A 72,089-nucleotide genomic window follows, 5' to 3' on the forward strand; every position below is an offset into this window, starting at 1 on the left:
ACCCCCAAAAGTAAGAATCCTTTACTCCCAAACGTAAGAAAACTAACCCCCAAAAGTAAGAGTGCCTAACCCCCAAACGTAAGAATTACTAGCCCCAAAACGTAAGAAAACTAACCCCCAAACGTAAGAAAACTAACCTCCAAACGTAAGAATTACAAACCCCCAGACGTAAGAATCCTTAACCCCCAAACGTAAGAAAACTAACCCCCAAACTTAATAACTACTAACCCCAAAAAGTAAGAAAACTAACCTCCAAACGTAAGAATCCTTAACCCACAAACGTAAAAAAACAAACCGCCAAACGTAAGAATTACTAGCCCCCAAACGTAAGAAAACTAATCCTCAAACGTAAGAATCCTTAACCCCCAAACGTCAGAAAACTAACCCTCAAACGTAAGAATTACTAGCCCTCAAACGTAAGAAAACTAATCCCCGTACGTTAGAATCCTAAACCCCCAAACGTAAGAAAACTAACGTGCAAACGTAAGAATTACTAGCCCCTAAACGTAAGTAATTTAACCCCCAAACGTAACAATACTTAACCCCAAACGTAAGAAATACTAACCCCAACACGTACGAAAACTAACCCCCAAACGTAAGAATCCTTAACCCCCAAACGTAAGAAAACTAACCCCCAAACGTCTCAACCCTTAACCCCAAAAGGTAAGAAAACTAACCCCCAAACGTAACAAAACAAACCGCCAAACGTAAGAATTACTAGCCCCCAAACGTAATAAAACTAATCCTCAAACGTAAGAATCGTTATCCCCACACGTAAGAAAATTAACTGCCAAACTTAAGAATATAACTAAACCCCAAACGTAAGAAAATTAACCCCCAAACGTAATAACTACTAACCCCAAAAGGTAAGAAAATTTCACCCGCAAACGTAAGAATTCTTAACCCCCAAACGTAAGAAAACTAATCGCCAAACGTAAGAATTAGTAGCCACCAACCATAACAAAACTGTCCCCTTAACGTAAGAATCCTTAACCCCCAAACGTAAGAAAACTTATCCCCAAACGTAATAATTGCTAACCCCCAAACGTAAGAAAACTAAGCCCTTAACGTAAGAATCCTTGACCTTCAAACGTAAGAAAACTAACCCCCAAACGTAAGAATCCTTAACCTCCAAACGTAAAAAAACTAACCCCCAAACGTAAGAATCCTTAACCCTCAAACGTAAGTAAACTAACCCCCAAACGTAAAAAAATTAACCCCCAATCGTATAAATCCTTAAGCCCCAAACGTAAGAATTACTAGCCCCAAAACTTAAGAAAACTAACCCCTAAACGTAAGAAAACTAACCTCTAATCGTAAGAATTACTAACCCCCAAACGTAAGAATCCTTAACCCCTAAACGTAAAAAACAAACCGCAAAACGTAAGAATTACTAGCATTCAAACGTAAGAAAACTAATCCTGAAACGTAAGAATCCTTAACCCCATGACGTAAGAAAACTAACCCCCGAACGTAATAATAACTAACCCCTAAACGTAAGAAAACTAACTGCTAAACGTAAGAATCCTTAACCCCCAAATGTAAGAAAACTAACCCCCAGACGTAAGAATCCTTAAGCCCCAAACGTAAGAATTACTAGCCCCAAAACGTAAGAAAACTAACCTCCAAAGGTAAAAATTACTAACCCCCAAACGTAAGAATCCCTAACCTCTAAACGTAAAAAACAAACCGCCAAACGTAAGAATTACTAGCATCCAAACGTAAGAAAAGAATAACTAACCCCCAAACGTAAGAATCCTTAACCCCCTGACGTAAGAAAACTAACCCCCTAACGTAATAATAACTAACCCCTAAACGTAAGAAAACTAACCCCCAAACGTAAGAAAACTAACCTCCAAACGTAAGAGTTACTAACCCCCAGACGTAAGAATCCTTAACCCCCCAACGTAAGAAAACTAACCCACAAACTTAATAACTACTAACCCCAAAAAGTAAGAAAACTAACCCCCAAACGTAAGAACCCTTAACCCCCTAACGTAAGAAAACTAACCCCCAAACGTAATAATAACTAACCCTTAAACGTAAGAAAACTAACTGCCAAACGTAAGAATCCTTAACTCTCAAACGTCAGAAAACTAACCGCCAAACGTAAGAATTACTAGCCCCCAAACGTAAGAATACTTAACCCCCAAACGTAAGAAAACTAGCCCCCAAACGTAAGAAATACTAACCCCAACACGTAAGAAAACTAACCCCCAACACGTAAGAAAACTAACCCCCAAACGTAAGAAAACTAACCCCCAAACGTCTCAACCCTTAACCCCTAAACGTATTTTTAAAATTTTTTAAAAGGGTTATCCAGTGAGCAGCACTTCTGCGAACTACTTGTGTAGTAAAACTTTTTTATTTTCTCCTACGCGTTTCGTGTGACTAGCGCACACTTCATCAGGGAGTTTTTTTTTGTAACGTTTCATCTTGAATCATACGTACGTTGTAACAAATTGTTAAAGCCGATTATTTCAGAGATTCGGAGGTTTAAGATTTTTTGGCCTACATACCTGTGTGTTGTCGAGAATAAATAGTTTCACTAACTTGTTAGTTGACTTAATTAATTGTTTCAGAAAGAAATCTAAGGAAATGAAAAGCAAATATAAAGTGTATGTACAGTTTTGATTTACTTCGGTAGGACATACTGAACCAAAGTATTAATCCACTAAGCAAAAATGTAACTCCTCTCTGAATATATAACTGATGGTCCGTGACTTTTTTTATGCACATATAATATTTGAATAATTATACGGAGCACAAAATATTTTAAAACATGTCTCGAGCCACCGGTATTTTTTGGTTGTTGTCAACAATGTTCTTTTGGCCTCCTCCGTTTTGCATGGCAAGTACACATGTACCAGCATAAAATTAGCCTCTAACGTAGACATCGCGGGAATGCGTAACAAGCCCGAAGAAAGCCTGCGTGAAAGGCCACCATAAAATGTGCGCGATTAACGTCTAGCCAAGATAAAAAAAAATTTCCATAAGTTTCCGCTGCATCCGTGTTGCGAAAATGCAATGGAAACGTCCTTGTGCATTTCAGTCGAGAGAAAAATTTCTCCATAATAAGTTTCCGCCGCATCCGCATTGCAGAAATGCAATGGAAACGTCCTTGTACATTTCGGTCAAGAGAAAAAATATCTCCGTAATAAGTTTCCGCTGCATCCGCATTGCGGAAACACAATGGAAACATCCTTGTACATTTCAGCCAACGGAAACGTTGCGGAAACGCGCAACATCTCCAGCATTTTCCTCTTACAAGTTGCCGGTCGCATCCGTCTTGCGGAAACATAATGGAAACTCGAACTATCAAGTTTCCGTTACTTTTCCGTATTGCGGAAACACCTTATTTCACCCTGTGAGAAAACTAACCGCCAAACATGAGAATCCTTAACCCCCAAACGTATGAATTACTAATGCTAAAAAGTAAAAAAAACTAACAACTAAACGTAAGTATTCTTAACCGCCAAACGTAAGAAAACTAACTCCTAAACGTAGGAATCCTTAGCCCCCAAACATAAAAAAAATAACCCCTTAACGTAAGTTTTACTACCCCCCAAAAGTAAGTATAGTTAACCGCCAAACGTAAGAAAACTAATCCCCCAACGTAAGAATTCTTAACGCCTAAATGTAAGAATCCTCAACGCCCAAACGTAAGGAAACTTTCCCCAAAGGTAAGAATTACTAATCCCCAAACGTAAAAAAAAACTAACCCTAAAATATAAGAATCCGTAACCCCTGAACGTAAGAAAACTAACCCCTAAACGTAAGAATCCTTAACCCCTAAACTTAAGAAAGCTAACCCCCAAACATAAGAATCCTTAACCCCCAATCGTAAGAAAACTAATCCTTAATGGTAAGATATATTAACCCTCAAACTGAAGAAAACTTACTTCCAAAGGTTGGAATCCTTAACCCCTTTAAAGTAAGAAAACTATTCCCCAAACGTAACAAAACTAACCCACAAACGTAAGAATTACTGACCCCCAAACGTAAGAATCCTTAACCCCCAACCGTAAGACAACTAACCCCCAAACGTAAAATATTATCAGACCTCAAATGTAAGAACACTAACCCCCAAACGTAAGAATCTTTGACTCCCAACCATAATAAAACTAACCCCCAAACGTAAGAAATTACTAACTTCCAAACGTAGGAAAACTAACCCCCAAACGTAAGAAACCTAACCCTCAAACGTAAGAATTACTCACTCCTAAACATAAGAATGACTAACTTTTAAACTTAAGAAAGTTAACCCCCAGACGTAAGAATTAATAACTCCCAAACGTAAGAAAACTAACCCCCAAAAGTAAGAATTACTAACCCCCAAACGTAAGAAATCTAACCCTTAAACGTAAGAATGACAAACCCCCAAACGTAAGCAAACTAACCCTTAAACGTAAGAAATCTAATCTCGAAAGGTAAGAATTACTAACCCTAAAACGTAAGAAAACTAAGCCCTAAGCCTAAGAATTACTTACCCTCAAACGTTAGAAAACTAACCCACAAACGTCAAAATTATTACACCCCAAACGTAAGAAATCTAAACCCTAAACGTAAGAATTAGTAACTTCCAAACGTAAGAAAACTAACCCCAGACGTGAAAATTCCTAACTTCGAAAGGTAATAAAATTAACCCCCAAACGCAAGAATTACTAATCTTCAAACGTTAGAAAACTAACCCTCAAACGTAAGAAATCTAACCCCTAAACGTAAAAATTTGTAACTCCTAAACCTAAGAAATCTAATCCCCGAACGTGAGAATTTGTAACCCCCAAACGTAGGAAATCTAACTTTCGAACGTAGGGTTTTGTAACCCCCAAACGTAAGAAATCTAACTCGGTGGTTATAAATCCTTACGTTCGGGGGTTATAATTAATTACCTTTGGGAGTTGTAAATTCTTACGTTTGGGGGTTATCAATCCTTACGTTCGGGGGTTGTGTACCCTTACGTTTGGGGGTTGTATTTCTTACATTCAGGGGTTAGAATTCCTCACGTTGGGGGTTGTAGTTCTTATGTTCGGGGTTGCAACTTCTTACGTTTGGGAGTTATAAATCCTTACGTTGGGGGGGGGGGGGGGGTTGTATTTCTTACTTTTTGGGGTTATAAAACATTACGTTCGGACGTTGTATTTCTTGCGTTTGGGGGCTATAAATCCTTTCTTTCGGGCGTTGTATTTTTTACGTTTGGGGGTTATAAATCCTTACTTTGGGGGGTTATGTTTCTTACGTTTGGGGTAATAAATCCTTTCGTTCGGAAGTTGTATTTCTTACGTTCGTGGATTATAAATCCTTAAGGTTGGGTAGTTTGTGGGTGATAAATCCTTACGTTCGGGAGTTGTATTTCTTACGTTCTGGGGTTATAAATCCTTACGCTCGGGGGTTGTATTTTTTACATTCGATGGTTGTAAATCCTTACGTTTGGGGGTTATAAATCCTTAAGTTTCTGGGGTTATAAAACGTTACGTTCGATGGTAGTATTTCTTACGTTCGGTTATTGTAAATCTTTACGTTCTTGGGATGTATTTCTTACGTTCGGGGGTTGTATTTTGTTACGTTTGGGGGTTATAAATCCTTACCTTCGGGGTTTTTAAATCCTTACGTTTGTGGGTTATAAATCCTTACGTTCGAGGTTGTATTTCTTACGTTTGGGAGTTATAAATCCTTACTTTCGGGGGTTCTAAATCCTTACGTTTGGGGGTTATAAATCCTTACGTTCGGGGGTTGTATTTCTTACGTTTGGGGCTTATAAATTGTTACGTTCGGGGGTTATATAGACGGGCAAATGAAGTGAAGATTTTGGTGGGTCGCCCTTTCAATCACGAATGTTGCCTTTCGAAAGAGCATCCCAAAATTCTTGGCTGGGACACATTTTTGTAAGAAAGTGGCGACCATACCAGAAATTCACGTTTTTGGCGGGACTACCGGTTGCACAAAACCTATCCCAAAGTAGGTTTTCTTGCATGCTGATTCCATTTTCAATGGATCTACTTGACTCTGACGAAGGCATAGTCAAATACTCACCCCTGTATGGACGGGGAAGCAAAGTGACGATTTTGGTAGGTCAATCACGAAATTTGCCGTTTGAAAGAGCGTCCCAAAAAACTTGGTTGGGACTCATTTTTGTTCGAAATTGGCGACCTAACGAAAAGTTCTCTTTTTCGGCAGACCTGCCCTACCCCCTTCAGGGGTAGTTTCATGAAATTGTTCCGACGGGAGGCACAAAAACAATCCGAAAGTAGGTTTTGTTGCATGCTTGTTCCCTTTTCAATGTTTTTACTTTACTCCGACGAAGAAAAAGTCAAATACTGACCCCTAGTTTTGATCCCTTCGATGGCTTAGCAGAAGATATAGTGAACGAGAGAAAAATTATGACAACAGAATAGATAGATAAATCGCCACGTGGGACACGAAGATAGTTGCGAAGAAGGCAGTGTTCGATAAATCGACGCGTAAACAAAGAATCTGCTTCCCCGATCGTGATTTGCTGCTGCTTCACACGTAAGACAAAACACTAGGTGAACAACTGGGAGAGACTGGAAACAACATACTTTAATCCCATGAGGCATTTTGAGCAAAAAAATCAACATGGCCGACCATGTGAAGGCGAAAATCGCTCTCTGTGGTAGAAAATTTGTCCTCCATAAACACAGCTTCCACTCGAAAAAGAGGAGCGTATTCATCAAGGAAAGACAAAAGAAGTAATTGTCGAGATAGCCTAACCCTCGATGGGAAAAATACCAAGTATCGTAGAGTGCATATCGTAGCGAATCTGGAGTTAGCGAAAGGAACGTCAAACGTGGCCCTTATCAAGGAAAAGGAAGGGAACTGATCGCAGAACAGCAAGAAACTAGTGAATACTGTGAATTATGAGACATCAGACGCTTTCATAACCTTCATGCAACAAGATGTGGAACGATCGAAGCAGATCAGAACGAATGCAACACGTCAGACTTTTGCGTACGTGACAAGAATACTGATACAGCTGACTCGATCAAAACAATACAGTAAGCGAGAGCGACGTTGATTATGATTCAGACTCTTTCAATGACTCTGATTTGGATGGATATTGCAGAGACAGTCGCAACTAGCCGCTTGGAGCCGTTTCACCTCCGTTGTATCAGCTTCCTCCATCTCGTTCACCATACGTATACACTGCTCCGATTGCTAAGCTTTAAGACTGAACATTTGACAATGGATAATTTTTATATGCTATGCTCTTAAACACTGCTTAACTTATCAAGCTTTTCAAGATCTCCTCCGTTTGATTTCACTGCACTGTCCTCAGCCTTATTTTTGCGAGCTTTCTGTATTGAGGGTGAAAGCCTTATTTGTTGCCATAGAGGACAAGATCGTTTACGAACCATGACTAAGTCTGTGAGAGCTGTTTTCCGTTATTTCGGGAATCTGAAGTGGTGTGTCAGAATTGCATCAAAGAGGAAAACGGAGGAAAGACAAGGTATTCACAATTTATAGTCATGGCTATTCATTTTGATTTAGGGAGATTATCGTTTGTAAACAGTGTGATCCCAGTGATTGAATATACCATTATACAAACTTTGTTTATACCAGGTCTTTATGACTGCTATTTTATATTTTTACTGTTGCTTATGATAATTATCTACATTTTTTGCTAGTTTGAGACCAAGATTCCACTATGGGCTATTGCCCTTCTGCCGTAAACTACAATGCTGGTCAAAACAATTGAGGCATGTTCTGATTCAATCTCGTACCCAGAGTCTTCAGGCTTTTTGGTCAGCGGGGCAATGCCGGGAAGACTCTGGGGACATCAAAAAAATTCAATTTTTTTGATTGGCTGTTCCGTAACGGTTTCCATTGTTTCACCGCAGAAATCCTGCGGTAATAAAATTCGATGTCCCCAGAATCTTCCCGGCGTTGCCCCGCTGACCAAAAAGCCTGAAGACTCTGGGTACGAGATTGGTTCTGATTGTACTAATAAGTTGAATTTTATGACAATATACCCCCACCTCCTAATCACTCACCGTAATCAACATTGTGCTCCTCTGAAAAGTGTTGTGCAAGGTTTAATGGAACCTATAGCAAAATAGCAATTGCGTGAACTGATGTCACCATCCTTTGTTAAATTAATTAATTTTGATAAAAAATAGCTGCAAGTGCTAACTATTAAGTTAGCACTTGCAGTTTATATTTTATCATGTGGCATCCTTAGCTTGGAGACCCAGGGCCAGTCAGTCGGGTTGCGGGTGAAATGGCACGACAAAAGTTTTCAAGAACGGGTGTTCTCTACACCTTTCATTGCACCATTTCGCCTGCCCCTGACTGACTGGCCCTGGGTCTCTGATGATGACCATGTGGTGTATTGCCAACCAAACAGAATGTCTGTTTTCTTATCAAGGTTGAGGTATCAGGGCTCCAGGGAGGACCAAAAGTTGAAAAGGAGAAAGTGTTTCTTCATGTCAGTCCCTATTGAAGACCAACTCAAAACCATTATTTTTTAAAAGTATCACTGTTAAGTAAATTTTGTATTTGCAGCCAACTAACATCACCCACAGTTCTAAATTCTGTCAGGTTGAAATATTCCAATAATTTAGTTGTCCAATATAAATGACACTTATCCACACTACCTGTAAGTATCTCTTAGTGTCATTGTCTTTTGTGGATTGAGAGGTGTTTGTATTGGCTTATTACAATAAGCATCTAGGTACAGGTATGTCTTTACTGTTTGTACATCTATAATGCAGGTTTCCATTCTTGCCTTGTAACAAATACCGACAGGGAAGTGCAACCCTTGGCTGCACTTTACCCCACAGTAAGGCTTAGCCCTTGGAGCCAGGTCTGGAAAAAATATCCATTCCAGTGGTGTTGATCCTCGGTCCACCCTGATCTGTACTCCACTCAGGATTGCCCCCCTCCTGATTCGGGACTCACCCTACTGGAGACTGATCAGGACCTCTGATCTGTCCAAGGTGGCTACCCCAGGTACCACCTGATCTTGTCTCCTGCCAGGAGAGCTCTACACCTGGTTTCTCTTATCCTTAGATTAGTGTACTTCCCTGTCACCCATATTTTGTCCATTACTTCTGCATTATGTTCTTTGTGTGAAAATAGCTGCTAAGAGCTCACAATAGTTATTCTGGAGTTCATTAACAATTAAGCAAATTCTGGTATCTGACAAGATATAGGAAAACAAGTAAAGTACAAATCAATACTTAATCATGCATTAATGGGTCACAATTCAAGTTACTTTTTTCCGGAGCAGAGAATTGTGCAAACATGGCATTAAACCTGTATGCATGGAAATGCAAATCTGTAGAAAAGAGCCTCTAGATAGTTTCTAAATGTAGCCTTCATTTGGTGATCATGATGAGAAAACTTTTATGTCATATTTGCATTCACAAGTTGGCTCATAAGAGTCCTGATTAAACAAGCAAACTAAACGTATTAATTGCATATTTTTTTGGCACTCCTGAAGTCAGTTACTGTGCATGTATGTATAATTATTTTGATTTGTCACAGAGGAGGAAGTGTGGAATCATGTGGTGAACAAGTGGACAAGGCAACACCCTTCCAAAATATGTGACATTGTTGATGGATCATCTTACAGGGAACACTGTAAACTTGGATGATTTCTACATAACCTCAACAATTTCAGTTTGATATTCAACACTGATGGGATTCCAGTACCCAAAGTTCTGGTGTTGGAGTATGGCCAATTTATCTGGCAATTAATGAACTGCCTAAAAGTCAGAGGTATTTAATTCTATTTTAAAAATATTAATAAAACAAATCTTAGGTTGTTTTTCTTACTCAATATAAATAATTGACAAATTATTTCTCGTGTCAGCAGAATTCAGTAAGCCATTTCCGAGCTGCCTTGAACTTGCTGTTACAATGGGGCTATAAGTGCAAAGCCTTTCATATGAAAATTAGTTTTGTTTGCATGTGAATGACAACAAATTTTCACAATAAAAACTTTACACTTAGCCTGGCTTTCATAATGAGGTTCAAAGCAACTCGCAAATGGCCTATTGAGTCTTTAATTATTAAGTACTGATTGAGATGTTGGTATTTTTTTCTTTTATGGCAAGGATTTATTTTCAGGACAAATGCTTACAGTTTTTAAATTCTTTGCGACCTTTTTGTCAGGTTCTCAAAAAAGAACTTAGTTGTTTGGGGGCAAGGGAAGGCAAAACCTGCAATGATCACATTTCTAACTCCTTTTTTAGTGTCTGTACAGTCACTATGAAAAAAAAGGTGTGTTATTATTTTAATAGTTAAAATAATATTTTTCCCAAAAACAAAACAAAAAAACCCTCTTTATTTGTGTAAGTTTTTGCCCTTTATCATCTAAATCTTTTCTATTTTGAAAGGACTTGTTGTGAGTTTACCATCAGGAATGGTTGTGCATTCCAAAGGAGCTGTATGGGTTAGCAGTATGGATTTACAGGCTAAAGCTATAAACATCAATAATTATGCATCATCACAATGATGAATGTGGATGCAGCACTTGTGAGGCAAGAGGCCAGCATGTATGATCTGGAAAAGGGTGGGCCAGACATTATCCATACAATCCAAGTGAGAAAGAAAGAACTCGTCAGAGTATTATGGAAAATGCAGGTCATTACAGAAAGGTATGTGCAATGTACTTTATATGATTTATTTTTTTTGAATAAATTAGACAGAAAAGTCAAACATGTATAAGGAAAAATTTGGTGATGTTGGAAAAGTACAAAGCTCACAATAAGTGCAAAAACAAACAAACAAAAGAAAGAAGGAGAGGGATATCTAATATTTTCTGCTGTTGCTGTGTGGTAGATTCAGTGAATTTAATTTCCTTGAGAAGTAGAAAACATGTTCAGTCCATAATGCATTTGACCCAATGTTGTTCTCTATTTTCACTATGAATCTTATCAAGCATACAGCATGTTAAAGGAATACTGGGCTTCTCACCCTTCATCATCCTAGATGACCTTTTTGACCTGGCATTTCCTCCAGATTATATGCATGGAGTGTTACTCGGAGTGACAAAGGATTTGCTGTCACTTTGGCTTGATTCAAAGAACAAAGATCAGGATTTTTCAATGGCCATGTAGTTAGTTTTAAGTAGAAACTGATTGTTTGAGTAGTTAATAACAAGAAATGATAAAAACAGACTGCTTTGCATAATTTTTGTTGACCAAATATAAGTTAGACTCATTAAGGAGAGGGTAAAATGCAACATGCACATAACTTCAAAACAAACAAGGACCATCAATTCAAATGAATCAATGCATTGCTTTTGAAAAACCATGACACTCAGGGTTTTGTATCAACCTTTAAACAATGCCTAAAAATAATTTAAAGAAAACTGGAAAAAAAATCAAAATTTAAATTTGATTTTACATTCAGTGTTTTACATTCAGATAAGCTTTAAAGTATGTTTTCCTGTATAAGGTCACAATAAGGCTTCGGTTCATTCATAACAATAAGGTTTCTCTCCCACCCTCCCTTGTGATTGGAACCTTTGTCTTGCCCTTTAATCCACACTACCTGTAAGTATCTCTTAGTGTCACTGTCTTTTGTGGATTGAGAGGTGTTTGTATTGGTTTATTACAATTAGTATCTAACTACAGGCATGTCTTTACTGTTTGTATAATGTAGGTTTCCATTATTGCCTTGTAACAAATACCGACAGGGAAGTGCAACCCTTGGCTGCACTTTACTCCACAGTAAGGCTTAACCCTTGGAGCCAGGTCTGGAAAAATATCCATTCCAGGGTGTTGATCCCCGGTCCTCCCTGATCTGTACTCCACTCAGAATTGCCCCCCTCCTGATTCGGGACTCACCCTACTGGAGACTGATCAGGACCTCTGATCTGTCCAAGGTGGCTACCCCAGGTACCACCTGATCCTCTCTCCTGCCAGGAGAGCTCCACACCTGGTTTCCCTTATCCCTAGATTAGTGCACTTCCCTGTCACCCATATTTTGTCCATTACTTCTGCATTATGTTCTTTATGTGGAAATAGCTGCTAAGAGCTCACAATAGTTATTCTGGAGTTCATTAACAATTAAGCAAATTCTGGTATCTGACAAGATATAGGAAAACAAGTAAAGTACAAACCAATACTTAATCATGCATTAATGAGTCACAATTCAATTACTTTTTTCCAGAGCAGAAAATTGTGCAAACATGGCATTAAACCTGTATGCATGGAAATGCAAATCTGTAGAAAAGAGCCTCTAGATAGTTTCTAAATGTAGCCTTCATTTGGTGATCATGATGAGAAAACTTTTATGTCATATTTGCATTCACAAGTTGGCTCATAAGAGTCCTGATTAAACAAGCAAACTAAACTTATTAATTGCATATTTTTTGGCACTCCTGAAGCATGTATGTATAATTATTTTGATTTGTCACAGAGGAGGAGGTGTGGAATCACGTGGTGAACAAGTTGACAAGGCAACACCCTTCCAAAATATGTGACATTGTTGATGGATCATCTTTCAGAGAACACTGTAAACCTGGATGATTTCTACATAACCCCAACAATTTCAGTTTGATATTCAACACTGATGGGATTCCAGTACTCAAAGTTCTGGTGTTGGAGTATGGCCAATTTATCTGGCAATTAATGAACTGCCTAAAAGTCAGAGGTATTTAATTTTATTTTAAAAATATTAATAAAACAAATCTTAGGTTGTTTTTCTTACTCAATATAAATAATTGACAAATTATTTGTCATGTCAGCAGAATTCAGTAGGCCATTTCCGAGCTGCCTTGAACTTGTTGTTACAATGGGGCTATAAGTGCAAAGCCTTTCATATGAAAATTAGTTTTGTTTGCATGTGAATGACAACAAATTTTCACAATAAAAACTTTACACTTAGCTTGGCTTTCATAATGAGGTTCAAAGCAACTCGCAAATGGCCTATTGAGTCTTTAATTATTGAGTACTGATTGAGATGTTGGTATTTTTTTCTTTTATGGCAAGGATTTATTTTCAGGACAAATGCTTACAGTTTTTAAATTCTTTGTGCACTTTTTGTTAGGTTCTCAAAAAAGAACTTAGTTGTTTGGGGGCAAGGGAAGGCAAAACCTGCAATGATCACATTTATAACTCCTTTTTTAGTGTCTGTGCAGTCACTAAGAAGAAGAAAAAGGTGACTGTGTTATTATTTTATTAGTTACAAATAATATTATTCCCAAAAAGAAAAAAACCCTCTTTATTTGTGTAAGTTTTTGCCCTTTATCATCTAAATCTTTTCTATTTTGAAAGGACTTGCTGTGAGTATGCCATCAGGAATGGTTGTGCATTCCAAAGGAGCTGTATGGGTTAGCAGTATGGATTTACAGGCTAAAGCTAGAAACATCAATAATTTAATGCATCAGCAGAATGATGAATGCGGATGCAGCATTTGTGAGGCAAGAGGCCAGCATGTATGATCTGGAAAAGGGCGGGCTAGACATTATCCATACCATCCAAATGGGAAAGAAGCAACTCATCAGAGTATCATGGAAAATGCAGGTCATTGCAGAAAGGTGTGTGCAATGTACTTTACATAACTTTTTTACTGGCCATGTAGTTTGTTTTAAGTAGAAACTGATTGTCTAAGTAGTTAATAACAAGAAATGATTAAAACAGACAGCTTTGGATAACTTTTGTTGACCAAATATAAGACTCGTCAAGGAGAGGGTAAAATGCAACATATAACTTCAAAACAAACAAGGACCATCAAAATTAAAAACATGAAATGAATTAATGCATTGCCTTTGAAAAAGCATGATACTCAGGATTTTGAGTCAACCTTTAAACTATGCCAAAAAATAATTTAAAGAAAACTGGAAAAAATCAACATTTAAATTTGCTTTTACATTCAGTGCTGGAAATTTGAGATACAGTCTTATGGAGTAAGAAAAAGTAGATCTCACTTTTTTTCTCAGAATTATGGCAACATGTGTTGGATTGATGATTATTTGAAAATTATATTCCAAACTGCATTACAGTTCACTAGCTTATTAATGGTTTGTCCCCCTTTTTGATTAGATCTCTAAAGTAGATTCAAGACTGCCAAAAATGCGAAAACCTGATTTCATCAGGCTTTCGCCTCGAAGCCTGAAGTCAAATTGAGGTTACGTGGAAGGTAATTATAACCCTACTTTTTGGGAAACATTATTATCTCAAATGTTATATACTTTCATTTTGAAAGAACCAACCCCATTTAGAAACCACCTTGGTACTATAATTTGACAGCCCTACTATTTAATTATATGGCCTACACATGTATGTTAAGTTAAGTCAGCAACCAACTCTGTGACAAAGATGAAGTCCTGGCTAATCAAGGTTTAATAATGACTACAAGGGACAAGATATGTAAAAGGCTATCTTGAATTGAATGATAGTATACTGTGCGCTGTCCTGTCTAACTGGTAGGCTGGCTCAAATGACAGTCTGGTCCACCATTTTTTTGGTCTCAAACAACATCTCAGTCATGTCAATTAATAAAAACCGTACAGTTCATTTAATTTTTATGCCAGTTTACAGTTGTAAGTACTAGTACACTGTCATGACTAATTTGATCAGACAATTTGTGATGTAAATAGGTTCTAATTAAATAAATTACTTTCTCGCATTTTGGATTCAGCATCTGAATTGTTAAGCTGGCTTTTGTTTTATGCCTTGCCCTACCTTGATGGTAATTCCTGCCAGATATATATTTAGAGCACTTTGCCGTACTGGTGGAAGGCATACACATTCTTCTTGGGGACTCAATTTCAGAAAGTGATTTGGTGAAAGTGGAGCAGTGCTTGACCTTTTTTTTTGGCCAGTATGAACCTTTGTATGGTAAGCTACGATAATTATTTCTAATGGTTATACCTCATGAGCTTTAAACAGTGTTTCCAAACAAAGACCTTGTTGCCAACATGACCCCTTTTTGCTACTCAGGGAAGGAAATTACGATTTTTAAGATACACGTATGTATTTCAAAATACTGTTAATTCAGGCAAAATCCCAGTTACATAAAGTAATTATGACTTCACAACGAAAAATGTAAAATAATTTTTATATTTTTATTCTAGGTGAAGGCAGCTGCAGAATCAACCATCACAACTTTATGCACCTTAAGCTTGCAAAGTTTATGAAATGCTTGGGACCACTGTGGTCTTGTTTTGGTTTTGAAGTGATGAAAGGAAGCTTGACAGAGTTCATCCATGGGACAGGGATGATTGAAAAACAGGTACTCTTTATTAAAAAACAAAACTAATAATTTGACATGTGGTTCCTTTTTGAAGCTTCAGAAACATGTCTTGGATTGATGTTCCCTGTGACTAGGGGATATGGGACTCACCCTACTGGAGACTGATCAGGACCTCTGCTCTGTCCAAGGTGGCTACCCCCAGTACCACCTGAACTTGTCTTCTGCCAGGAGAGCTCCACACCTGGTTTCCCTTATCCCTAGATTAGTGTTCTTCCCTGCCACCCATATTCTGTCCATTACTTCTGCATTGTGTTCTTTATGTAGAAAAAGCTGCTAAGAGCTCACAATAATTATTCTGGAGTTCATTAACATAAGCAAACTCTGGTATCTGATAAAATATAGGAAAACAAGTAAATTGAACAAACCAACACTTAATCATGCATTTATGGATCACAATTCAAGTTACTATTTTCTGGTGCAAATATGGCATTAAACCTGTATGGAAATGTAAATCTGTATAAAAGAGCCGCTACATAGTTTCTTAATGGAGCCTTCATTTGGTGATCATGATGAGAAAAATTTTATGTCATATTTGCATCAACAACTTGGCTCATGAAAGTCCTGACAAGCAAACTAAAAGTATTAGTCGCATATTTTTTTGGCACTCAGTTCTTACTGTGCATGTATGTATAATTATTTTTGATTTGTCACAGACCAGGAAATGTGGAGTCACGTGGTGAACAAGTTTACAAGGCAACAACACCCTTCCAAAATATGTGACATTATTGATAGATCATATTACAGGGAACACTGCAAACCTGGATGATTCCTACACAACCCCAACAATTTCAGTTTGATATCAACACTGATGGGATTCCAATACCCAAAAATTCTGGTGTTGGAGTATGGCCAATTTATCTGGCAATTAATGAACTGCCTAAAAGTCAGAGGTAATTAATTTGATTTTGAAAATAGTAATATATCTTAGATTGTTTTTCTTACTTAATATCAATAATTGACAAATTATTTGTCATGTCAGCAGAATTCAGTAGGCCATTTCTGAGCTGCCTTGAACTTGTCATTAAAATGGGGCTAAGTGCAAAGCCTTTCATATGAAAATTAGTTTTGTTTGCATGTGAATCACAACAAATTTTCACAATAAAAACTTAGAACTAGACCTCGTTTTCATAATGAGGTTCAAAGCAACTCGCAAATGGCCTATTGGGTCTTTAGTTATTTTGTACTGATTCAGATGTTGGTATTTTTTTTTCTTTCATGCCAAATTAGATTTATTTTCAGGATAAATGCTTACATTTTTTTAAATTCCTTGTGCACTTTTTGTCAGGTTCTCAAAAAAGAACTTAGTTGTTTGGGGACTTTGGCAAGGGAAGGCAAAACCTGCAATGAGCACATTTCTAACTCCTTTTTTGGTGTCTGCGCTGTAACTATGAAAACAAAGGTGAGTGTTATTATTATTTATTGTCATAAACAATACCATTTAGTGAAGTAACAACTCACAGGTCTGGTTGTTTGAAGGCGAGATCCAATTCAACTAAAGACTGTCAGATTTCACAGTACTATAAGCAGATTATGAAGATTATGTAATTTAAATGTTATAAAGTCTGTAGTTATGTTTTCTTTTCTTTTTTAAAGAGCATTCATAGTGACTTTTTCCATTACAATCTGTGGAATTGGAGGCACTAGCTAACAACAATTATCCCAACTGCAAAGTTGAAAGAAGCTTTCAAGGAGTCAGGAGTTTCACTGGACATCTGTGCACCAGTTGAAACGTTTCAAAGGGCAGTGGTGGCTAACATGGTATTTTGCAGTAGGGAGTACACAAAACAACACTGCAGTGTGGTCTACTTTGACAACAAGTTTGGAACAATTCAGTACTTTGTGCCACTGCAACAAGTGGCGTATGCATGTGTTATAATAATAATAATAATAATAATAATAATAATAATAATAATAATGATAATAAAAATAATAATAATGATAATAATAATAATAATAATAATAATAATAATAATTAAAAACATTAATGGAATGATAACTTTATTATTTACAAGAATAAAATCTACTAGATACAGTTTGATTCTATTAAAACCTGAGTGATTCTACAGTTTGCTGTCATAAATACAGTATATATAATAGTAATAATAATAATAATAATAACAATAATAATAATAATAATAATAATAATAATAGTAAATATAAAAATCTTTATTAACATATTTCAAGCAAATTGCTATTCACAAGTTAAAAGTAGAAAAAAGAACTATTAAAAACTATTTACAATTTATTTCGATGAAAAAAGAGACAACTTTCAAGCCGATTTTTTTCTTATAAAGTTACTATGCTAATCTTATTAAAAAAATCAATAATATATACAAAGTTAAAAATTAAAAAAAAGGGGAATAAAAACCGACATCAAATGGAAGGCTACCAAGAAAAATTAGAAAGACTAAGAAATAGAATTATGTTCCCAATGTTTGTTACGAATGTTTGCATGTCCTTTCTCGATGTCAAAGTCAATGTCCGTCAATTCTAGATGGATCCTCCTTGTAGCTCGCGAACCTCTTCGCCCTTATAAATTCTGACCTCAGCAACGCAAAGGACACCCTTGCCCTGATCCATGACATAGTAGTCGCATAGCTTTCGCCCTTCTTTGTAGCAACTAACTCTGCCAGCCTACTATGGTATCGCTTGCATTCCACCGCCATTCCACCTGTCGTGCTAAAAACTAATGGCGTGAACTATACAATAATAACAATAATAATAATAATAATAATAATAATAATAATAATAATAATATTAATTTTTTTATAAAATTAATTAACAATAATAATCTTTATTAACATATTCCAAGCTATTTACAAGTAAAGGAAAAAACAAGTCATAAACTTACAAAAAGCTATTCTATTTGTAATAAAAAGTCATATTATTATTATTATTATTATTATTATTATTATTATTATTATTATTATTATTATTATTATTATTATAATTGCAGTTAAAACTTCTGGATGCCCAGATATCCTAAACAATGATTGGGCGGCCAGCCGTAGCCAATCAATGCAACGTCCAAAGTCGTTACAATTAAAATCCCAACTCCTAATCATAGAGATCCTAGTAATTAAATTCTAAAACTAATTACTATCCATAAAATCCTCAATCTAAATACTAAAACTTCTGTTCCTCGCGATGGAGACACACAATGATGGCATGAGCTTGTGAATCAGTTTTTTAGGATCTTTTTAATAATTTTTTTATCCACAATATTCGCTTGAGAGTTACCATACTATTTACAAGGCTAAAAAGTTAAGAAGATATTAAAACCCAAACGATTTCGACTAATCAAGTCATCTTCAGGGTAAAAAGACCGTCCGCTACATGCATATTTTATATGTTTTATGTGATTCCCGATGGGAACAGTTTTGCTACGTAAGAATGGACTTGTTTGTTCAGACTGGGGCTCCATTGTTGGATCATTAAGCCTTCAATGATCCTGCACTTGGGAAAAGTTTAGGCCGTACATTAGCCAACTAAAAGAATGGGTCGGATTCTCCCTTACGTGACGGACAGGCTCAGAGTCATTGGAGGAGTTTGAATGTTCATTGATTCGCACCTCCACATTTCTCCTGGTTTTCCCGATGTAATTAACACCGCAAGAACAGTCGCCTTTATAGACCAAATGTGATCTGCACTAATGGATTGATTTGCACAAAATTGGTGAAAAAAAGTCAGCAAAGTAAGCCAAAAACTGGATGCACTACATCGCTTGGACGCGAGACACCTCTGGAGACACCTTAAGACAGAGGCAAACTTACAGACGGACAGGAAGCAGTTAACAATTTAAAATCCAGTGACTGTCATGCTACTTCATCGGTTAGACTGGAATAAATCAATGAATTTAGGACAAGGCAGAGAAAATATACAAAACCTTATTTTGCTAACAATAGACAAACGATTGACTAACAGGCCCAAATGCAAAAATACAGTTTTACACCTTTCACAGCCAGTAACATCACTTCTTAGGTAACATTTTGACTTTGTTATTTAATCCATGACCTAATACCATCCAGCAATGACTCACAATTTATTTGATTGTAATGATGACCTGTGGAGGCTGTAGAAATATCATGTCACAACAAACAGTATTCCCAGATAATCAAAGTGTTGTACTTATAAATATTTTTCCGTTCTGCGAGGAGTAGTTGGCTTCATTTTAAATTTTCGTACATCTGATGTTTGCTTCATTAGGATGCAGTGCCAAATGTTGTTTGAAGGTCTTTACATTACTCTTGTAGTCAGTAGGTTGACTGTAGACCTGTCCATGTGACACAAATGTCATTTTATTGATTCCTTAGAAGCCGTCATTTGCAGGAGTAATTCATTTTCTCTAAGAGTAAATAATTTATGTTCAGTTCTTATTTGAAAGCACTGAAAAGTACTGTCTTTTTCAATTTATCTGAATGTATATTTGATTCCTATGATTTTCAATAATTTAATGGCAAAAACAGATGTTCTTGACAAGGTTTGTTGGATTTATTTATTGTAGAGAATGTTGAAATGACAATGGAACCCTGAATAGAGATACAATACAATATAATTTAATAGACAATAAAATTTAATAGTTTCTGACAGCATCAACAAGCACAAGCCCCTATGTTAACATTATTTATGTTAGTGTCATCTTTAAATATGTTTAAGTGTAGTGAAACCACTCAGGCATGCTGCCTCTGTACTTACGGTGCTGCACTTGAAATCTGGTGGTGGGTGATTCAAGTGACTGTCTGGCCACTTGCTCTGCATTCTGCCAGTTGGGAATTTAAATTGTTATGTTCTATTTGAATTATTTGCTTGCCAGTTATAATTCTTGGCCTCACTAGCACCCTGAGCAATAAATGCTTACCAATGGTAATTAGAGGTTATTATTATTATTATTATTATTATTATTATTATTATTATTATTATTGTTATTGTTGTTATTGTTATTATTATTATTGTTATTGTTATTGTTATTGTTATTGTTATTATTGTTATTGTTATTATTATTATTATTATTATTATTATTATTATTATTATTATTATTATTATTATTAAAGGCATGTCAAACTCAAGTGGGAAATGCAACCCGAACTCTTTAGAAAAGTGGTATGATTGGATGTTTTCTATATAACGTATTTCAATGTTTCATATGAGGACAAACCATACTGTAGTGGTTCATCAAGTATCAGTCATGATGGATGTAAGGATCACTACTTATAAAACAAGCGAGCAGAATACTTCTCTCGTGTAACTAGATCTTTGTTAGCATGATAATGTTCCCAAGGTTAATGAGACATTCATTCTCAACAGCTTCTTTGTCAATAGGGATGCAATAACTTCTACTGTAATTTGTAACTAATGTGCATTTGTATCAACTATTTAAGAAGCTTGCACACTACATTCTGCCCATTACCTCTTTACAAAGACTTTTATTCCCCTTAAAGAAGTGAAAACATTGTTTTGTAGAGGAAGAAAATGTTCTTTCATTGTCAGACTTACTTATACATACACAAAATTTATGATATATTTGCATGCTTAACTAGATAACAGGTAAGCCAGAACTGGAAAAACTTGAGCTTATGAGCTCAGGTTCCTGGCTTTACCTGGTTTAAAATATAACAAACAAAACGGCTTTCTTTCTGATGATTTCAATTCCAACTGTGCAATAAATTAGCAGTAAACATGTCATGCAGACATGCAAATGTCTGCAGAGTAAACATTTTACAGCCTTTACAGGCTATAGTGTTGTCATTCTAATTAAACAGGTGGAATGGAAGTCACCAGAGAGAACTGACTACTAGTTTTCCACACAGAACTGTCAATCTGGCAAAACTGCAGTCTACGCAGTGGGTTCATTTCCAATATAGATCTATATGAACTTTGTATTTTCCATTATGATTGTTAAGCAGGCACCCCAATGAAAGTGAATGCAGATTGATAAATGATTATAGTAGAGATAATCATAACAGCCATACTCTTTGTAAACATAATGGCAAACCTAGTCAATCGTAGTTTAAATAGGACAGGTTGTTTTAAAATTTAAAGAAATAGTTCCTTTATAAAAGGGCAAGCCCCTCTTTCCTTTCACACCTATGTGGCTGTGAACTGGAGATGTTGATGCCATCCAGTTGTGGTAGCTTTGCTGACTCAATTCTCCTCTGCAAATTTCTTACTATCACAACAGCAATATGAAGATTTGTAATTTAATTGGCTTAACAGGGTTATACCGAAAACTAAGCCAAGGTTGTCAATACTAGTTTTTCAAAAAAAATGCATGTTTGTTAGTTGTTTACCTTGGTGAAAGGCTGAAGGTAAGAATGGGCAGGTCAGGCCCGTTTTATACTGGAACTTCCTGTCTAAGTTTCTGGACGTGTAATTTGTTCTATTGCTCTTATTTTATTGGGTATTTTCTGTAATAAGAATAATATGGAATAGGCTTGAGTAATTTCAACTGTAATTTGATGATTCTTGTCAACATGGCCCGTAAAATGGAAAAGTGTAGACGTAATATATCAAACACGAGGAAGAATGTTTCATCCGATATCCAAACACTGAGAAGTAGGTTGAAAAAACGAGGGTTATAATTTAGACTCAAGGTTGTTGTGCATTTACAAAAAGCTAGTGTTAGCTAATTCCCAACCATTGTTATTTTGTTTGTGCCATTAATATTTTTAAAATTGACTTAATAAAGTTTTATTGTTGACAAAATGGAATTAAATTCTCGCTTCAAGCAATGTAGTGATGTGATAGTGTATGCTTATCCACGGCTAATGGGACACCAATGGGGTAAGTTCCATATTGCAAAAAATATGATGCATGGCACTCAATTGATAATATTTCCCATTTCTGCTTTAATTATTTAATGAATAGGTGTTTGTTTGTTTGTTTGTTTTTTATTGCTGCCATGTTGGTGTCCCCTTAAAAAAACATTTGGTTACACAAAAATTGAAGTGAACTCTCAGGAGAAAAAAATTGTTGTTCCTGTTACACCAACATGGCTGCCTTGACATCAAACTCAATCCATGAGTAGTCATTTTGGGCATTTAGTTTGCTTCATTATTGGTTTCATATATCATCCTTTGTCTCAAAGATGAAATTTCTGAGCTATAAATTTGAAGAACCAGTTTCACTCTCTAGAAAGTAGAACGTTTCTGTCCCATTACTATTAAAATCTCAAGAGAATACAGCTTGGGTGATCATATGCTAAATTCTCATCACCTCAAGAGTTGAATAAGCATTTACATTGCAAAGAGACATTTTATGCTGATCACTGCTAGGGCATAAAAGGTTAAGGTAAGTGTAAATTTTTCTGCAGTGTTTAATTTCTAGGAAATGGCAGACAGTGTTCCCTTGACATCCCTGGATTGCATTGCATTGCATTGAGAAATAGCGATGGAATTGAATGACAAATTCAATTGGTACTTTAAAAATTATATGCTTTGTTTTAATGTCTTTACTGTTATAGTACAGACCTACAAGCTAGATGTTAATGGTAACTTACTCGTTTGGAAATGTAAAGAAACAATGAATGAATCCATAAATTTCGTTCTCGTTGTGCAAGGATAAAAAGACGAGAGAAGCTGGGAAATAGTCATTTCGCACAGCATAGTGACATCCTTTGGCGGGAAGAAAAGCTTATGTTAATGAGCGTTCGCAATCTTGATGTTACATTCATGTGGCGTAGTTATTCTCGATATTTGAGCCGTCTGGTGGTTGACGGAAATCATTAAGTCCCGATACCCGCAAGTCACTGGCACCTTTCAAAGAAATGAGACGTGTCTTCCATCCTTCCATCGTTGAAAGCGCTTTTGGGCGCTATTGTTTTGGCGATGGCTGGTGGATCGATCCAGACGGAAAGTTTATCAGCAACTCTTCAATATTCCTGTCCACGGTGATCTTTAGTTTAGCCGGTATTTCCGTGAGTTGTGGCTCATTTGCCAACCTATGTCGTTATCGAAAAAGGGAAATGAAGAGTTGCTTTTAGACTTCTAATATTTTTCTCTAACCTCGGGACTGTGTGTTCCGCGTCAAGAAAGTCCGCCATTACCCACAATGCAATGGGAACATTCATTCTATACCACAGTCGACCCACCATGTACCCTAGTCCCATCAAATGAACTACATCTCGCCTAGGAATAAGTGATTTTCCTTTCGCTCCACCTCGATTTCAATGAAATTAGGCTTGTGTTTCACGCGTAAATATTGAAGACTGCAACGTTGTTCAGTCAAACTGAGACCCAATAGTAGTGTTAAAACAAAATGAAAGAAAACTTTTAACGGTGCATCTCCTGACTCACGCATCAAGAAAAGAAGGCAGCCAGCTGCAATAAGTACTGTTAATTGGAGAGTTCAGAGTATCATCCAACCTTTGAGGGCAAAATACGCTCTTAGGTTCTCCGAGGAGAAATTCCCCCATCTTCGGGCGAATTTCCGGCTCCAAGCCAATTCGGGCCATTCGGGTGGGATAATGGACTTGTGGTGATGTGAGCAAGGAGAGCGTCGCAGCAGCAGTCCACCCCCCGTGAAGAAATTGCACAGCCTACCCATCTTCGTACGAATTCCCGGCTCGAAACCAATTCGGGCCATTCGGGTGGAATAATGGGCTTGCGCTGATGTGGGCAAAGGAGAGCATCGCAGCAGGAGTCCATCCCCCGTAAAGGTATTGCACAGCCCACCCATCTTCGGGCGAATTTCCGGCTCCAAGCCAATTCGGGCCATTCGGGTGGGATAATGGACTTGTGGTGATGTGAGCAAGGAGAGCGTCGCAGCAGCAGTCCACCCCCCGTGAAGAAATTGCACAGCCTACCCATCTTCGTACGAATTCCCGGCTCGAAACCAATTCGGGCCATTCGGGTGGAATAATGGGCTTGCGCTGATGTGGGCAAAGGAGACCATCGCAGCAGGAGTCCACCCCCCGTAAAGGAATTGCACAGCCCACCCATCTTCGGGCGAATTTCCGGCTCCAAGCCAATTCGGGCCATTCGGGTGGGATAATGGACTTGTGGTGATGTGAGCAAGGAGAGCGTCGCAGCAGCAGTCCACCCCCCGTGAAGAAATTGCACAGCCTACCCATCTTCGTACGAATTCCCGGCTCGAAACCAATTCGGGCCATTCGGGTGGAATAATGGGCTTGCGCTGATGTGGGCAAAGGAGAGCATCGCAGCAGGAGTCCATCCCCCGTAAAGGTATTGCACAGCCCACCCATCTTCGGGCGAATTTCCGGCTCCAAGCCAATTCGGGCCATTCGGGTGGGATAATGGACTTGTGGTGATGTGAGCAAGGAGAGCGTCGCAGCAGCAGTCCACCCCCCGTGAAGAAATTGCACAGCCTACCCATCTTCGTACGAATTCCCGGCTCGAAACCAATTCGGGCCATTCGGGTGGAATAATGGGCTTGCGCTGATGTGGGCAAAGGAGACCATCGCAGCAGGAGTCCACCCCCCGTAAAGGAATTGCACAGCCCACCCATCTTCGGGCGAATTTCCGGCTCCAAGCCAATTCGGGCCATTCGGGTGGGATAATGGACTTGTGGTGATGTGAGCAAGGAGAGCGTCGCAGCAGCAGTCCACCCCCCGTGAAGAAATTGCACAGCCTACCCATCTTCGTACGAATTCCCGGCTCGAAACCAATTCGGGCCATTCGGGTGGAATAATGGGCTTGCGCTGATGTGGGCAAAGGAGAGCATCGCAGCAGGAGTCCACCCCCCGTAAAGGAATTGCACAGCCCACCCATCTTCGGGCGAATTTCCGGCTCCAAGCCAATTCGGGCCATTCGGGTGGGATAATGGACTTGTGGTGATGTGAGCAAGGAGAGCGTCGCAGCAGCAGTCCACCCCCCGTGAAGAAATTGCACAGCCTACCCATCTTCGTACGAATTCCCGGCTCGAAACCAATTCGGGCCATTCGGGTGGAATAATGGGCTTGCGCTGATGTGGGCAAAGGAGAGCATCGCAGCAGGAGTCCACCCCCCGTAAAGGAATTGCACAGCCCACCCATCTTCGGGCGAATTTCCGGCTCCAAGCCAATTCGGGCCATTCGGGTGGGATAATGGACTTGTGGTGATGTGAGCAAGGAGAGCGTCGCAGCAGCAGTCCACCCCCCGTGAAGAAATTGCACAGCCTACCCATCTTCGTACGAATTCCCGGCTCGAAACCAATTCGGGCCATTCGGGTGGAATAATGGGCTTGCGCTGATGTGGGCAAAGGAGAGCATCGCAGCAGGAGTCCATCCCCCGTAAAGGTATTGCACAGCCCACCCATCTTCGGGCGAATTTCCGGCTCCAAGCCAATTCGGGCCATTCGGGTGGGATAATGGACTTGTGGTGATGTGAGCAAGGAGAGCGTCGCAGCAGCAGTCCACCCCCCGTGAAGAAATTGCACAGCCTACCCATCTTCGTACGAATTCCCGGCTCGAAACCAATTCGGGCCATTCGGGTGGAATAATGGGCTTGCGCTGATGTGGGCAAAGGAGACCATCGCAGCAGGAGTCCACCCCCCGTAAAGGAATTGCACAGCCCACCCATCTTCGGGCGAATTTCCGGCTCCAAGCCAATTCGGGCCATTCGGGTGGGATAATGGACTTGTGGTGATGTGAGCAAGGAGAGCGTCGCAGCAGCAGTCCACCCCCCGTGAAGAAATTGCACAGCCTACCCATCTTCGTACGAATTCCCGGCTCGAAACCAATTCGGGCCATTCGGGTGGAATAATGGGCTTGCGCTGATGTGGGCAAAGGAGAGCATCGCAGCAGGAGTCCACCCCCCGTAAAGGAATTGCACAGCCCACCCATCTTCGGGCGAATTTCCGGCTCCAAGCCAATTCGGGCCATTCGGGTGGGATAATGGACTTGTGGTGATGTGAGCAAGGAGAGCGTCGCAGCAGCAGTCCACCCCCCGTGAAGAAATTGCACAGCCTACCCATCTTCGTACGAATTCCCGGCTCGAAACCAATTCGGGCCATTCGGGTGGAATAATGGGCTTGCGCTGATGTGGGCAAAGGAGAGCATCGCAGCAGGAGTCCATCCCCCGTAAAGGTATTGCACAGCCCACCCATCTTCGGGCGAATTTCCGGCTCCAAGCCAATTCGGGCCATTCGGGTGGGATAATGGACTTGTGGTGATGTGAGCAAGGAGAGCGTCGCAGCAGCAGTCCACCCCCCGTGAAGAAATTGCACAGCCTACCCATCTTCGTACGAATTCCCGGCTCGAAACCAATTCGGGCCATTCGGGTGGAATAATGGGCTTGCGCTGATGTGGGCAAAGGAGAGCATCGCAGCAGGAGTCCACCCCCCGTAAAGGAATTGCACAGCCCACCCATCTTCGGGCGAATTTCCGGCTCCAAGCCAATTCGGGCCATTCGGGTGGGATAATGGACTTGTGGTGATGTGAGCAAGGAGAGCGTCGCAGCAGCAGTCCACCCCCCGTGAAGAAATTGCACAGCCTACCCATCTTCGTACGAATTCCCGGCTCGAAACCAATTCGGGCCATTCGGGTGGAATAATGGGCTTGCGCTGATGTGGGCAAAGGAGACCATCGCAGCAGGAGTCCACCCCCCGTAAAGGAATTGCACAGCCCACCCATCTTCGGGCGAATTTCCGGCTCCAAGCCAATTCGGGCCATTCGGGTGGGATAATGGACTTGTGGTGATGTGAGCAAGGAGAGCGTCGCAGCAGCAGTCCACCCCCCGTGAAGAAATTGCACAGCCTACCCATCTTCGTACGAATTCCCGGCTCGAAACCAATTCGGGCCATTCGGGTGGAATAATGGGCTTGCGCTGATGTGGGCAAAGGAGAGCATCGCAGCAGGAGTCCACCCCCCGTAAAGGAATTGCACAGCCCACCCATCTTCGGGCGAATTTCCGGCTCCAAGCCAATTCGGGCCATTCGGGTGGGATAATGGACTTGTGGTGATGTGAGCAAGGAGAGCGTCGCAGCAGCAGTCCACCCCCCGTGAAGAAATTGCACAGCCTACCCATCTTCGTACGAATTCCCGGCTCGAAACCAATTCGGGCCATTCGGGTGGAATAATGGGCTTGCGCTGATGTGGGCAAAGGAGAGCATCGCAGCAGGAGTCCATCCCCCGTAAAGGTATTGCACAGCCCACCCATCTTCGGGCGAATTTCCGGCTCCAAGCCAATTCGGGCCATTCGGGTGGGATAATGGACTTGTGGTGATGTGAGCAAGGAGAGCGTCGCAGCAGCAGTCCACCCCCCGTGAAGAAATTGCACAGCCTACCCATCTTCGTACGAATTCCCGGCTCGAAACCAATTCGGGCCATTCGGGTGGAATAATGGGCTTGCGCTGATGTGGGCAAAGGAGACCATCGCAGCAGGAGTCCACCCCCCGTAAAGGAATTGCACAGCCCACCCATCTTCGGGCGAATTTCCGGCTCCAAGCCAATTCGGGCCATTCGGGTGGGATAATGGACTTGTGGTGATGTGAGCAAGGAGAGCGTCGCAGCAGCAGTCCACCCCCCGTGAAGAAATTGCACAGCCTACCCATCTTCGTACGAATTCCCGGCTCGAAACCAATTCGGGCCATTCGGGTGGAATAATGGGCTTGCGCTGATGTGGGCAAAGGAGAGCATTGCAGCAGGAGTCCATCCCCCGTAAAGGTATTGCACAGCCCACCCATCTTCGGGCGAATTTCCGGCTCCAAGCCAATTCGGGCCATTCGGGTGGGATAATGGACTTGTGGTGATGTGAGCAAGGAGAGCGTCGCAGCAGCAGTCCACCCCCCGTGAAGAAATTGCACAGCCTACCCATCTTCGTACGAATTCCCGGCTCGAAACCAATTCGGGCCATTCGGGTGGAATAATGGGCTTGCGCTGATGTGGGCAAAGGAGAGCATCGCAGCAGGAGTCCATCCCCCGTAAAGGTATTGCACAGCCCACCCATCTTCGGGCGAATTTCCGGCTCCAAGCCAATTCGGGCCATTCGGGTGGGATAATGGACTTGTGGTGATGTGAGCAAGGAGAGCGTCGCAGCAGCAGTCCACCCCCCGTGAAGAAATTGCACAGCCTACCCATCTTCGTACGAATTCCCGGCTCGAAACCAATTCGGGCCATTCGGGTGGAATAATGGGCTTGCGCTGATGTGGGCAAAGGAGACCATCGCAGCAGGAGTCCACCCCCCGTAAAGGAATTGCACAGCCCACCCATCTTCGGGCGAATTTCCGGCTCCAAGCCAATTCGGGCCATTCGGGTGGGATAATGGACTTGTGGTGATGTGAGCAAGGAGAGCGTCGCAGCAGCAGTCCACCCCCCGTGAAGAAATTGCACAGCCTACCCATCTTCGTACGAATTCCCGGCTCGAAACCAATTCGGGCCATTCGGGTGGAATAATGGGCTTGCGCTGATGTGGGCAAAGGAGAGCATCGCAGCAGGAGTCCATCCCCCGTAAAGGTATTGCACAGCCCACCCATCTTCGGGCGAATTTCCGGCTCCAAGCCAATTCGGGCCATTCGGGTGGGATAATGGACTTGTGGTGATGTGAGCAAGGAGAGCGTCGCAGCAGCAGTCCACCCCCCGTGAAGAAATTGCACAGCCTACCCATCTTCGTACGAATTCCCGGCTCGAAACCAATTCGGGCCATTCGGGTGGAATAATGGGCTTGCGCTGATGTGGGCAAAGGAGAGCATCGCAGCAGGAGTCCACCCCCCGTAAAGGAATTGCACAGCCCACCCATCTTCGGGCGAATTTCCGGCTCCAAGCCAATTCGGGCCATTCGGGTGGGATAATGGACTTGTGGTGATGTGAGCAAGGAGAGCGTCGCAGCAGCAGTCCACCCCCCGTGAAGAAATTGCACAGCCTACCCATCTTCGTACGAATTCCCGGCTCGAAACCAATTCGGGCCATTCGGGTGGAATAATGGGCTTGCGCTGATGTGGGCAAAGGAGAGCATCGCAGCAGGAGTCCACCCCCCGTAAAGGAATTGCACAGCCCACCCATCTTCGGGCGAATTTCCGGCTCCAAGCCAATTCGGGCCATTCGGGTGGGATAATGGACTTGTGGTGATGTGAGCAAGGAGAGCGTCGCAGCAGCAGTCCACCCCCCGTGAAGAAATTGCACAGCCTACCCATCTTCGTACGAATTCCCGGCTCGAAACCAATTCGGGCCATTCGGGTGGAATAATGGGCTTGCGCTGATGTGGGCAAAGGAGAGCATCGCAGCAGGAGTCCACCCCCTGTAAAGGAATTGCACAGCCCACCCATCTTCGGGCGAATTTCCGGCTCCAAGCCAATTCGGGCCATTCGGGTGGGATAATGGACTTGTGGTGATGTGAGCAAGGAGAGCGTCGCAGCAGCAGTCCACCCCCCGTGAAGAAATTGCACAGCCTACCCATCTTCGTACGAATTCCCGGCTCGAAACCAATTCGGGCCATTCGGGTGGAATAATGGGCTTGCGCTGATGTGGGCAAAGGAGAGCATCGCAGCAGGAGTCCATCCCCCGTAAAGGTATTGCACAGCCCACCCATCTTCGGGCGAATTTCCGGCTCCAAGCCAATTCGGGCCATTCGGGTGGGATAATGGACTTGTGGTGATGTGAGCAAGGAGAGCGTCGCAGCAGCAGTCCACCCCCCGTGAAGAAATTGCACAGCCTACCCATCTTCGTACGAATTCCCGGCTCGAAACCAATTCGGGCCATTCGGGTGGAATAATGGGCTTGCGCTGATGTGGGCAAAGGAGACCATCGCAGCAGGAGTCCACCCCCCGTAAAGGAATTGCACAGCCCACCCATCTTCGGGCGAATTTCCGGCTCCAAGCCAATTCGGGCCATTCGGGTGGGATAATGGACTTGTGGTGATGTGAGCAAGGAGAGCGTCGCAGCAGCAGTCCACCCCCCGTGAAGAAATTGCACAGCCTACCCATCTTCGTACGAATTCCCGGCTCGAAACCAATTCGGGCCATTCGGGTGGAATAATGGGCTTGCGCTGATGTGGGCAAAGGAGAGCATCGCAGCAGGAGTCCACCCCCCGTAAAGGAATTGCACAGCCCACCCATCTTCGGGCGAATTTCCGGCTCCAAGCCAATTCGGGCCATTCGGGTGGGATAATGGACTTGTGGTGATGTGAGCAAGGAGAGCGTCGCAGCAGCAGTCCACCCCCCGTGAAGAAATTGCACAGCCTACCCATCTTCGTACGAATTCCCGGCTCGAAACCAATTCGGGCCATTCGGGTGGAATAATGGGCTTGCGCTGATGTGGGCAAAGGAGAGCATCGCAGCAGGAGTCCATCCCCCGTAAAGGTATTGCACAGCCCACCCATCTTCGGGCGAATTTCCGGCTCCAAGCCAATTCGGGCCATTCGGGTGGGATAATGGACTTGTGGTGATGTGAGCAAGGAGAGCGTCGCAGCAGCAGTCCACCCCCCGTGAAGAAATTGCACAGCCTACCCATCTTCGTACGAATTCCCGGCTCGAAACCAATTCGGGCCATTCGGGTGGAATAATGGGCTTGCGCTGATGTGGGCAAAGGAGAGCATCGCAGCAGGAGTCCACCCCCCGTAAAGGAATTGCACAGCCCACCCATCTTCGGGCGAATTTCCGGCTCCAAGCCAATTCGGGCCATTCGGGTGGGATAATGGACTTGTGGTGATGTGAGCAAGGAGAGCGTCGCAGCAGCAGTCCACCCCCCGTGAAGAAATTGCACAGCCTACCCATCTTCGTACGAATTCCCGGCTCGAAACCAATTCGGGCCATTCGGGTGGAATAATGGGCTTGCGCTGATGTGGGCAAAGGAGACCATCGCAGCAGGAGTCCACCCCCCGTAAAGGAATTGCACAGCCCACCCATCTTCGGGCGAATTTCCGGCTCCAAGCCAATTCGGGCCATTCGGGTGGGATAATGGACTTGTGGTGATGTGAGCAAGGAGAGCGTCGCAGCAGCAGTCCACCCCCCGTGAAGAAATTGCACAGCCTACCCATCTTCGTACGAATTCCCGGCTCGAAACCAATTCGGGCCATTCGGGTGGAATAATGGGCTTGCGCTGATGTGGGCAAAGGAGAGCATCGCAGCAGGAGTCCACCCCCCGTAAAGGAATTGCACAGCCCACCCATCTTCGGGCGAATTTCCGGCTCCAAGCCAATTCGGGCCATTCGGGTGGGATAATGGACTTGTGGTGATGTGAGCAAGGAGAGCGTCGCAGCAGCAGTCCACCCCCCGTGAAGAAATTGCACAGCCTACCCATCTTCGTACGAATTCCCGGCTCGAAACCAATTCGGGCCATTCGGGTGGAATAATGGGCTTGCGCTGATGTGGGCAAAGGAGAGCATCGCAGCAGGAGTCCATCCCCCGTAAAGGTATTGCACAGCCCACCCATCTTCGGGCGAATTTCCGGCTCCAAGCCAATTCGGGCCATTCGGGTGGGATAATGGACTTGTGGTGATGTGAGCAAGGAGAGCGTCGCAGCAGCAGTCCACCCCCCGTGAAGAAATTGCACAGCCTACCCATCTTCGTACGAATTCCCGGCTCGAAACCAATTCGGGCCATTCGGGTGGAATAATGGGCTTGCGCTGATGTGGGCAAAGGAGACCATCGCAGCAGGAGTCCACCCCCCGTAAAGGAATTGCACAGCCCACCCATCTTCGGGCGAATTTCCGGCTCCAAGCCAATTCGGGCCATTCGGGTGGGATAATGGACTTGTGGTGATGTGAGCAAGGAGAGCGTCGCAGCAGCAGTCCACCCCCCGTGAAGAAATTGCACAGCCTACCCATCTTCGTACGAATTCCCGGCTCGAAACCAATTCGGGCCATTCGGGTGGAATAATGGGCTTGCGCTGATGTGGGCAAAGGAGAGCATTGCAGCAGGAGTCCATCCCCCGTAAAGGTATTGCACAGCCCACCCATCTTCGGGCGAATTTCCGGCTCCAAGCCAATTCGGGCCATTCGGGTGGGATAATGGACTTGTGGTGATGTGAGCAAGGAGAGCGTCGCAGCAGCAGTCCACCCCCCGTGAAGAAATTGCACAGCCTACCCATCTTCGTACGAATTCCCGGCTCGAAACCAATTCGGGCCATTCGGGTGGAATAATGGGCTTGCGCTGATGTGGGCAAAGGAGACCATCGCAGCAGGAGTCCACCCCGAGGTTAGGGTTAGGGTTAGGGTTAGGGTTAGGGTTAGGGTTTAGGGTTAGGGTTAGGTTAGGTTAGGGTTAGGGTTAGGGTTAGGGAGAGGACCCGTCCGGCCGAATTCATTTCTTTTTTAAAGGAATCTAAGGAAGGATCCTTCTTTGGGTGTGTTAGTCTGCGTGTATTCTTAAGTTGCTTTCTTGCTTTTTTCTCTTTTGCAGCAAGATTGATTGGTTCATGTAATAATTTTCAAGTATATAAAGACTGGTAAGGAGGCCTTTCTCAGATTGTCAACGAAACAGATTGCCGGCTACGTGGACAGGAGTCAATATAATTTTTTTTTGCATGTTATAGTTTAGCTTGCTATTTTGGGTGGAACTTTGATTGGCGAAATGGCTGTTCAGTTTGGCAATCTCAATGCAATAAGACGAGGAAAAGAATTGTTTTACTGTTTTTCCGAGGTCAAAAGCAAACTGTTTTTTAGTGTAGCGGAAGATCATTTATGTAATACACTGAATTTTCTGCAAATACAGACTTTAGTCTGTACAGAAGACGAGAACCGTTTTTTCTCCAGTCACCTTCCACCTCAAAATGGCCCTTTTAGATTAATAAGTGAACACAATTTATTACGTCTTCAAAGTAGCTATAGATTTCTATCGCATTTTTTGCAAACCTTTGAACCCCAAGTTCCTACTGTAACGGGCGACGTTTCAACAGGTTTTTCTCCGATAAAATCTCAAATACCTTGGAATTTTCAAAGTGAATTTGATCATACGCAAAATAACTGTTTAGACGACCAACCAGGGCCTTCCTCCAAAAATGACGATCTTGAAAGCGATGGCAGACACCTTGTGAATGTGGGTAGTAAACTGATTGGTTCTTCCGTAGAACCCGTCAGTGATGATGTAGTAACACAAGAAGCCTCTGACTCCTCTTGCAATGAAAGCAAAAAAGTTGCTTCCCTAAGTAGCGAGGAAATGTCACCCGAGCTCCTTTCAGACATCAAAGAAATACGAAGGTTTTATTCTTGCGAACTCAATTGTGACCGTGAAGGCAGTGCGTTGCAAAATGTGACTATTGACAAAATGATTGAAAGACTTTCTCGATTCATGTGGTATTTAAAAAACGTGAAAAAAGTCGATCCAAAATTTTCTTACTGTGCCGATGCGCAGATAATACAACAATTCTCAAATTACATGATGGATTCGCGTTCTGTAAAGGCAATAACTTGCAGTCGTTATATTTCCGCCTTCCTTAACGTGTTGAAAGTGCCATCAGTATCTAGTCAGATCAAAGATTGGACTGATTCAGTAGACAAAGTGAGGGCCATACAGAGACAGCTAGAACGCCTAGCACGGCGAGATAAAGTAGACGATTTGGCAAAAAAGCCTGCACTGGAAAAAGTGGTTTATAGCGAACTTTTAGAACTTTGCCGTGAATTAAAATGGGAAGTAAGCGAGAAAACTGGGTTGGACCAGGCAAGAAGTTGCATGAACTTATGTCTCCTACTGCTTTACTGTTCAGCTAACCCCGGGCGAGTTAAAGAATACATATCTTTGCGCATTTATGGCGGCCAAAACAGCGATGAGTGTAAGAATCAAAATTTTCTTTGCTTTAATCAAGACGGAACCACCATCTTGTATGAGGATGCTTACAAAACAAGACTCACTTATGGACCGAACAGAACAGATCTAACACCATTGACTTTTCTCACTAATTATTTGAAGATTTACTCCACTAAAATGAGAAACTTGCTTTTGGGGGGTAAAGAACATGATTTTTTGTTCGTCAATTCAAGAGGCGACCCCTTCACTCATGCTTCGTATACAAATTACGTGTCTTCGCTTTTCGAAAAATATTTTTCAATGAAGTTAACCACGGTCGATTTAAGAAAAGCAGTCGTAAATCATTTTTTGACTTTGCCCGGAAGTAACGATCCTGCGCTGAGAGAATCGTTTGCAACTTTAATGAAGCATTCCGTAAGGACGCAAAAGCGATTTTACGACGAACGTCCCTTGGCTCAGAAGAAAAGTAAGGCGCTAGATATGTTAAGCTCGACGGTTTCTCGAAGCCTTGACGAAGACGGTGTACTTATCTTGAGCGATGAAGACGAGGAAGGAAACATAGAATATCTTCCCATACCTGGCGATTTTGTTGCTTTAGTAGCGTCGAATTCTACTGAAAAATGTCCTGAAGTGTTCATTGGCAAAGTTTTAAGGTTATCGGAAGACCACAAAACAGCCTATCTAGCTGAGTATTCGGAGACTGAACCAGCAAAATTTAAACTCAATGCCGGTAAGAGTTTTAAAGAAGCTGTAAATGCATTGATTTATCCTATCGACCTCGTATACTTGCACTCTAACGGAATCTACGAGCTAAGAACACCGAAAATTGACATACATCGCCAAGTTCATAAGCAGTAAATGTTTTACAATGACTGAATAAGTTGAATAGTTTCTTGTGAGCGAAGTGTAAAGTACCTTTTTTGAATGTGGCAGGTAATCTATACCAAACAAGTTCATGGCTGAGATGACATATTGCGGCGAAGACCAAATGCTGTCACAAGTACTTAAAGAAATTGACCTCATCCCACAACTGTTCTTCGCGTTCATCGTCAGCAATGACAGAACAGTAATTTCCTTGAGTTCCGAAAGCTATTCTCGTTCAATTTCAACGAATTACTTGTCCTTCGCTAGTGATTTTTTCTCCGCGTTTCTTCGCAATAGCACTACATTTCGCATATGTAGCGTTTGCTTAAAACCGCACGGCCAAAATCAACTTTGTCTACCGAACAACTTCGATAAAGATTCTTTAGATTTACTTTTCAATATTTTGCAGTGGAATGTATGTGGCCCCCTATCTTTTTCTGAAAGTGACCTCGTATCTCTCGTACGGTTATGCGGTTTTTTACTTATAAGAACTGACATACTACACGCGTTTCTAGTTCAGTTGTTACCAGTCCGCGAAGTGAAGTTCTCAGAAAGTGGGCCAATATTTGTATATGAACTCTACAGAAACGGCTTTATGAAAATAGCCAAATTTTATTCGCAAGGTGTTTACCATCCAGACTTTTATAGCGTTTTACAAACCTGCACCAGTTATCGACAAGTCAAACGCAAGCTCCACAGCTTTCAACGCTTCGACAAGTTTGCGCGAAGGGACAAATTTCCGTCGGGAAGGTTCAGATTTTCGATTTGGGATGATAGCGACATTTAATATCCGTTCAAGCTGATATAAAGTGCTACTCAGCTAATATAAAGTTCAGCAAGGCAAAGTAAATAGCTTTATTGTGTCTTTTCGGGCGAGGGAAAGTTTTCCGAGTATTCTGTTTTGGCCTAAACCTTTTTGTAGGAAGTTTGTTTGGAAAACTTTTCGCCGCTCTTACATTTTCTCCTATTAGCAAGATGAAGTTTTTCGATTGTTACCGAGATGTTTTGGTATCCGTCCTGTAGCGTTGGAAACTTCAGCTTGAAAATAATGTATGTATGGCTAAATGAAAAGCGCCTGTGTAATTTCCTCTTCTTTTACTGCCGGATTATCATGGCCCGCCTCGATTAGCACTGCTATCTGCGGAGCCAGGGGATTAAGGATTTATTGACAAATAATAAAATATCGTTGTTGTTGCGCGATATATCTGCCTTTGACACTTATTTGTGTTGGTTTGTTCAGTGTTGCAAACAAAGCGTGATAGGTTTTCCGTTGTTCGTTTGGTCTACAAAGATTTTCTAGGTGTTCTGTTAATTTGTTGTAGACAGATTGTTTGAAAAATATTTAGCCACCTTAGTATAATCTTTCCTACTAGCAAGGTGAATTTTCCAATTGTTACAGGGATGTTTGTTACCCGTCCTGTGCGGTCGGAAACTTCAGCTTACTTTTAAGCATAGTATGATTTGATTTGTTGGAATGGGAAATGTTAACGTTCAACAGACGTGTTGCATAATTTGAAAGGTATAAGCATGTGAACAACTCAAGTTTCATTAAACGTTACTGTTTTGGTATATTTGATTGTTTTTTTTAATTTGATTGACCAATCCCCCCTTGGGGCTTTTCAGGGTCAATGTAGCCGCCTCTCACCCCACCCACCCAGACCAATGACGGCTTTAATCAGATAGACCATGACACCGAAATCCACGCCCTACTCTTTACGAACAGTGCCAAGGGTTCTTTAACTTCCCACAGATTATTATTAGGAACAAGTGTTGTGAGACGGGACGTACGGTTTACCGTCCTTATCCGAGAAGACTAGAAAGTCTAACAATTTGCAGATGTCATTACAAAGGCAACACTTTCCCCTCAGTCATTTAAGGACCCTGAGTGTTGGTCCAGCCGGGGTTTGAACCCAAGGCATACGTTCTGCGCATCGCGAGATACTCAGGTTTCCTATGGGTGGTGCCTACTAATGCAGGAATATTTTTGCGCGGTTTAAAAGTATACGGATAAAGCAGAACTTACCAAATGCTTTTGGTATCTCAAAATATAAAAAAAAAAGGGGGGGGGGGGGGGGTTAATCATGCATTTCTCAGAGATAATGAAGCTTCAATTTAGAAAAGAATCCCATACATAGGTTATTTTGGTTTAAGCCTATCTCCACCCAGTAGGCGACAGCTATCGAGCAAACACGAAAAAGAGAGAAGTGAGTGAGAGAAGCACAAGTTTGTGTATTGTAGAACAAACAGCGGCTTAACGTTTTTCCGTTAGCCGTAAACGCGAAGCTGAATCTCTCTATTAATGCTCAAATATCTCTGAAAAATGCGTGGTTACCCACAATTTTCTTTTTGGATCCCAATAGCCCTTGATAAGATCTGCTTTTCCCGCGAAGTCATAAACTGCACAAAAATACTTCGGTATTAGTAGGCATCGTCCTTAAACTATATTATTTACCATTGTCTTTAATATCCTTTTAATAAAACCTTGACAACCTCTCCCTCTATCTTTTGTCGTGTTAGGTGGGTGAGTGGGTGGATGGCGGGGGGGGGGGGGGAGGGAGGGGCTGTTTGTGCCAAGTTTTTTCTCAACCAGCTTAATCGAATTGTGTTTTAAAAAATCGGCCATCGGTAAGAGAGTTTATTTGTTTTAAAAATGCTGATTAAATGTCTCACTACCAAAAAGCATGATGTCATTTAAAAATAAAGAAGTTCATCGCAGGGCACCCAACGAGGGTTTGCTCCTAAATACATTGAAAACACTTTTTATCCAGAGTACTTTTAGATAACTAGAATTGCATTCTCAGCATCTGTTCCGGAATTCTAGGGGAACTTACGTCTTTTCGAAATTAAGAGAGATTCAGTACTCTTTTCCCGAAAATTTTAGAACACTTTCCTAACATTTTTAGCCGTCTTCAAGTAATAGAAAATTGGAGACATATATTTTGAACAGATATTTTGCAGAAGACAGTGGTTGGGTGCCCCTGTAGACTGTGAAAAGAAAGCTCGAAGATTTTCAAGCTTGTAATAAGGATTTAGAACCCTTGACATACTGAGATACTCCGAGTATCTGTGAAATTATGTATTGTTTACTCGAAAGACTAGCTGTTTCCTTTACAAATTAACAATTGAAATAGCTTAGAAAAAAAAAAAATGAAAAGGAACCAGGCAGTATTTACTTTATTCAAGTGACATTGCTGATAACAGAAAAAAATAGTTTCTGTGTGTCTGGCAAGAACGTAACAATTCATTTTTTTCACTCAGTCTGTGCAATAGCTAACTGGTCTCTTTATGTACAATATTTTCCAGGAATAATTTAAAAATTAGGTTGAATAAGGAAGTTATTTCAAGAGAAACAAGAAGAAGCAATTTTATATAACTACCTGCAGTTATAATTAAATTAATTATATTAATATTATATTAATATTTATTAAATTATAGCCATATAATAGATAAAAGACAAGATAGTGAGCTATTATCTTGTTTTTTTTATTAGTTTTAATGTAGGGCTCCTATTCATAACAGAGTATTCTAAAGGGATTACCCTAGTTAAATAAAGGTTTACTACTTGCAGGTGAAAATTCAAAATCTTTATTATTTCATGCTCTGAACAGAGCTTTTCAACATAAAATATCAATGCAGACGCAAAAGGAGACCATATATACATGTATAGTTCAGTAGACCTACTCATCATATCTCAAGACTTACATGTGAAGCCATAAGCTGTATATTTCATTCTATCTGTCATTCACTACAAGTGCTACAAGCAGACGAAGAATCGACTAGAGCATACATCATTGAGGAACTTGGACTTCATCACGTGTAAAAAGCAGACATCTAACTGATATTCTCGGTGATCTTTTTACCCTCAACCATAAGCTGTGAATCATATAAAAAAATAATTGAACAATACAGTCAACTCCCGATAACTCGAATCTTCAAGGGAAATTGAAAAAGGTTCGAGTTATCGAGGGTAAAGTTAGCGATGGTTCGAGTTATCGGGAGTCGAGGTTTCTATTATGTCACCACGAAATAAAAGGATTATCTGAAGTAGCGAATTCGCGTTCGATTGATCTGGTTGGGGAATAGTTATAACTGGAATAAACGCTAGAAATCGTTTGCCTTGACAATCAGTGCTTCACAGTATCTAGAGTTTGACTTGAAGCAACATCCTAAGAATCATGGATAACTTAACTGAATCCACGAGGAATAAGATCGATCGAATGCAAGCTAAAAGTCAGCAAGATTTTACTAGAAACTTGAATTTAAAGGTCCATATTCCCGCTGTGCTTTGTCTACATCATATCATTGTTTTTAATAGTTAAACTATGTTGAAACTAGTTAAGATCTTACCTTACACTGAACTACGCTGCTGTACAAGATGGCGAATGAACCAGCCGCTGTACAATGACGTCATTATTATTATGGATCAATGAAAACTCTGACTGTACGATGTACAGTCAGTGTACTATTAAATCATTGAGTAGTTACACAGGTTTCCCAGCTTTTGCGTACAGGCTTTCAAATCATTTCACCAAATTTGGCACGAGTGTTTGGTTTCCAGGGAAACACATTGGAAAGCCAAGGACTGAGAACTAGCCAGAATTTTAAAGCATTGAGAAACATATATATCATCTCTATCACATATCACAATCTTGTTGAGTAATTTAAGCAGATTTGATCTATTATATATCCTCCGTATACAGTATCTTGTTTGTTCAGCGTTTTCTAATTTTTATTCAACATAGTTGAAGTACTCTATTTATCCAGAGCCGGCGAGTTCCGTTTTGATCATCTACAGTTTCCAGCATGGCGTTCACTCACATCAACGCACTAACACACTGTGACTTCAGAGTAGCGGTAAGTGGGTTTGTAGAACATTTATTAAGTGAACAATTCAACTACAAGAGCTTTTTTACATCCAACTTTATTCATTGTAGAGGCTAATTTTCGACTTAACGCATTCATTGAAAGGCAAAATTTAAACGCTACTTTATTTTCTTAGAAGTTTTCTTAGTGCCCCATTCACACCAAGGTTTAAACACGTTTAAAAGCTGTTTAGTTAAACAGTTAAAATTGTTTCGTTCATAAAAGCTGGTTTCGGCGATTTTTGTGGACTACAGATTTAGTACAAATGAAAGCAAGTTAAAGTTTACTTGCATCCTACGTCAAAGCGCACGGTTCAGCTTTCTCTCACCAATTTTCATTTTGTTAAACCTGGTGTAATTAAACATGCTTTGTGGTGTGCATAGGGCTTAAGATAGTCCTTGTTCTCGTAACTTACTTATGCTAGAACAATTATTTTCCTAAATAACTTTAACGGCTTGTTTTTCTACGCACAAAAATAGAAGACTTTTCGACTGCGCTGCGAAAAGGCGACGATTGTATTTATCGCAAAAAAAAGGTGTGAAACTTGCACTCCGCCGCGTATTTAACCTACGATCAGGCGGGTTTTTTTTGTCTGGAAAAGGGGATGAAAAAAACTTTTCCCCTCCTCTCCCAAACAAAAAGGCAAGAAGGACCACCTGATCGCAGGGTACAGCGTAGTCTAGTCTCAAAGTTTTCAATCTACGATTCAGCTTCGCGTTTACGGCTCACGCCAAACAGGAAACGTCAAGCCGCTGCTTGTTCTAAAATGCATAAACTTGTGTTTCTCTAACTCACCTCTCTCTTTTTCGTGTTTGCTCGATAGCTGTTGCCGACTGGGTGAAGATAAGCTTAAACCAAAAAAGCTTCATTTTTTTTTTCATCAAAGAGAAAACTTCAGCCGGCCTGGCGTTTGCCGTTTGCTGTAAAGGCGATGCTAAATCTCTCTAGTATTCGCTGACGGCCAACTTAGTTGAATTGGCCATCGCGTAAATATTATCGTGTAAAATAATTAATGGAGGTATTTGCAAAACTTCACAGGGTGCCAACGTTTATTTCTGTTTTCCTTGTTATTCAGTAAGGCCTTCGATAAGTGTTCGTCCGAATTTACCTTTCCATTTTTTTTTTCTCACGCAGATTTATCCAGATGGGCAGTCACTTTCTGAATCGTGCGAACTAAGTATTTTGCAATCAATGCTAGATCCGGAAGAAGCTTCCAAAAATCAACTTAACTTAAATACGTATAAGAACGAGCTTTCGAAATCTTTTCTTGGAGAGGGGGATCGGTTGACGGTGATTGCGTTTGACAAATCAAACGGTACTCCCTGTGCTATTGCGATGTTCAAGAAAAACACTTATGACCCTTCTCTTATGGAACCTCTACCCTTATTACAAATTCACAGCGGCATATTGCAGACAACCCGTAAAACTATTTGGGAATTAAGTTATTGTATTAGAAGCGTCGACAAAAAAGGAAAATGTCTAGGAGACATCTGCATCGCAACAGGTTTAGAAGCGCTGCATAATCTAAATTTAAACGCGCGACGCCAATATACCGTGAACGTATGGCTTCAATTGGCAGGCTGTTTTAAGAATAAATCGGCTCTAGGTCTTTATTTGTCGTACGGATTTGAAGTCGTCGCAATGTACCTTGGCTCCGTTTTAATGGTCCTTAAAGATTTAGATAATGTTTCGATCGATCGAGCAGTTCGCCTCGTAACACAGAAAACCGAAGCGACCTATTTACTACCAGTGTTAAAAGAAAGAGCCGATTTTCGCGTAAGTTCACCTGCCCACCAAACTCCAACTGTCCCCGCGGAAGAATCTGACGTCGCAGCCTCGCAAACAAGTACCATTACACAGGCCAGTGGTCCAACGGATGCTGGTGAGGAAATGTCTCAGGTAAAAAGACGCATCATAAATTCATATCAAACACTCGAAAGTGTGTTTCATCAGATATCCAAACACCTCGAAGTCGTTCAAAAAAACTCGGCTGCGCTTCGTTTTCTCAGCTTACTTCTTAGCCTTTGGATATCTGATGAAACACTCATCCTCGTGTTTGATATATTACTTCATCTGAGAACGATGATTATTCTAGAAAGTGACGCAGGCATACTCGGAAAAAAGAAATCCGAGTGCTCCTATCAGGAGTCGAACCTAAGACCTTCCGATTACTAGTTCGGATGCTCTACCACTGAGCTACAGGAGACTCGTGGGAGCTAAGGCCATTAAACTAGGTTCATGGGACAAACATCCTGCATACTGCAAGGATTTGAATGTCGAACGTGTGGGATATGAAAGGAATGTGATGGTATATTTCCAGCCTGGTGAATGAATGAGAATGATGATTATTCTAGAAAGTGACGTAAGCATACTCGGAAAAAAGAAATCCGAGTGCTCCTATCAGGAGCACTTCTTCTATAGCTAATTCGCGTAGCCCGCACTCCACGATTTCCAATAACCATAATATTCAATTCAGGTTCCTTGCGATGGTGTGTTTGTCATTATTCTCCTCAAAACTATGTATAACAAAACAATCATTTCATTCGGTTTTTCTGATATCCTAAATAATGGAATAATTGTTTAATATAGGAAAGTCCTTATCATGGTCATGTGTCTTAAAGTTGTTTCTCTCTGCCACCTTTCCAGGAAATAGAATCTCCACCGGAAGACGATGACGACAACGATGAGGAAGCTACATCTACACAGGACCATGGGAGTGAAGGGGCAGCTACCCGCGCCGCAGACGAAGAAACTCTACCAAAATCCATTCGGTTGGCTACAGGATGTCGGACACGTGCAGATTTCGCATTATATGTTTCTGATTTAAAATTTCGAACTTTCATAGAGTCCGCTCGATGCGAGAGTTCATTATCAGTTAGGCCTTCAATTTCAGATTCTACGGAAGCCGCTATGATTGAAAATATTTCTTCGATGATAACGCATCTAAGTGATCTGGAGACCTATCATGTCTTCTTACAAAATCTACAAATTGCGAAGCAAATCGATGTTTTAGGCCGCTCACGAAACGTGCACTGTCTAAGTGTGGCTTTTGATCTTGCTAACAATCGCGAAATCCACCTAAGTTACAACTACCTCAGAGAACTACTGACACTCTCATGGGCTGTTTACCGCTTTCCAGTTTTAAAGCAAGTCGATTTAACCTGGAGGCATGCCTTGCGCGTAATTCCCGAAGTCGCTTCGTTTTTGGACAACAAAATCACCAACGACAATAGCCTTCTCCCTTCGAATGTCCGCACAGCGCAAGATAGCCGTTACGAATCTGCTTATCTGCGATTATGTCTACAATATCCACCCGATGAAAATTTTGGGGATGGAGACGGGCTACCGAGTTTAAAAATAACTAAACTTCACGGTCTTTTTGTTCAAGATGAACCATGCCGAGACGAATCCATAACGAAGGTAGTGGGTAATCAATATCCCGAGCAATTTCGTATTTTTCATGGTGCTCTGACAACCTTTGTAGAGAAAAGAAGTCGGCTTTTAGGATACGACACACAAGAAGCACCGCGCGATCCGGGAAGAAGTGACTGTGATGTGGATCAGAGGTATTGGCGAGAGGGGCGTAATTTTTTAGAAACGCAGCTACGTCAAATAAGAGGTTCAATTGCCATCGATAACGCAAATATTCTCGCTGACTGCTACGGCGTCGACTTGTATGACCGATTATTAATAGACATTCGATCGGTTTTCGACAGCCAAAATCCTCCTTCAAATATTCAGCCGTCTCTGGGAAGGTTCGAAATAGCATCTCGTGCACTCGCAACAGGCTACGCTTTTCCCACTCCTCGCTACTTTTACAATGAGCAGTTACATGCAGCTTTTCAAACCGCAATCAGAGAAAGACGCGGGGCGTTTGGCAGGGAGGCTCCGTTTGTAAATCCTATTTTATGCAGAGAAGCGCGATACGCTCTAGAGAGGAGAAAACAGCGACAAAGGAGACATGCCTACGTAGAATAAGTGGCTCTAGCAAGTGAAATATTGATTCTAGAAAACAGCGCTAAAAATTCGGCATTTATTTTTATTTCAATATTCTTGGCTTAGTTTGATAGCCAGCTCTATAAGCTTTAATTTGATATAAGGGTGTAGGTATCTACAGTTTAAACCGGACTCGCTACATCGCTTAGACTCGAGACACCTCTGAAGGTATAAGGTAACCTTAAAAATAAAAAAACAAACTTTTTACATGACGGTCAATGGACACTTCGATTTTCATTTTAATTTGTCTGTCAAACAGAGTCGACTGTCGCTCAAATTATACAAAACAATCATCATCGCGTTGGAGAATGCAAGAGCTAGTAAAAAAAAACCCCAGCATTTCGACAGGTATGTAGCAAATAAAGTCATTTTAAATGCTATCTATTGCAAGTAGGATATTAGCGTTTGATTTCAATTAATTATTTTCTTTTGTTTTCTTTTTTCGCAGGAAGAATCACCTTTTTTCGGGACGCTTTTGCTGAAAATTCTTACTTCTCTTTACGAGCCTCTCTTGAAATAATTTATACTTACGCATCGTTTCGGAAAATATTCTACATCTATTTTTCGGTCGTTTTCCCCGCTAACAACAAACAACAAAACTTTATTTGATTAAAATAACAACAAGAATGGCTGGTCCCGCAAACAGTTATAAAACTAATCGCCGAGGGACAAGACGAATACGGGAACATTATTTTTACCAAAGTCAAAAGAGCTTATAAATACAGATATGGAGAAAAACAAAAAGGCTTAACGTAGTAACAGATTTAAAAGAATTTCCACTAGTTTAAACAATAAAAATAATAATAGTAGTAAATGGAACAGTTATTTAGGTAGTCCTGCATTTTTAATAACCATCGGGATTACAAAAACCTTAAAAAAAGTTTTAACGTTCACATTTTAACAGAAAATAGTTTTAAGCGTGGAAAATAAACGCGTTAGTTTCTGCACACCTTGCGTTTATTACTTTAATTTCTTAAGAGTTTTATCTTTATTATCCTCGCGAGGTTTTTGTTAGCGACGGACTGTAAGCTTGAAAATAATTATTATCGTTAAACATAAAAACTGCACGGGTCATAAAAGCTATCTTCAGAGGTCTCCTGTACAATTTCTAAAAGGCTGTACAAGAGACATAAACCTGGAAAATGGACAAAATGTTTTAAAGTTGCATACTGACGGGTCCTTAAAATTCCACAAATCACAAGACTCATCTTGGCAACGACATACATTTTTGCATTCTTTTCAGTGATTTTTTTTTCTGCTGTAAGGCTATATATTTGTAATCTCATTTTTCGAAATAATTGAGGTCCAACGATCGCCGGGTCGACCAATGCGAAAACGAACATCTATTGATAAGACACGTGACGTAAGGGCAATTCTGAAGAGTTTTATGTGGTACGTAAACGCAAACTCTTTGGTCCCCTAACACCACAGCATATTAAAGACTTGGTTATTGCCAAATACGGGAAGGACATGTATATCACACGTTTTTATTTACTAGTAATACGGAAAGGACATGTTCCTGAAATATAATAATTATTAAATTAAATGGTAAAAAGTTTTTGTGTGCAAATTTGTCTCACTCATTTCCGATCGCCACGACCACTAAACAGGAACGCACTGCGATGAAGTATTTTCCAATGAGGACACCGTGACGTAAGGGCAATTCTGAAGAGGTTTATGTCGTAAGACAGACGGAAATTTTCGGCCTCTTATTCCCCAAGAGATTAAAGACCTTGTTATTGCGTAAGACGGAAAGGACATGTTCCTGAAATATAATAATTATTAAATTAAATGGTAAAAAGTTTTTGTGTGCAAATTTACAAGTAAGACAATTTTTTTTATTTTCCATTACTTTTAATTCCATTCCTACTTTTTCCATTTTTTTAAAATCAATCACAAGTATAACTTCTATTATATTCTTTTCGATTCCATTCTATTGCTAATTGTATCTAAATTATAAGTGAAATGTATATGAACCATAACGAAAAGGTTTATGTTGTACTTAAAAGGAAACTTTTTGTCTCACTCATTTCCCAGGATATCACGGAGTGTTTTCCGATGCGAAAAAATGTAATCCAATGATAGGACACCCAGACGTTATGGCAATGCCCTCGGCAAGAAAGCAAGAACAAGGAATAATCCACATTCAAATATCGCCACGACCACTACACAGGAACGCACTGTGATGAAGTATTTGCCAATGAGGACACCGTGACGTTAGGGCAATTCTGAAGAGGTTTATGTGGTACGTAAACGCAAAATCATGGGCCACTGAATCCACTACAAATGAAGGACATAGTCATTGCTAAATACGGGGAGAATAATTATAGGTGAAATGTATATGAACCATAAGGAAGTGGTTTACGTTGTACTTAAAAGGAAACTTTTTGTCTCACTCATTTCCCAGGATATCACGGAGTGTTTTCCGATGCGAAAAAATGTCATCCAATGATAGGACACCCAGACGTTATGGCAATGCCCTCGGCAAGAAAGCAAGAACAAGGAATAATCCACATTCAACGATCGCCACGACCACTACACAGGAACGCACTGTGATGAAGTATTTGCCAATGAGGACACCGTGACGTTAGGGCAATTCTGAAGAGGTTTATGTGGTACGTAAACGCAAAATCATGGGCCACTGAATCCACTACAAATGAAGGACATAGTCATTGCTAAATACGGGGAGAATAATTATAGGTGAAATGTATATGAACCATAAGGAAGTGGTTTACGTTGTACTTAAAGGGAAACTTTTTGTCTCACTCATTTCCCAGGATATAACGGAGTGTTTTCCAATGCGAAAAAATGTAATCCATTGATAAGACACCCAGATGTTATGGCAATGCCCTCGGCAAGAAAGCAAGAACAAGGAATAATCCACATTCAACGATCGCCACGACCACTAAACAGGAACGCACTGCGATGAAGTATTTTCCAATGAGGACACCGTGACGTAAGGGCAATTCTGAAGAGGTTTATGTCGTAAGACGGACGGAAATTTTCGGCCTCTTATTCCCCAAGAGATTAAAGACCTTGTTATTGCGTAAGACGGAAAGGACATGTTCCTGAAATATAATAATTATTAAATTAAATGGTAAAAAGTTTTTGTGTGCAAATTTACAAGTAAGACAATTTTTTTTATTTTCCATTACTTTTAATTCCATTCCTACTTTTTCCATTTTTTTAAAATCAATCACAAGTATAACTTCTATTATATTCTTTTCGATTCCATTCTATTGCTAATTGTATCTAAATTATAAGTGAAATGTATATGAACCATAACGAAAAGGTTTATGTTGTACTTAAAAGGAAACTTTTTGTCTCACTCATTTCCCAGGATATCACGGAGTGTTTTCCAATGCGAAAAAATGTTATCCATTGGCAAGACAAGCACTGTGATGAAGTATTTGCCAATGAGGACACCGTGACGTTAGGGCAATTCTGAAGAGGTTTATGTGGTACGTAAACGCAAAATCATGGGCCACTGAATCCACTTCAGATAAAGGACATAGTCATTGCTAAATACGGAGAGAATAATTATAGGTGAAATGTATATGAACCATAAGGAAGTGGTTTACGTTGTACTTAAAAGGATACTTTTTGGCCCACTAATTGCCCAGGAAATCACGGAGTCTTTTCCAATGCGAAAAAATGTGATTCATTGATAAGAGACCCGGACGTAAATTCAATTCCTTCCGACTGCTCCACATTCAACGATCGCTGCGACCTCCAAACAGGAAACCACTGCCATGAAGTAGGACGTCTTTCCCAATGAGGGCGTAAGGGCAATTCTGAAGAGGTTAATTTGGTACGTACATGGGCCACTAAATCCACTTCAAATTAAAGATATCGTCATTTCTAAATACGGGGAGAATAATTATAGGTGAAATGTATATGAACCATAAGGAAGTGGTTCACGTTGTACTTAAAAGGATACTTTTTGGCTCACTCATTTCCCAGGAAATCACGGAGTCTTTTCCAATGCGAAAAAATGTTATCCATTGGCAAGACAAAGTGTTTCTCATTCCATGCCCACGACAAGACAGCAAGAACAAGGAAATCTTTTCCAATGAGGACACCGTGACGCAAGGGCAATTCTGAAGAGGTTTATGTCGTAAAACAGACGGAAGTTTTCGGCCACTTATTTCGCAAGAAATCTATTGCTATGTATCTTATATTTGTACTATGACATTGTATTTAACGCGGCAAGCATTATAAGTGAAATGTTCATGAACAATTCCCAGGAAATCAAGGACTCAAGGAGTCAAGGAGAAAAAGACGACCGTTCGATAAGACGCTCGGAGGTTTTGGCAATGCGTTCGACGGTCCGAGACGAGGTAATACAATTTTTTCCCTTCCATTACTTTTCATAAATCACAAGTATAACTACTATTCTATTCTATTCTATTCTATTCTATTCTATTCTAATCTAATCTATTCTATTCTATTCTATTCTATTCCATTCCATTCCATTCCATTCCATTCCATTCCAGTCCATTCCATTCTATTCTATTCCATTTTATTGCTATGTATATAAATTATAGGTGAAATGTATATAAACCATAATGAAGAGGTTTACGTTGTACTTAAAGGGAAACTTTTTAGCTCACTAATTGCCCAGGATATCACGGAGTGTTTTCCAATGAGAAAAAATGTGATTCATTGATAAGAGACCCGGACGTAAATTCGATTCCTTCCGACTGCTCCACATTCAACGATCGCTGCGACCTCCAAACAGGAAACCACTGCCATGAAGTAGGACGTCTTTCCCAATGAGGGCGTAAGGGCAATTCTGAAGAGGTTAATGTGCTACGTAAACGCAAAATCATGGGCCATTAAATCCCTTACAAATAAAGGATATAGTAATTTCTAAATACGGGGAGAATAATTATAGGTGAAATGTATATGAACCATAAGGAAGTGGTTCACGTTGTACTTAAAAGGATACTTTTTGTCTCACTAATTTCCCAGGAAATCACGGAGTCTTTTCCAATGGCAAAAAGTGCAGGACAGGCTGTTTCTAATTCCATGCCCACGACAAGACAGCAAGAACAAGGAACTCTTTGCCAATGAGGACACCGTGACGTAAGGGCAATTCTGAGGAGGGTTATGTGGTACGTAAACGCAAAATCATGGGCCACTGAATCCACTGCAGATTAAGGACATTGTCATTTCTAAATACGGGGAGAATAATTATAGGTGAAATGTATATGAACCATAAGGAAGTGGTTTACGTTGTACTTAAAAGGATACTTTTTGGCCCACTTATTGCCCAGGAAATCACGGAGTCTTTTCCAATGCGAAAAAATGTGATTCATTGATAAGAGACCCGGACGTAAATTCAATTCCTTCCGACTGCTCCACATTCAACGATCGCTGCGACCTCCAAACAGGAAACCACTGCCATGAAGTAGGACGTCTTTCCCAATGAGGGCGTAAGGGCAATTCTGAAGAGGTTAATGTGCTACGTAAACGCAAAATCATGGGCCATTAAATCCCTTACAAATAAAGGATATAGTAATTTCTAAATACGGGGAGAATAATTATAGGTGAAATGTATATGAACCATAAGGAAGTGGTTCACGTTGTACTTAAAAGGATACTTTTTGGCTCACTAATTTCCCAGGAAATCACGGAGTCTTTTCCAATGGGAAAAAGTGCAGGACAAGCTGTTTCTAATTCCATGCCCACGACAAGACAGCAAGAACAAGGAACTCTTTTCCAATGAGGACACCGTGACGCAAGGGCAATTCTGAAGAGGTTTATGTCGTAAAACAGACGGAAGTTTGCGGCCACTTATTTCGCAAGAAATCTATTGCTATGTATCATATATTTGTACTATGACATTGTATTTAACGCGGCAAGCATTATAAGTGAAATGTTCATGAACAATTCCCAGGAAATCAAGGACTCAAGGAGTCAAGGAGAAAAAGACGACCGTTGATAAGACGCTCGGAGGTTTTGGCAATGCGTTCGACGGTCCGAGACGAGGTAATACAATTTTTTCCCTTCCATTACTTTTCATAAATCACAAGTATAACTACTATTCTATTCTATTCTATTCTAATCTAATCTATTCTATTCTATTCTATTCTATTCCATTCCATTCCATTCCATTCCAGTCCATTCCATTCTATTCTATTCCATTTTATTGCTATGTATATAAATTATAGGTGAAATGTATATAAACCATAATGAAGAGGTTTACGTTGTACTTAAAGGGAAACTTTTTAGCTCACTAATTGCCCAGGATATCACGGAGTGTTTTGACAGGTTCGTGATGACTCGCTTGGTGAATGCTTGCCTTTATGCTACCCAGATAAAACTAGAAAAAAGAGATAAAAAACAATGTAAGTAGTGTCTCGTGAATAGTAGAAATTAAGTGAAATGTTTCCGTGAATAACAGAAATGAGATTTTACACTTACCATTAAGCTCTCAAGGCCTCCTTTCTGCCGTATTGACAACAATGACGTCGCCGAGACAACAAAAACGTGATATTTATTTTTTTTAATAAACGCTGGGTAATATGTCTTAATAGTCCATTGCTGTATTTATCTGAATTGTAATCAGGGAACCGTAAGGGTTGATTTCCAGTGTCGCGTAATTTTGGCGTGTGCACATGCGTAAAATTTACGTTCGCAAATAACACAGAGGCAATGCGTGAAAGGTCGCTCGTAGACGTTGAACCTCGCTTAACTTCTCCTTTACGCTCGGCACTTTTGCCTCTCTTTTCCTTAGCAATCTTGTCGATTACTTAAAAGAAGAGACGTAATATAGGCAAATGATTATTGTAAATTTATTCTTAACAAGTTTTATCAAAAGAACTGAACTACTACGAAATGTTAGTCTCAGTTATATTTTTGGTTGAGTCGTTTATTGGTTTAATTTTAGAGGGATTAAATAGAAACATTTTAACTGGAAGTTTACCTCATACGTCTACTTTAAATAACGGAAAATTATACCGTCGAAACACTATCAGCATTAAGTCAATGAATATTAAAGAGGATGCATGGGAAAACGACCAAAAAATTTACCACCGTACATTATCTGCTGTTTGAATGGGAAAGGATACAGAGGCTTTCTTTCTACCCGCCAGCAAATATTTGAAGGCTAAAAAGGATTTTATGTTTGTCCTATACTGAAGACAACCGTTTGTTGAACGTCTTTCAAATATTGTGAACTGAGACCGACTTGATTAGGATAGCTCAGAATAAAACGTCTTTAAAATGAATATTCCCATAATCGCTTATATACCATCTGCCATAACTCTGCCATAACTCTGTTAGTAATTACCAAATGTTTTACCGTGTGACATTAGGACGCAAAAGAAAGAATGACCTCGCAATCACAAGCATATACAAATAATCAGAGCCGATTCCACAAGTGACTGCCTTTAAAAACCCTAATTTATATAAAGTTTGTAAACCTTATTTGAATCATAACGCCTTAACAAATAGAAGTAAGAAACCATCAACCTCCATCAACAAGTCCTCGGTCTAATATTCTGCCACCTGTAAAGCACGCTCGGTAAAACGTCTCTGCTTAACCACAGCTCAAAAATAATTTATTACTTATTCGGCGCAAATATCTATATGAATATATTCAAATGCGCCTTACAAGTTACATTAAAATAATAATAAAATAATAAAACTAATATAATAAAACTATCCAATCCTTATATAACATATAAGCTAAAACTAACACCGAGTCAAAAATGTAAATTAAGGCTGCAAACACTCTATTATATCAGTGCATCAAGGACGTCACAATAGAGTCTGGAAACCTATTGGTAGCGCTCTATGCTGACGTCACAACAACGAATAGAGATGCTTAATTCTCACCACCCCACACGTCGCAATGTTCTTTAAATTTGAGTGTTTGAGTCTTTTAGTCGATCAGTGGACATCTCCGGCATTACTCAGGTCACAGAGAAGGCACGTTGGGCTCTGGCCTAAGTCGAACGGCCATCCAATGCACCCCCAGTCCTGACTGAACGGCTTGACTTAATCCTCCTGAGGGGAAACAAGCCAAAAACACATTCCTAAGAATGATAACGATAATGATATGATAAGAGATTGGGTCAGGAAATTAATCCATTCAACTTGCCAGCTGGGATTAAATTTAACCCTCTGGTTGTCAAAATGCCTGAATCTGCAGTGAGTTTACTGCAATCAGTCACGATTCAGCCTCATTAGGGCCTAAGAGTGTTGAACATCCAATTTCTCCTTGTAATTTCAAAGACTATTCAACCCCCCAGGTCATGAGAATTAAGATTTTTATCAGCCAAGGTGGATTTTTTTTCTGATCTTTTAAACAACCAACACTCCCTAACCACAGTGTGGGGGCAATTAAGAGAGGAGAATTGGTTCTTTGATTCAATTTATCAGTGGACATATATGTATTCGAGACTTCAAATGGCCATGAGGTTCCATTGGTGGGAACAATTAATTTAGAACTTATTAATAATTATAATAATAATCAACCCTAACACTCATGAATGCAGTTCATTAAGAACTTTCAAACTATTTAAACTGACTACTGAACTCAACTAACCTTCCAGTCCAGTTGATCATGCAAGCAGTGGGTCCATCTCACCCAGAAGGCACGTAGCCCTGGTGGCCTGCTTCTCGCGGCATGAATGCACCCCAGTCAGTCAGTGCTGAGTTGACGGCTTGACAGAAATAAATCCTTGTCAGAGGCTGACATCTGTCAGGCTGCAGACAGTCACAAGCAAAGCAAAACATCAAATCTGATTCTCATTAATGACTTTTTATAAGTGTGACACTGAGACTTTGGAGCAATACAAATTGAAGATGGCTTTGCAAATAACAGAAAAATAAATTTTAAAAAAAAAAAGAAAAGAAAACACACCCAAATTAATGATGGTGACGACGACGTGATGGCAATATGAGACTGGGTCGAACATTTCGACCCAGTTCAAGACTGCAATCAATGTCTGCTTTTCTCAAAATAGATCAATCTTCTGTTGTCAGCTGCATGATACACTTAAGCTGAACAACTCTAAAATATATCCCCAGTGCAGAATTTTTTGATTTGCTTTAGATCGGTTTCAATCAAACTCCCAGCCTAGCTTAAAACATTCAACTTGCCAGCTGGGATTAAATTTAACCCTCTGGTTGTCAAAATGCCTGAATCTGCAGTGAGTTTACTGCAATCAGTCACGATTCAGCCTCATTAGGGCCTAAGAGTGTTGAACATCCAATTTCTCCTTGTAATTTCAAAGACTATTCAACCCCCCAGGTCATGAGAATTAAGATTTTTATCAGCCAAGGTGGATTTTTTTTCTGATCTTTTAAACAACCAACACTCCCTAACCACAGTGTGGGGGCAATTAAGAGAGGAGAATTGGTTCTTTGATTCAATTTATCAGTGGACATATATGTATTCGAGACTTCAAATGGCCATGAGGTTCCATTGGTGGGAACAATTAATTTAGAACTTATTAATAATTATAATAATAATCAACCCTAACACTCATGAATGCAGTTCATTAAGAACTTTCAAACTATTTAAACTGACTACTGAACTCAACTAACCTTCCAGTCCAGTTGATCATGCAAGCAGTGGGTCCATCTCACCCAGAAGGCACGTAGCCCTGGTGGCCTGCTTCTCGCGGCATGAATGCACCCCAGTCAGTCAGTGCTGAGTTGACGGCTTGACAGAAATAAATCCTTGTCAGAGGCTGACATCTGTCAGGCTGCAGACAGTCACAAGCAAAGCAAAACATCAAATCTGATTCTCATTAATGACTTTTTATAAGTGTGACACTGAGACTTTGGAGCAATACAAATTGAAGATGGCTTTGCAAATAACAGAAAAATAAATTTTAAAAAAAAAAAGAAAAGAAAACACACCCAAATTAATGATGGTGACGACGACGTGATGGCAATATGAGACTGGGTCGAACATTTCGACCCAGTTCAAGACTGCAATCAATGTCTGCTTTTCTCAAAATAGATCAATCTTCTGTTGTCAGCTGCATGATACACTTAAGCTGAACAACTCTAAAATATATCCCCAGTGCAGAATTTTTTGATTTGCTTTAGATCGGTTTCAATCAAACTCCCAGCCTAGCTTAAAACATTCAACTTGCCAGCTGGGATTAAATTTAACCCTCTGGTTGTCAAAATGCCTGAATCTGCAGTGAGTTTACTGCAATCAGTCACGATTCAGCCTCATTAGGGCCTAAGAGTGTTGAACATCCAATTTCTCCTTGTAATTTCAAAGACTATTCAACCCCCCAGGTCATGAGAATTAAGATTTTTATCAGCCAAGGTGGATTTTTTTTCTGATCTTTTAAACAACCAACACTCCCTAACCACAGTGTGGGGGCAATTAAGAGAGGAGAATTGGTTCTTTGATTCAATTTATCAGTGGACATATATGTATTCGAGACTTCAAATGGCCATGAGGTTCCATTGGTGGGAACAATTAATTTAGAACTTATTAATAATTATAATAATAATCAACCCTAACACTCATGAATGCAGTTCATTAAGAACTTTCAAACTATTTAAACTGACTACTGAACTCAACTAACCTTCCAGTCCAGTTGATCATGCAAGCAGTGGGTCCATCTCACCCAGAAGGCACGTAGCCCTGGTGGCCTGCTTCTCGCGGCATGAATGCACCCCAGTCAGTCAGTGCTGAGTTGACGGCTTGACAGAAATAAATCCTTGTCAGAGGCTGACATCTGTCAGGCTGCAGACAGTCACAAGCAAAGCAAAACATCAAATCTGATTCTCATTAATGACTTTTTATAAGTGTGACACTGAGACTTTGGAGCAATACAAATTGAAGATGGCTTTGCAAATAACAGAAAAATAAATTTTAAAAAAAAAAAGAAAAGAAAACACACCCAAATTAATGATGGTGACGACGACGTGATGGCAATATGAGACTGGGTCGAACATTTCGACCCAGTTCAAGACTGCAATCAATGTCTGCTTTTCTCAAAATAGATCAATCTTCTGTTGTCAGCTGCATGATACACTTAAGCTGAACAACTCTAAAATATATCCCCAGTGCAGAATTTTTTGATTTGCTTTAGATCGGTTTCAATCAAACTCCCAGCCTAGCTTAAAACATTCAACTTGCCAGCTGGGATTAAATTTAACCCTCTGGTTGTCAAAATGCCTGAATCTGCAGTGAGTTTACTGCAATCAGTCACGATTCAGCCTCATTAGGGCCTAAGAGTGTTGAACATCCAATTTCTCCTTGTAATTTCAAAGACTATTCAACCCCCCAGGTCATGAGAATTAAGATTTTTATCAGCCAAGGTGGATTTTTTTTCTGATCTTTTAAACAACCAACACTCCCTAACCACAGTGTGGGGGCAATTAAGAGAGGAGAATTGGTTCTTTGATTCAATTTATCAGTGGACATATATGTATTCGAGACTTCAAATGGCCATGAGGTTCCATTGGTGGGAACAATTAATTTAGAACTTATTAATAATTATAATAATAATCAACCCTAACACTCATGAATGCAGTTCATTAAGAACTTTCAAACTATTTAAACTGACTACTGAACTCAACTAACCTTCCAGTCCAGTTGATCATGCAAGCAGTGGGTCCATCTCACCCAGAAGGCACGTAGCCCTGGTGGCCTGCTTCTCGCGGCATGAATGCACCCCAGTCAGTCAGTGCTGAGTTGACGGCTTGACAGAAATAAATCCTTGTCAGAGGCTGACATCTGTCAGGCTGCAGACAGTCACAAGCAAAGCAAAACATCAAATCTGATTCTCATTAATGACTTTTTATAAGTGTGACACTGAGACTTTGGAGCAATACAAATTGAAGATGGCTTTGCAAATAACAGAAAAATAAATTTTAAAAAAAAAAAGAAAAGAAAACACACCCAAATTAATGATGGTGACGACGACGTGATGGCAATATGAGACTGGGTCGAACATTTCGACCCAGTTCAAGACTGCAATCAATGTCTGCTTTTCTCAAAATAGATCAATCTTCTGTTGTCAGCTGCATGATACACTTAAGCTGAACAACTCTAAAATATATCCCCAGTGCAGAATTTTTTGATTTGCTTTAGATCGGTTTCAATCAAACTCCCAGCCTAGCTTAAAACATTCAACTTGCCAGCTGGGATTAAATTTAACCCTCTGGTTGTCAAAATGCCTGAATCTGCAGTGAGTTTACTGCAATCAGTCACGATTCAGCCTCATTAGGGCCTAAGAGTGTTGAACATCCAATTTCTCCTTGTAATTTCAAAGACTATTCAACCCCCCAGGTCATGAGAATTAAGATTTTTATCAGCCAAGGTGGATTTTTTTTCTGATCTTTTAAACAACCAACACTCCCTAACCACAGTGTGGGGGCAATTAAGAGAGGAGAATTGGTTCTTTGATTCAATTTATCAGTGGACATATATGTATTCGAGACTTCAAATGGCCATGAGGTTCCATTGGTGGGAACAATTAATTTAGAACTTATTAATAATTATAATAATAATCAACCCTAACACTCATGAATGCAGTTCATTAAGAACTTTCAAACTATTTAAACTGACTACTGAACTCAACTAACCTTCCAGTCCAGTTGATCATGCAAGCAGTGGGTCCATCTCACCCAGAAGGCACGTAGCCCTGGTGGCCTGCTTCTCGCGGCATGAATGCACCCCAGTCAGTCAGTGCTGAGTTGACGGCTTGACAGAAATAAATCCTTGTCAGAGGCTGACATCTGTCAGGCTGCAGACAGTCACAAGCAAAGCAAAACATCAAATCTGATTCTCATTAATGACTTTTTATAAGTGTGACACTGAGACTTTGGAGCAATACAAATTGAAGATGGCTTTGCAAATAACAGAAAAATAAATTTTAAAAAAAAAAAGAAAAGAAAACACACCCAAATTAATGATGGTGACGACGACGTGATGGCAATATGAGACTGGGTCGAACATTTCGACCCAGTTCAAGACTGCAATCAATGTCTGCTTTTCTCAAAATAGATCAATCTTCTGTTGTCAGCTGCATGATACACTTAAGCTGAACAACTCTAAAATATATCCCCAGTGCAGAATTTTTTGATTTGCTTTAGATCGGTTTCAATCAAACTCCCAGCCTAGCTTAAAACATTCAACTTGCCAGCTGGGATTAAATTTAACCCTCTGGTTGTCAAAATGCCTGAATCTGCAGTGAGTTTACTGCAATCAGTCACGATTCAGCCTCATTAGGGCCTAAGAGTGTTGAACATCCAATTTCTCCTTGTAATTTCAAAGACTATTCAACCCCCCAGGTCATGAGAATTAAGATTTTTATCAGCCAAGGTGGATTTTTTTTCTGATCTTTTAAACAACCAACACTCCCTAACCACAGTGTGGGGGCAATTAAGAGAGGAGAATTGGTTCTTTGATTCAATTTATCAGTGGACATATATGTATTCGAGACTTCAAATGGCCATGAGGTTCCATTGGTGGGAACAATTAATTTAGAACTTATTAATAATTATAATAATAATCAACCCTAACACTCATGAATGCAGTTCATTAAGAACTTTCAAACTATTTAAACTGACTACTGAACTCAACTAACCTTCCAGTCCAGTTGATCATGCAAGCAGTGGGTCCATCTCACCCAGAAGGCACGTAGCCCTGGTGGCCTGCTTCTCGCGGCATGAATGCACCCCAGTCAGTCAGTGCTGAGTTGACGGCTTGACAGAAATAAATCCTTGTCAGAGGCTGACATCTGTCAGGCTGCAGACAGTCACAAGCAAAGCAAAACATCAAATCTGATTCTCATTAATGACTTTTTATAAGTGTGACACTGAGACTTTGGAGCAATACAAATTGAAGATGGCTTTGCAAATAACAGAAAAATAAATTTTAAAAAAAAAAAGAAAAGAAAACACACCCAAATTAATGATGGTGACGACGACGTGATGGCAATATGAGACTGGGTCGAACATTTCGACCCAGTTCAAGACTGCAATCAATGTCTGCTTTTCTCAAAATAGATCAATCTTCTGTTGTCAGCTGCATGATACACTTAAGCTGAACAACTCTAAAATATATCCCCAGTGCAGAATTTTTTGATTTGCTTTAGATCGGTTTCAATCAAACTCCCAGCCTAGCTTAAAACATTCAACTTGCCAGCTGGGATTAAATTTAACCCTCTGGTTGTCAAAATGCCTGAATCTGCAGTGAGTTTACTGCAATCAGTCACGATTCAGCCTCATTAGGGCCTAAGAGTGTTGAACATCCAATTTCTCCTTGTAATTTCAAAGACTATTCAACCCCCCAGGTCATGAGAATTAAGATTTTTATCAGCCAAGGTGGATTTTTTTTCTGATCTTTTAAACAACCAACACTCCCTAACCACAGTGTGGGGGCAATTAAGAGAGGAGAATTGGTTCTTTGATTCAATTTATCAGTGGACATATATGTATTCGAGACTTCAAATGGCCATGAGGTTCCATTGGTGGGAACAATTAATTTAGAACTTATTAATAATTATAATAATAATCAACCCTAACACTCATGAATGCAGTTCATTAAGAACTTTCAAACTATTTAAACTGACTACTGAACTCAACTAACCTTCCAGTCCAGTTGATCATGCAAGCAGTGGGTCCATCTCACCCAGAAGGCACGTAGCCCTGGTGGCCTGCTTCTCGCGGCATGAATGCACCCCAGTCAGTCAGTGCTGAGTTGACGGCTTGACAGAAATAAATCCTTGTCAGAGGCTGACATCTGTCAGGCTGCAGACAGTCACAAGCAAAGCAAAACATCAAATCTGATTCTCATTAATGACTTTTTATAAGTGTGACACTGAGACTTTGGAGCAATACAAATTGAAGATTTTAAAGAGCCTGAGGAAGAACATTTATTTGAAATAAGCTAGTAAGTAAATTGATAAGCCATCAGGCCATCACTAAATAAATCACTAAATAAATTAATCTTGCACTCACTCATGAATGCAGTTCATTAAGAACTTTCAAACTATTTAAACTGACTACTGAACTCAATTCACCTTCCAGTCCAGTTGATCATGGAAGCAGTACGTCTCACCCAGAAGGCACGTACCCCTCGTGCGCCGAGTCGAGCGACATCAAATGCACCCCAGTCAGTCCTCGGAGTTCACGGCTTGACTTAAATCCTTGTCAGAGCCTTATCTGAGGCTGCAGACAGTGACAAGCAAAGCTAAAAATCAAATCTGATTGCACTGACACCTCATATGGTCCTGGGCACTCAGGCAAACTTTAAGTGTGAGACTACTAACAGTTTTGATCAATACAAATTGAAGATTTTAAAGAGCCTGAGCAAAAACATTCATTTGAAATAAGCTAGTAAGTAAATTGTTAAGTCATCAGGCCATCACTATAACGACAGCACCTTCTAATAATTGTCATACTAAGTAACCGATGGATGAGATTGAGGAAAACGATTTGCAAATAACAGGAGCGATTCCGTGCAAAACTTTGACTTTACCAAAATATAATTTAAGAACGAATTCAATCTAAACTTCTCTCGAGTGTGCGATATTCTCTTGACAAAGAAATAAACAAACAAACAAACAATGCGAAAGAAATAGATTTCATACCTTTTTATGTAGTCTATCTTGCTTTAGCGATACAATATGAAAACATGGCTTCCGAAAGCACGAGGCTTGTGCACAAACGCCGTGATGCTCTTCCAAGCTGCACGAAAGCGAGATTTATGGGGATTTTTGGAGAAATCCTCATAAATTAAAACTCGCTTTAGTGTGACTGTGGTGTCCTTTAAATAATTAAAGAGCAAGCTCCATGACTCGGCCTGGCCTGGGCACCAGACGCGTGCATTGATAGGGGCTCGTTTGGCGTGCAAACGAACCCCTGCCATGCTGCGAAAAATTGGGGGGGGGGAATTTTGAGGAGGGATTGCAGTAGTTTCCAGATGGCTTAAAGGCCGCGCTAGGCTACCGAGGCTTGTACCCAACTTTTAAGCTCTTAAATATCAACTGTTAAAGATATGGGCGTGCATATATTAAACCGGTGCTTTCGCTACCGAGAAATGTGATTTCCTGTGTTTTCCCTTGCAGTTTATGTACTGAACGTGGTTTGGGTTTTTTTTTTTTTTTTGGGGGGGGGGGGGGTGACAATATATTTTACCAGATGTCAGCTGTATCTGCGTATATGAAAGCTACGCTCCTGGGCTGTCAAAAAAATATATTTTGTATTAAGTACATTTAAAACAGTAAACTCTATGCGAAAATACAAAACAAAACAAAACAAAAAAAAAAGGTGCGTGAAGAGTTATTTCGGAAAGTATAAATTTGACTACTTTTCGTTAATCAGGGAGACAACTGAGATATTTCCTGTTTGTTGATCGTCTGCAGGGATGTGACAGCTTTTTTGTCGGTAAAGTGAAATGGCCGATCTATTAAAACGGTTTTTTTTTAACAATAGAAATGACAATAAACTTCGGTCAAGTTCAAGGTGCTTTGCAATGTGGGTGCAAAAACATTGTTCAGGTTTGACTGTGTTTTAGAACTTTGATAAGCTTTTGTCTCTTAATAAAATGACATCGCTCTATGGACCTGAGGTCTGTTGTTTGTATGAGCCGGGATAAAAAAGGGTACAGTTCATTTTCGGAATAATTAGATTAGCACCAACCGGTAACTGGAACCAGGCACACGGACACGCTGTGTGAGGTCTTGTTGCATGAAAACAGCAAAACCTTCCTGGCAATTTTCAGTCGCCCACAAGTTAAAATCATGGAGATGCGCAAGTTCCATTAGGTATGAATAACCTCTATTGCTGTTTTCTTGTTTCTGCAGAAACTCAGTGTATTTAATGTCCTAAGCAGGTTGTTTTCTGCACGTACCTCTGTGTTATGTTAACAGCGGGAAGCAAAGTCCTGTTCTTTGCGTTGTCCAATCAGAACCGTTTGTTTTCTACTGAACATTACGTCTTAGCTCGTGATTACATGAGCAAAGTTCACATTGCGCGGGCACTTTGCTACTGGAAGCATGGTAAGTGAATTTTTTCTCGACCCGTAAACCGTAACATGTATAACTTCTCGGTATATTCTTAACTCGCTTTTAACTTATCCCGACTGTAGGCGCAGGTGAGATCGCCAAAGGTACCTTTTCACTCACTTGCTCTTTAATAGAGCTCCGAGAAGTTTCATTTCAACCTTGACCGTGTACGCCCCTTCTTGGCCTCGGAATCTAAAACAAGTGCTCGTTTATCTCAAGAGCTCTTATACATACATGCAATTCATGCACTAACATTGGTTTCTGTGTAGAAGTAGGAACCTTTTAACAAGACCGAGCCATTATCACACAATTCAGTCCCTGCAATTTTGTTTTTCGGCCATTCAAAGTAACATCGCCCCTTGACGTTTAAAGCAAACACGAATCTGTGCCCAGTTATCTGTTAGGTTCTAAGGAAAAGGAGATGAACTTCCCTTTAATCGAAGTGGCCAGTGCAAATGAACTAATTGTCGGGTTTTTTTGTTTTCCTTACGCTATAGACCCTGACTTTTTTCACCGTGCCTAAGCTCGTTTTTGGAACGCGGAATTGTTGACACAACGAATTGGTAAGTCAAATCTCTGAATCTGTCTTTGTTTAACCGTTTGACATGGCAATTTACCCAGCATAAATGCACTAATTGGTTTTAATTTCACCTTTCCGATAGAGTATTTTGGACAGGCCTGGGTTTTCGCTTCAATTTGATATGGACAGTCTCTCTCCACTAAAGGCATTTTGGTGAGTCAAATCTTCGAATTAAAATTAAGGGTTGAATACTAAACCGGGTAGGGTAGATAAACCCCTATTGGGCAAACTAAATTTTAGAGTTACGGCCTATAATTGATTTAACATGTGAAAAGTACCCATGCCAGCACAAATGCACTAATTGTTTGTGTTTTTTTAAAACCTTTCCAATAGAGAACTTTCGACAGACCTGGTTTCCGTTTGATATGAACAACTTGACAGCGCCTCTCCACTGAAAGGAATTTTGGTGAGTCAAATCTTAAAAATTTTCCATATTGAAACGCATAAAGTCAGGGGGCTGTACCTCGCTGAACCGCGCTCGAGGGTTCAGTCTTTTAAGCAAACTAAATGTCCGGGGTTGATTTTTCATAAACCTTAAGTTCAAAATTTAGGGTTGAATACCAAGCCGGGAAGGGGTTCAGCTATTGGGCAACCCCGCAAGCGGGGTTCACCACTAATTGTTTGTGTGTTTTTTTTTAAATAGAGTACTTTTGACAGACCTGGTTTCCGTTTGAATTTGATAATGAACAACTTGACAGCGCCTCTCCACTGAAAGGAATTTTGGTGAGTCAAATCATAAAAATTTTCCATATTGAAACGCATAAAGTCAGGGGGTGTGCCTCGCTGAACCGCGCTCTAGGGTTCAGTCTTTTAAGCAAACTAAATGTCTGGGGTTGATTTTTCATAAACCTTAAGTTAAAAATTTAGGGTTGAACACCAAGCCGGGAAGGGGTTCAGTTATTGGGCAACCCCGCTAGCGGGGTTCAGCCTATTAAGCAAATTAAATTACTAGGATTTGCGGTCAAGGTTCAAGGATTTATGTATAGAATTTAGTGTAAGGTTTAGGGTTAGGGTTAGGGTTAGGGTTAGGGTTAGGGTTAGGGTTAGGGTTAGGGTTAGGGTTAGGGTTAGGGAGAGGACCCGTCCGGCCGAATTCATTTCTTTTTTAAAGGAATCTAAGGAAGGATCCTTCTTTGGGTGTGTTAGTCTGCGTGTATTCTTAAGTTGCTTTCTTTCTTTTTTCTCTTTTGCAGCAAGATTGATTGGTTCATGTAATAATTTTCAAGTATATAAAGACTGGTAAGGAGGCCTTTCTCAGATTGTCAACGAAACAGATTGCCGGCTACGTGGACAGGAGTCAATATAATTTTTTTTTGCATGTTATAGTTTAGCTTGCTATTTTGGGTGGAACTTTGATTGGCGAAATGGCTGTTCAGTTTGGCAATCTCAATGCAATAAGACGAGGAAAAGAATTGTTTTACTGTTTTTCCGAGGTCAAAAGCAAACTGTTTTTTAGTGTAGCGGAAGATCATTTATGTAATACACTGAATTTTCTGCAAATACAGACTTTAGTCTGTACAGAAGACGAGAACCGTTTTTTCTCCAGTCACCTTCCACCTCAAAATGGCCCTTTTAGATTAATAAGTGAACACAATTTATTACGTCTTCAAAGTAGCTATAGATTTCTATCGCATTTTTTGCAAACCTTTGAACCCCAAGTTCCTACTGTAACGGGCGACGTTTCAACAGGTTTTTCTCCGATAAAATCTCAAATACCTTGGAATTTTCAAAGTGAATTTGATCATACGCAAAATAACTGTTTAGACGACCAACCAGGGCCTTCCTCCAAAAATGACGATCTTGAAAGCGATGGCAGACACCTTGTGAATGTGGGTAGTAAACTGATTGGTTCTTCCGTAGAACCCGTCAGTGATGATGTAGTAACACAAGAAGCCTCTGACTCCTCTTGCAATGAAAGCAAAAAAGTTGCTTCCCTAAGTAGCGAGGAAATGTCACCCGAGCTCCTTTCAGACATCAAAGAAATACGAAGGTTTTATTCTTGCGAACTCAATTGTGACCGTGAAGGCAGTGCGTTGCAAAATGTGACTATTGACAAAATGATTGAAAGACTTTCTCGATTCATGTGGTATTTAAAAAACGTGAAAAAAGTCGATCCAAAATTTTCTTACTGTGCCGATGCGCAGATAATACAACAATTCTCAAATTACATGATGGATTCGCGTTCTGTAAAGGCAATAACTTGCAGTCGTTATATTTCCGCCTTCCTTAACGTGTTGAAAGTGCCATCAGTATCTAGTCAGATCAAAGATTGGACTGATTCAGTAGACAAAGTGAGGGCCATACAGAGACAGCTAGAACGCCTAGCACGGCGAGATAAAGTAGACGATTTGGCAAAAAAGCCTGCACTGGAAAAAGTGGTTTATAGCGAACTTTTAGAACTTTGCCGTGAATTAAAATGGGAAGTAAGCGAGAAAACTGGGTTGGACCAGGCAAGAAGTTGCATGAACTTATGTCTCCTACTGCTTTACTGTTCAGCTAACCCCGGGCGAGTTAAAGAATACATATCTTTGCGCATTTATGGCGGCCAAAACAGCGATGAGTGTAAGAATCAAAATTTTCTTTGCTTTAATCAAGACGGAACCACCATCTTGTATGAGGATGCTTACAAAACAAGACTCACTTATGGACCGAACAGAACAGATCTAACACCATTGACTTTTCTCACTAATTATTTGAAGATTTACTCCACTAAAATGAGAAACTTGCTTTTGGGGGGTAAAGAACATGATTTTTTGTTCGTCAATTCAAGAGGCGACCCCTTCACTCATGCTTCGTATACAAATTACGTGTCTTCGCTTTTCGAAAAATATTTTTCAATGAAGTTAACCACGGTCGATTTAAGAAAAGCAGTCGTAAATCATTTTTTGACTTTGCCCGGAAGTAACGATCCTGCGCTGAGAGAATCGTTTGCAACTTTAATGAAGCATTCCGTAAGGACGCAAAAGCGATTTTACGACGAACGTCCCTTGGCTCAGAAGAAAAGTAAGGCGCTAGATATGTTAAGCTCGACGGTTTCTCGAAGCCTTGACGAAGACGGTGTACTTATCTTGAGCGATGAAGACGAGGAAGGAAACATAGAATATCTTCCCATACCTGGCGATTTTGTTGCTTTAGTAGCGTCGAATTCTACTGAAAAATGTCCTGAAGTGTTCATTGGCAAAGTTTTAAGGTTATCGGAAGACCACAAAACAGCCTATCTAGCTGAGTATTCGGAGACTGAACCAGCAAAATTTAAACTCAATGCCGGTAAGAGTTTTAAAGAAGCTGTAAATGCATTGATTTATCCTATCGACCTCGTATACTTGCACTCTAACGGAATCTACGAGCTAAGAACACCGAAAATTGACATACATCGCCAAGTTCATAAGCAGTAAATGTTTTACAATGACTGAATAAGTTGAATAGTTTCTTGTGAGCGAAGTGTAAAGTACCTTTTTTGAATGTGGCAGGTAATCTATACCAAACAAGTTCATGGCTGAGATGACATATTGCGGCGAAGACCAAATGCTGTCACAAGTACTTAAAGAAATTGACCTCATCCCACAACTGTTCTTCGCGTTCATCGTCAGCAATGACAGAACAGTAATTTCCTTGAGTTCCGAAAGCTATTCTCGTTCAATTTCAACGAATTACTTGTCCTTCGCTAGTGATTTTTTCTCCGCGTTTCTTCGCAATAGCACTACATTTCGCATATGTAGCGTTTGCTTAAAACCGCACGGCCAAAATCAACTTTGTCTACCGAACAACTTCGATAAAGATTCTTTAGATTTACTTTTCAATATTTTGCAGTGGAATGTATGTGGCCCCCTATCTTTTTCTGAAAGTGACCTCGTATCTCTCGTACGGTTATGCGGTTTTTTACTTATAAGAACTGACATACTACACGCGTTTCTAGTTCAGTTGTTACCAGTCCGCGAAGTGAAGTTCTCAGAAAGTGGGCCAATATTTGTATATGAACTCTACAGAAACGGCTTTATGAAAATAGCCAAATTTTATTCGCAAGGTGTTTACCATCCAGACTTTTATAGCGTTTTACAAACCTGCACCAGTTATCGACAAGTCAAACGCAAGCTCCACAGCTTTCAACGCTTCGACAAGTTTGCGCGAAGGGACAAATTTCCGTCGGGAAGGTTCAGATTTTCGATTTGGGATGATAGCGACATTTAATATCCGTTCAAGCTGATATAAAGTGCTACTCAGCTAATATAAAGTTCAGCAAGGCAAAGTAAATAGCTTTATTGTGTCTTTTCGGGCGAGGGAAAGTTTTCCGAGTATTCTGTTTTGGCCTAAACCTTTTTGTAGGAAGTTTGTTTGGAAAACTTTTCGCCGCTCTTACATTTTCTCCTATTAGCAAGATGAAGTTTTTCGATTGTTACCGAGATGTTTTGGTATCCGTCCTGTAGCGTTGGAAACTTCAGCTTGAAAATAATGTATGTATGGCTAAATGAAAAGCGCCTGTGTAATTTCCTCTTCTTTTACTGCCGGATTATCATGGCCCGCCTCGATTAGCACTGCTATCTGCGGAGCCAGGGGATTAAGGATTTATTGACAAATAATAAAATATCGTTGTTGTTGCGCGATATATCTGCCTTTGACACTTATTTGTGTTGGTTTGTTCAGTGTTGCAAACAAAGCGTGATAGGTTTTCCGTTGTTCGTTTGGTCTACAAAGATTTTCTAGGTGTTCTGTTAATTTGTTGTAGACAGATTGTTTGAAAAATATTTAGCCACCTTAGTATAATCTTTCCTACTAGCAAGGTGAATTTTCCAATTGTTACAGGGATGTTTGTTACCCGTCCTGTGCGGTCGGAAACTTCAGCTTACTTTTAAGCATAGTATGATTTGATTTGTTGGAATGGGAAATGTTAACGTTCAACAGACGTGTTGCATAATTTGAAAGGTATAAGCATGTGAACAACTCAAGTTTCATTAAACGTTACTGTTTTGGTATATTTGATTGTTTTTTTTAATTTGATTGACCAATCCCCCCTTGGGGCTTTTCAGGGTCAATGTAGCCGCCTCTCACCCTACCCACCCAGACCAATGACGGCTTTAATCAGATAGACCATGACACCGAAATCCACGCCCTACTCTTTACGAACAGTGCCAAGGGTTCTTTAACTTCCCACAGATTATTATTAGGAACAAGTGTTGTGAGACGGGACGTACGGTTTACCGTCCTTATCCGAGAAGACTAGAAAGTCTAACAATTTGCAGATGTCATTACAAAGGCAACACTTTCCCCTCAGTCATTTAAGGACCCTGAGTGTTGGTCCAGCCGGGGTTTGAACCCAAGGCATACGTTCTGCGCATCGCGAGATACTCAGGTTTCCTATGGGTGGTGCCTACTAATGCAGGAATATTTTTGCGCGGTTTAAAAGTATACGGATAAAGCAGAACTTACCAAATGCTTTTGGTATCTCAAAATATAAAAAAAAAAGGGGGGGGGGGGGGTTAATCATGCATTTCTCAGAGATAATGAAGCTTCAATTTAGAAAAGAATCCCATACATAGGTTATTTTGGTTTAAGCCTATCTCCACCCAGTAGGCGACAGCTATCGAGCAAACACGAAAAAGAGAGAAGTGAGTGAGAGAAGCACAAGTTTGTGTATTGTAGAACAAACAGCGGCTTAACGTTTTTCCGTTAGCCGTAAACGCGAAGCTGAATCTCTCTATTAATGCTCAAATATCTCTGAAAAATGCGTGGTTACCCACAATTTTCTTTTTGGATCCCAATAGCCCTTGATAAGATCTGCTTTTCCCGCGAAGTCATAAACTGCACAAAAATACTTCGGTATTAGTAGGCATCGTCCTTAAACTATATTATTTACCATTGTCTTTAATATCCTTTTAATAAAACCTTGACAACCTCTCCCTCTATCTTTTGTCGTGTTAGGTGGGTGAGTGGGTGGATGGCGGGGGGGGGGGGGGGAGGGAGGGGCTGTTTGTGCCAAGTTTTTTCTCAACCAGCTTAATCGAATTGTGTTTTAAAAAATCGGCCATCGGTAAGAGAGTTTATTTGTTTTAAAAATGCTGATTAAATGTCTCACTACCAAAAAGCATGATGTCATTTAAAAATAAAGAAGTTCATCGCAGGGCACCCAACGAGGGTTTGCTCCTAAATACATTGAAAACACTTTTTATCCAGAGTACTTTTAGATAACTAGAATTGCATTCTCAGCATCTGTTCCGGAATTCTAGGGGAACTTACGTCTTTTCGAAATTAAGAGAGATTCAGTACTCTTTTCCCGAAAATTTTAGAACACTTTCCTAACATTTTTAGCCGTCTTCAAGTAATAGAAAATTGGAGACATATATTTTGAACAGATATTTTGCAGAAGACAGTGGTTGGGTGCCCCTGTAGACTGTGAAAAGAAAGCTCGAAGATTTTCAAGCTTGTAATAAGGATTTAGAACCCTTGACATACTGAGATACTCCGAGTATCTGTGAAATTATGTATTGTTTACTCGAAAGACTAGCTGTTTCCTTTACAAATTAACAATTGAAATAGCTTAGAAAAAAAAAAAATGAAAAGGAACCAGGCAGTATTTACTTTATTCAAGTGACATTGCTGATAACAGAAAAAAATAGTTTCTGTGTGTCTGGCAAGAACGTAACAATTCATTTTTTTCACTCAGTCTGTGCAATAGCTAACTGGTCTCTTTATGTACAATATTTTCCAGGAATAATTTAAAAATTAGGTTGAATAAGGAAGTTATTTCAAGAGAAACAAGAAGAAGCAATTTTATATAACTACCTGCAGTTATAATTAAATTAATTATATTAATATTATATTAATATTTATTAAATTATAGCCATATAATAGATAAAAGACAAGATAGTGAGCTATTATCTTGTTTTTTTTATTAGTTTTAATGTAGGGCTCCTATTCATAACAGAGTATTCTAAAGGGATTACCCTAGTTAAATAAAGGTTTACTACTTGCAGGTGAAAATTCAAAATCTTTATTATTTCATGCTCTGAACAGAGCTTTTCAACATAAAATATCAATGCAGACGCAAAAGGAGACCATATATACATGTATAGTTCAGTAGACCTACTCATCATATCTCAAGACTTACATGTGAAGCCATAAGCTGTATATTTCATTCTATCTGTCATTCACTACAAGTGCTACAAGCAGACGAAGAATCGACTAGAGCATACATCATTGAGGAACTTGGACTTCATCACGTGTAAAAAGCAGACATCTAACTGATATTCTCGGTGATCTTTTTACCCTCAACCATAAGCTGTGAATCATATAAAAAAATAATTGAACAATACAGTCAACTCCCGATAACTCGAATCTTCAAGGGAAATTGAAAAAGGTTCGAGTTATCGAGGGTAAAGTTAGCGATGGTTCGAGTTATCGGGAGTCGAGGTTTCTATTATGTCACCACGAAATAAAAGGATTATCTGAAGTAGCGAATTCGCGTTCGATTGATCTGGTTGGGGAATAGTTATAACTGGAATAAACGCTAGAAATCGTTTGCCTTGACAATCAGTGCTTCACAGTATCTAGAGTTTGACTTGAAGCAACATCCTAAGAATCATGGATAACTTAACTGAATCCACGAGGAATAAGATCGATCGAATGCAAGCTAAAAGTCAGCAAGATTTTACTAGAAACTTGAATTTAAAGGTCCATATTCCCGCTGTGCTTTGTCTACATCATATCATTGTTTTTAATAGTTAAACTATGTTGAAACTAGTTAAGATCTTACCTTACACTGAACTACGCTGCTGTACAAGATGGCGAATGAACCAGCCGCTGTACAATGACGTCATTATTATTATGGATCAATGAAAACTCTGACTGTACGATGTACAGTCAGTGTACTATTAAATCATTGAGTAGTTACACAGGTTTCCCAGCTTTTGCGTACAGGCTTTCAAATCATTTCACCAAATTTGGCACGAGTGTTTGGTTTCCAGGGAAACACATTGGAAAGCCAAGGACTGAGAACTAGCCAGAATTTTAAAGCATTGAGAAACATATATATCATCTCTATCACATATCACAATCTTGTTGAGTAATTTAAGCAGATTTGATCTATTATATATCCTCCGTATACAGTATCTTGTTTGTTCAGCGTTTTCTAATTTTTATTCAACATAGTTGAAGTACTCTATTTATCCAGAGCCGGCGAGTTCCGTTTTGATCATCTACAGTTTCCAGCATGGCGTTCACTCACATCAACGCACTAACACACTGTGACTTCAGAGTAGCGGTAAGTGGGTTTGTAGAACATTTATTAAGTGAACAATTCAACTACAAGAGCTTTTTTACATCCAACTTTATTCATTGTAGAGGCTAATTTTCGACTTAACGCATTCATTGAAAGGCAAAATTTAAACGCTACTTTATTTTCTTAGAAGTTTTCTTAGTGCCCCATTCACACCAAGGTTTAAACACGTTTAAAAGCTGTTTAGTTAAACAGTTAAAATTGTTTCGTTCATAAAAGCTGGTTTCGGCGATTTTTGTGGACTACAGATTTAGTACAAATGAAAGCAAGTTAAAGTTTACTTGCATCCTACGTCAAAGCGCACGGTTCAGCTTTCTCTCACCAATTTTCATTTTGTTAAACCTGGTGTAATTAAACATGCTTTGTTGGTGTGCATAGGGCTTAAGATAGTCCTTGTTCTCGTAACTTACTTATGCTAGAACAATTATTTTCCTAAATAACTTTAACGGCTTGTTTTTCTACGCACAAAAATAGAAGACTTTTCGACTGCGCTGCGAAAAGGCGACGATTGTATTTATCGCAAAAAAAAGGTGTGAAACTTGCACTCCGCCGCGTATTTAACCTACGATCAGGCGGGTTTTTTTTGTCTGGAAAAGGGGATGAAAAAAACTTTTCCCCTCCTCTCCCAAACAAAAAGGCAAGAAGGACCACCTGATCGCAGGGTACAGCGTAGTCTAGTCTCAAAGTTTTCAATCTACGATTCAGCTTCGCGTTTACGGCTCACGCCAAACAGGAAACGTCAAGCCGCTGCTTGTTCTAAAATGCATAAACTTGTGTTTCTCTAACTCACCTCTCTCTTTTTCGTGTTTGCTCGATAGCTGTTGCCGACTGGGTGAAGATAAGCTTAAACCAAAAAAGCTTCATTTTTTTTTTCATCAAAGAGAAAACTTCAGCCGGCCTGGCGTTTGCCGTTTGCTGTAAAGGCGATGCTAAATCTCTCTAGTATTCGCTGACGGCCAACTTAGTTGAATTGGCCATCGCGTAAATATTATCGTGTAAAATAATTAATGGAGGTATTTGCAAAACTTCACAGGGTGCCAACGTTTATTTCTGTTTTCCTTGTTATTCAGTAAGGCCTTCGATAAGTGTTCGTCCGAATTTACCTTTCCATTTTTTTTTTCTCACGCAGATTTATCCAGATGGGCAGTCACTTTCTGAATCGTGCGAACTAAGTATTTTGCAATCAATGCTAGATCCGGAAGAAGCTTCCAAAAATCAACTTAACTTAAATACGTATAAGAACGAGCTTTCGAAATCTTTTCTTGGAGAGGGGGATCGGTTGACGGTGATTGCGTTTGACAAATCAAACGGTACTCCCTGTGCTATTGCGATGTTCAAGAAAAACACTTATGACCCTTCTCTTATGGAACCTCTACCCTTATTACAAATTCACAGCGGCATATTGCAGACAACCCGTAAAACTATTTGGGAATTAAGTTATTGTATTAGAAGCGTCGACAAAAAAGGAAAATGTCTAGGAGACATCTGCATCGCAACAGGTTTAGAAGCGCTGCATAATCTAAATTTAAACGCGCGACGCCAATATACCGTGAACGTATGGCTTCAATTGGCAGGCTGTTTTAAGAATAAATCGGCTCTAGGTCTTTATTTGTCGTACGGATTTGAAGTCGTCGCAATGTACCTTGGCTCCGTTTTAATGGTCCTTAAAGATTTAGATAATGTTTCGATCGATCGAGCAGTTCGCCTCGTAACACAGAAAACCGAAGCGACCTATTTACTACCAGTGTTAAAAGAAAGAGCCGATTTTCGCGTAAGTTCACCTGCCCACCAAACTCCAACTGTCCCCGCGGAAGAATCTGACGTCGCAGCCTCGCAAACAAGTACCATTACACAGGCCAGTGGTCCAACGGATGCTGGTGAGGAAATGTCTCAGGTAAAAAGACGCATCATAAATTCATATCAAACACTCGAAAGTGTGTTTCATCAGATATCCAAACACCTCGAAGTCGTTCAAAAAAACTCGGCTGCGCTTCGTTTTCTCAGCTTACTTCTTAGCCTTTGGATATCTGATGAAACACTCATCCTCGTGTTTGATATATTACTTCATCTGAGAACGATGATTATTCTAGAAAGTGACGCAGGCATACTCGGAAAAAAGAAATCCGAGTGCTCCTATCAGGAGTCGAACCTAAGACCTTCCGATTACTAGTTCGGATGCTCTACCACTGAGCTACAGGAGACTCGTGGGAGCTAAGGCCATTAAACTAGGTTCATGGGACAAACATCCTGCATACTGCAAGGATTTGAATGTCGAACGTGTGGGATATGAAAGGAATGTGATGGTATATTTCCAGCCTGGTGAATGAATGAGAATGATGATTATTCTAGAAAGTGACGTAAGCATACTCGGAAAAAAGAAATCCGAGTGCTCCTATCAGGAGCACTTCTTCTATAGCTAATTCGCGTAGCCCGCACTCCACGATTTCCAATAACCATAATATTCAATTCAGGTTCCTTGCGATGGTGTGTTTGTCATTATTCTCCTCAAAACTATGTATAACAAAACAATCATTTCATTCGGTTTTTCTGATATCCTAAATAATGGAATAATTGTTTAATATAGGAAAGTCCTTATCATGGTCATGTGTCTTAAAGTTGTTTCTCTCTGCCACCTTTCCAGGAAATAGAATCTCCACCGGAAGACGATGACGACAAC

At 40.2% G+C, this 72,089-nt stretch overlaps 3 protein-coding genes, 1 long non-coding RNA gene and 2 pseudogenes across 8 annotated transcripts; all 6 read left to right on the top strand.

Moving 5' to 3' along the window:
* The first annotated feature begins 6,597 nt into the window (after positions 1-6,597).
* LOC146448726 (uncharacterized) lies at positions 6,598-21,956 on the top strand (annotated as a pseudogene). The gene is made up of 12 exons (XR_014860913.1): positions 6,598-6,634; positions 7,384-7,468; positions 8,387-8,446; positions 8,733-8,800; positions 9,508-9,741; positions 10,526-10,622; positions 14,016-14,112; positions 14,691-14,813; positions 15,050-15,207; positions 15,882-16,118; positions 16,514-16,627; positions 16,822-21,956. The product of XR_014860913.1 is annotated as an uncharacterized LOC146448726 (transcript).
* Positions 21,957-23,490: 1,534 nt separating this feature from the next.
* LOC146448727 (5.8S ribosomal RNA) lies at positions 23,491-23,643 on the top strand (annotated as a pseudogene).
* Positions 23,644-32,614: 8,971 nt separating this feature from the next.
* Positions 32,615-36,686, top strand: LOC146448728 (uncharacterized). Its single transcript, XM_085102384.1, has one exon. The coding sequence runs from the start codon at positions 32,668-32,670 to the stop codon at positions 34,696-34,698; it is 2,031 nt and encodes a 676-aa protein (XP_084958510.1). The 5' UTR covers positions 32,615-32,667; the 3' UTR covers positions 34,699-36,686.
* A 3,239-nt stretch (positions 36,687-39,925) lies between these two features.
* Positions 39,926-51,556, top strand: LOC146448729 (uncharacterized). 4 transcript variants are annotated; one of them, XM_085102382.1, is made up of 3 exons: positions 39,926-47,903; positions 48,538-48,680; positions 49,466-51,556. In XM_085102382.1, the coding sequence occupies exons 1-2, from the start codon at positions 47,790-47,792 to the stop codon at positions 48,637-48,639; spliced, it is 216 nt and encodes a 71-aa protein (XP_084958508.1). In that variant the 5' UTR covers positions 39,926-47,789; the 3' UTR covers positions 48,640-48,680; positions 49,466-51,556. The 4 variants fall into 4 exon arrangements, 2 of the variants coding, with proteins under 2 accessions (XP_084958508.1, XP_084958507.1); XM_085102381.1 differs by having other exon boundaries at positions 48,538-51,556; XR_014860914.1 differs by having other exon boundaries at positions 39,927-48,680; positions 49,466-51,548.
* Positions 51,557-60,865: 9,309 nt separating this feature from the next.
* LOC146448730 (uncharacterized) lies at positions 60,866-62,143 on the top strand. Its single transcript, XR_014860918.1, has 3 exons — positions 60,866-61,296; positions 61,477-61,549; positions 61,787-62,143. It is a non-coding gene; the product is annotated as an uncharacterized LOC146448730 (long non-coding RNA).
* A 121-nt stretch (positions 62,144-62,264) lies between these two features.
* Positions 62,265-66,105, top strand: LOC146448731 (uncharacterized). Its single transcript, XM_085102385.1, has one exon. The coding sequence runs from the start codon at positions 62,508-62,510 to the stop codon at positions 64,536-64,538; it is 2,031 nt and encodes a 676-aa protein (XP_084958511.1). The 5' UTR covers positions 62,265-62,507; the 3' UTR covers positions 64,539-66,105.
* The last annotated feature ends 5,984 nt before the right edge of the window (positions 66,106-72,089 follow it).

The sequence above is a fragment of the Pavona decussata genome, unplaced genomic scaffold (genome assembly GCF_977016875.1).
Source record: "Pavona decussata unplaced genomic scaffold, jaPavDecu1.1 SCAFFOLD_765, whole genome shotgun sequence".
Classification (NCBI taxonomy): domain Eukaryota; kingdom Metazoa; phylum Cnidaria; class Anthozoa; order Scleractinia; family Agariciidae; genus Pavona; species Pavona decussata.

Coding starts and splice junctions, on each gene's coding strand:
- LOC146448728 (XM_085102384.1), top strand. CDS start 32,668: ATGGCTGTTCAGTTTGGCAATCTCAATGCAATAAGACGAGGAAAAGAA.
- LOC146448729 (XM_085102381.1), top strand. CDS start 47,790: ATGTTCATGAACAATTCCCAGGAAATCAAGGACTCAAGGAGTCAAGGA. Junction 47,904..48,537: donor GTTCGACGGTCCGAGACGAG/GTAATACAATTT, acceptor CTAATTTCCCAG/GAAATCACGGAGTCTTTTCC.
- LOC146448731 (XM_085102385.1), top strand. CDS start 62,508: ATGGCTGTTCAGTTTGGCAATCTCAATGCAATAAGACGAGGAAAAGAA.